The following is a 72,089-nucleotide window of genomic DNA, read 5'->3' on the forward strand; positions in this document are numbered from 1 at the left end:
ATTCCCACACAGGTGTGTTCACCTGGGGTTTATCCAGGTTCTTCCCCATGCCTACAAATACGATTTTCGTGGGATAATTCATTGCATTAGTAAAGCCAGCACCTGGCTGAAACGCGTCACATCCTGTCTTACCTGTGATCCATGTAGCGTCCAGAAATAAAGACGGCATACTGATCTGCAAATCGAGCTGGAGGCAAACTGGAATTGAAATATACTTAAAGCATACCTGTCAGATCCCACAGAAAAAACTAAAACTGTTATATGTTACTCAGCACCTCATCCTGATCATGTACATGTATTTTTTTTATGTCTCTATCACCCATATTTCACAAAATAAATAGCATATCACAGCTGCTCAATGACATTTCAATTGTCTCAAAGGGAGGGGGTGTGTCCTATTATTTGGCTGCACTGTGATGACTCCTCCCTCACTCTGCTGACTCACTGTTACTATGATTATTGGAGATTACCTGTACTCTACCACCAAAGACAATATGTTGAGTGTGTAACTTACATCTTCCCATGTCATTCATGTGTGTCATCCTTAGGAAGTCCTGTAATGCTGGGACTTGTAGTTTTGGAATAGTTGGAGGCGTTTGCATAACTCTTTTTTGCAGCAGTGTTTCCTTTAGCTGTGAGTCTAAAGCTTTTGCAAAACTACAACTCCCAGGAGGTATGGGACAGTTTTCTTTAATTAATAAAACGTAAAATGTTTGCTTCAATTACAGCTACAAGTCTTTTGGAGTATGTCCCTTCTAGCTTTGCACATCTAGAGATGGAAATGTTTGCATAATTTGTTTTAGAAAAAAAAGCTGAAGCTCAATTAGAATGGATGTAGACCGTCTGTGAACAGCTATTATCAAGTCTTGCCATAGATTGGGCCATTAGTTGACCAGTTACTCATAACAACCAATCATATTGCTTTTTTTTTTTTAATGTTAAAGAAGTAATCTGGTTAACTTTTCCTCTGCACAGGTTTTGATACATTTTGTATCGAGGCCAAAAAGTTCAGATTTGGTTTCATCTGAACAGAGCACCTTCTTCAACATGTTTTCTGTGTCTTTCACATGGCTTGTGGCAAAGCCCAAATAGAATAGCTTGTGGCTCACTTTAAACATTTGCCACTTCTCCATAAAAGCCATATTTGTGGCATAAACAATTAATAGTTGTCCTGTGGACAGATTCTTCCACCTCAGCTATTGATCTTTTCAGGATGGGCCTCTTGGTTGCTCCTCTGATTAAGTTTCTCAGCTTGTCATTCTTGGTGGATGTCTTAGTAGGTTTGCAATTGTACTAAATTATTTCCATTTTCTGATGAAGGATTTATAGTGCTTCATAAGCTGTTTAAAGCTTGGGATATTTTTATATAACCTAGCCCTGCTTTGTTTTTCTCCACAACATTATCCTTAACCTGTTTGGTGAGCTCCTTGGTCTTCATCTTGCTTCACAGAACAGGTCTATTTGTACTGAGATTAAATTGCAGTCCAGTGAACCATAGTTACTAAATATGTTACTGAGAGGTGTGACTTATAGCCTTTGGGTCCAGATGCAAAATCCACAGGAGGGCCCCATGTGCCAGTTATAACACTTTTCAGATTTTTATTTTTAAATAATTTTTAAATCCATGCAACATTCCCCCCCCCCCCCCCACTTCTAAATGACTGACTATTTTGTGTTTGTCCATTACCTAAAATCACAATGAAATAAATTTAAATCTGTGGTTATACCTTGACAAAATGTAGAAGTCCATCTGGGGTTATTACTTATACAAGTCACTTTATATGGTGTACAGAGCCTGTATAGTACTGATATCTACCACTATATGGTCAATGTTTATAATCACTTATATGGTCTACAGATCCTGGGTTAAGCTGGTATCTATAACAACAGTAAATGATCACTGTATAGATCTGGTATCTAACACTATATAGTCACTGTATGGGGGTAGAATTGGTCTGTGTATAATGGTATGTGTTGATAATATGTAGTCCTGGTAGAGTGAAATTATTTGTGCACTGTATAGTGGTAATATTGGCCTGCCCGGAGATCTGGGACACACGCTCTAGATCCCCAAGCAAATGTTGCTTTTAAAGGTTTACCCCGAAGAATTGAACGTAACCCCTATTCACAGGATTAGTCTACCTGTGTGGACAGGTGCAGTCCACCTGTGTGTGAATCCTAAAGACACACACACAGTTAAAGGGGAACTGAACTTATTCTCTATGCACAGAATAGGGGACAAGTGTCTGATTGCCGGAGGTTAGACTGCTGGGACTCTCGGCGATCTCCTGTATGCTTCTGACTACTTGCCTATCCTCAAATCGGTCTGGCCCCCAACCTTTCAGAGATGAGCGACAGTGATGGCCAGCTTAACCAATCACAAGCTGACAGGGGACTCCTTCTCAGCTAGTGATTGGCTGAGCGGGCCGTCACTCACGCTCATCTCAGAAGATGTCAGCTAGACCATACTGAGGATGGGGATCATGGTGTTCCCAGGATCAGACTTGTATCTCATATGCTGTGGATAGGCAGTAAGTTCAGTTCCCCAAAGTACCCCTTCAACTGTGTGTTTGTATTTATCCTCTTAAGGATTCAGCGTTTTTCAGTTTTTGCTTTTTCGTTTTTTTCTCCTTACTCCTTACTCTTCCTCCTTTTTCCTCCTTTTAAAAATCATAACCCTTTCAATTTTCCACCTAAAAATCCATATTATGGCTTATTTATGCGCCACCAATTCTACTTTGCAGTGACAGTCATTACACCCAAAAATCCACTGCGCAACGGGAAAAAAAATAATTGTGCGACAAAATGGAAGAAAAAACACCATTTTGTAATTTTGGGGGCTTCAGTTTCTACGCAGTGCATTTTGCTGTAAAAATGACACCTTCTCATTATTCTGTAGGTCCATAGGGTTAAAATGATACTTACATAGGTTTGATTTTGTCGTACTACATGCACGAAAAAAAATTTCTTTAAAAATGTCCTCCTCTGACCCCTATAACTTTTTTTCCACATATGGGGATGTATGACCAAAAATACGCTATTTTGGACGTTGATTTTTTTTTTTACGTGTATGCCATTGACCGTGCAGTTTAATTAATATATATATTTTTATAGTTTGGACATTTACGCACGCGACGATACCACATATGTTTATATTTATTTTTATTTACATCGGGGTTTTTTTAATGGGAAAAGGGGGGTGACAATACTATCACAGAATCTTGGATACAATTAGTGTCAAACCAAAATTTATTAATCCAAAAATTAAACACTAAAATTTGACTTTTATTATACCTAAATTAAAGCAAAAAGAAAATAGGGTCCACTCAGACCAACATGTATTAAAATCGAAGGTCCTGATATATATTCACATTGGCATGATGAAGGCCATATTTGATATATTATCAGAAAACCAGTTGCTCCCACCAATCAGGAGACTAACAGTTAATGGTCCGTTGTATGGTTACTAAAGGAAAGGATGGGGGTAGGGTGGGGTACGGGGGGGGGGAGGGCCTAGGGATGTATTGGCCTATGGATGGCGGCCACTACCTACTTGCCCTTTATACTAGGTCCCTACACTACTCCTGAGCCTAGACGGAGTAATCGCCCTAGAAAGGGCGGCCCCGTGCTGGAACCTACCTCTGATTGAACTAGCCTCGCCCTGTACTATAGACCACAAGGAGGCTCTCTGTCTCACTTGTACAGGCTGTCTATCTCTTTGGGTAGGAGAAGGATAGAAATGACCTGTTGTCACCACTGTCATGAGGGTACCACCTAAGATAGATCTTATTAGGAGGGAAATTACAACAATGGTGAGTTGTCACTACTGTCATAAAGGTATCACTTGTGCTGTAGATCCTACTGAGTAAATCTATATATGCGGTTATAATGCTGGTGGGGTCTTATACTGTCTCACCCAGCTAGTTAGTATCACACAGATATAGCATACATATAATGAGAAAGATCATAATTATATAGATAGACTGTGATAGATATCAAAGGCGACAGTAGGGTCATACACAGGCACATATTAATGAGACAGAGCAGTTGATGTAACCATATAACTTATCTGGACCAAAACGTGAAGAAATGGTAGTGGGGTGAAAACACAGCTGTGTCCCAACGCGTTTTTGCCCTAATCGTCAGGGGACAATAAAGGGCATTAGATGAAATTAGGACCAGGGTTGTCCACCATGATGGTCAGTAGGGGATAGGGATAAGATGACCAGTGTTCCCACTGGACCGACCTTTGATTGAGCGTGGAGGTGTTTACAGCATGAGGAGACCATATAGTGGCTGAATGACACAGCTTGGATGTGGCTGAAGCATGAAGAGACCATTTAGTGGCTGAATGACACAGCCTGGAGGTGTTGGCAGCATGAGGAGACAATAGGGCCTCACAATCCCTAAGATTAAAAGATTAATTTTGAAATTTAAATTGAAGATTTATGGTAGCTAGTGCTACCATAAACATTTTTAGGCCCAGGCCCAACAGCATCAGTAAACCATATATTGTCTGAATGACTAAATTTAAATTTAAGATTTTGAAATTGAAATTGAGGATTTTGAAATTGAAATTTTAACTCCCAAGTTTTAGTGTTCTGGGCCCTGGCGTGTGGATACAAAGGACCAAATTGAACAAGGAGTCAAACATCACATGGCGGCACAATGACAGAGCCTGGAGGTGGCATCAGTATGAGGAGACCATATAGTGGCTGAATGGCACAGTCTGGAGTTGGCTGAAGCATAAGGATTCCATATAGTGGCTGAATGGCACAGCCTGGAATTGGCTGAAGCATGGTGGCAGCAGCAACATGAGGGCCATGCCAATTGAGGGGTTGAGTCTGAGGAACCCACCGACTGTTGATTGGGGGTGTCGGATGTCACTTGGGAGGAAGTGGATGACCGAGTGAACCAATCAATCATGGCTGCTGGGTTGCTGGTCGAGACTCGACTGCTAGCTTACACTGGGAGCTCAGACCTCTCGCTGCGACTCCTGCTGCTATACACCCCTACTCTGCTGCGACCTCTGCCTGCGCCTGATAAATTTAGGCCTCTGCCTCTCCTCTGTGCACGTCCTGGCACTTCTCTGCCTGACATACTTATACCCCAGCTGAGTGCGTGTATGTTACACTTATAAGAGAAGGACAATGTGCTCCACTATGCTAAAAACTGTGTTAGACTACAGAAACAAGTGTGTAGCTTTGTCTGGCCTTTTTCCAGGAACTAGGCCCCAATTAGTTTAACAGGAAAATACAGCCTGGAGTTGGCTTAAGCATGAGGATACCATATAGTGGCTGAATGGCACATCCTGGAGTTGGTTGAAGCATGAGTAGAACATATAGTGGCTGAATGGCACAGCCTGTAGTTGGCTGAAACATGAGGAGAGGTGGCATCAGGAGTCCTGAAAGTGACCATAATGCAATTTCTGAAACTGGGGACCAGCACCTTAATTATGTTTTGCAGTGTCCATGGCAGCACAATGAGAAAGCCTGGAGGTGATAGCATCAGCATGAGAAGACTATAGAGCAGCACAATTAGAGAGCCTGGAGGTGGCAGCATCACCATGAGGAGACCATAGAGCAGCACAATTAGAGAGCCTGGAGGTGGTAGCATTAGCATGAGGAGACCATATGGCGGCACAATGACAGTGCCTGGAAGTAGTAGCATCAGCATGACGAGACCATAAAGCAGCACAATGAGAGAGCCTGGAGGTGGCAGCATCAGTATGAGGAGACCATATGGTGGCACAATAACAGAGCCTGGAGGTGGTAGCATCAGCATGAGGAGATCATATGGTGGCACAATGACAGAGCGTGGAGGTGGTAGCATCAGCATGAGGAGACCAAAGAGCAGCACAATGAGAGAGCCTGGAGGTGCCAGCATCAGCATGAGGAGACCATAGAGCAGCACAATTAGAGAGCCCAGAGGTGGCAACATCAGCATGAGGAGAGCATAAGGCAGCACAATGAGAGAGCCTGGAGGTGGCAGCATCAGCATGAGGAGACCATAGAGCAGCACAATTAAAGAGCCTCGAGGTGGCCTCACCATGTGGCGGCATAATGACAGAGCGTGGAGGCGGTAGCATCAGCATGAGGAGACCATAGAGCAGCACAATTAGAGAGCCCAGAGGTGGCAGCATCAGCATGAGGAGACCATAAGGCAGCACAATGACAGAGCCTGGAGGTGGTAGCATCAGCATGAGACCATATGGTGGCACAATGGCAGAACGTGCAGGTGGTAGCATTAGCATGAGGAGACCATAGAGCGGCAGAATGAGAGAGCCTGGAGTTGGCAACATCAGCAAGAGGAGACCATATGGCAGCACAATGACAGAGCCTGAAGGTTGTTTGATTTGGATGAGGAGACCATAGAGCAGCACAATGACAGAGTTTGGAGGTGGCAACCGCAGCATGAGGGCCATGCCAACTGAGGGTTGAGTCTGAGGAACCCACAGACTGTTGACTGGGGGTGTCGGATGTCACTTGGGATGAAGTGGATGACCAAGTGAACCAATGAATCAAGGTTGCTGGGTTGCTGGTCGCGACACGACTGCTAGCAGTAGCTGACACCGGGAGCTCAGACCTATTGGCTGTACTTTCACAGTATCTAGGCCCTTGACAGATTTACAGGTATAAAATATTACATAGTACACTACTTAGATGTAGGTATGTGGTATGCACTTATGAGGGCAGAAAAATGCGCTACAGTACACTTAAAACAGTATCTGAGTAAAAACACCAGCCGGTGAGTACTTTTGCCTGGACTTTCACTGTATCTATGCCCTTGACAGATTAACAGGTACAAAATAGTACATCACTTAGATGTAGGTATGTGGTATGCATTTATGAGTGCAGAAAAATGCGCTACAGTACGCTTAAAAAACTTATTTTTGCACAACACCAGCTGTACATAACAGTGCTGCAGCACACAGTCGCTGTGTACTATACTAAACATAAAATTGCACTCTTTCACAGACTATTTGGAATGGTATGTATTATATCGTAATGGGTATGTATTATAACGTCTACAGACTAGTATAACCAGCAGACCATTTGTGGTGGAACAAACAGGGCAGAAAAATGAGCTACAGTTCGCTTCACCTCTTAAGGACGCAGGGCGCACCTGTACGCCGTGCGTCCGGTCCCGGCATATAACGCGGTCCCCCGTATATAACTTGTGACCCCTCGTCATATCGAGTCGGTCCCGGTGGCTAATGATAGCCGGGACCCTGGGCTAATAGCGTGTGGAACCGATCTTTGTGCCGCGCGCTATTAACCCTTTAGACGCGGCGATCAAAGTTGATTGCCACGTCAAAAATGAAAGAAAAACTTCCTGGCAGCTCAGTCGGGCTGATCGGGACCACCGCGATAAAATCGCAATGTCCCGATCAGCTAGCACGCAAGCGGAGGTCCCCTCACCTGTCTCCGTTGCGTCTGATCGGCGAATCAGGCTTGAGCAATCGACCACCTATAACACTGATCAATGCAAAGCTATGGCTTTGCAGTGAACAATGTAAAAGATCAGTGTGTGCAGTGTTATAGCCCCCTATGGGAGCTATAACACTGCAAAAAAAAAAATTTAAGAATGAAGTTAACAAAGGTCATTTAACCCCTTCCCTAATAAAAGTTTGAATCACCCCCCTTTTCCCATAAAAAAAAACTGTGTAAAAAAAAAATAAAAACATATGTGGTATCACCGCGTGTGGAAATGTCCGAATTATAAAAATATATTGTTAATAAAACCACACAGTCAATGGCGTACGTGCAAAAAATTCCAAAGTCCAAAATAGCGTATTTTTGGTCACTTTTTATATCATGAAAAAATTCATAAAAAGCAATCAAAAAGTCCGATCAATACAAAAATGGTACCAATAAAAACTTCAGATCACGGCGCAAAAAATTAGCCCTCATACCGTCCCGTACGTGGAAAAAGAAAATAGTTATAGGGGTCAGAAGATAAGAATTGTTAACGTATACATTTTCCTGCATGTATTTAGGATTTTTTTCAGAAGTACGACAAAATCAAACCTATATAAGTAGGGTATCATTTTAACCGTATAGACCTACAGAATAAATATAAGGTGTAATTTGTAAGAAAAATGCACTGCGTAAAAAAAACGTAAGCCCCCAAAAGTTACAAAGGATTTTTTTCAGAAGTATGACAAAATCAAACCTATATAAGTAGGGTATCATTTTAACCGTATAGACCTACAGAATAAATATAAGGTGTAATTTGTACGAAAAATGCACTGCGTAAAAAAAACAGAAGCCCCCAAAAGTTACAAAATGGCATTTTTTCTTCAATTTTGTCGCACAATGAATTTTTTTTACGTTTCGCCGTGGATTTTTTGGTAAAATGACTAATGTCACTGCAAAGTAGAATTGGTGGTGCCAAAAAATAAGCCATCATATGGAATTTTATGTGCAAAATTTAAAGCGTTAGGATTTTTAGAAGGTGATGAAGAAAAAATGTTAATGGAAAAACGGATGTCCTTAAGGGGTTAAAAAAACGTATTGTAGTAAAACACCAGCCGGTGATTACTTTCGCCTGAACTTTCACAGTTTGTAGGCCCTTGACAGATTAACAGGTACAAAATAGTGAACCACTTAGATGTAGGTATGTGTTATGCACATATGAGGGCAGAAAAATGCGCTACTGTACGCTTCAAAAATTATTTGATTACTTTTGGCTGTTCTTTCACAGTATGTAGGCCCTTGACAGATTAACAGGTACAAAATAGTACTCTACTTAGATGTAGGTATGTGGTATGCACTTGTGAGGGCAGAAAAATGCGCTAGAGTACACTAAAAAAAAAATTGCCCACAACACCAGCAGTACACAGCAATGCTGCAGCTCACAGTCACTGTGTACTAAACCCAAAATTGCTAAAAGACTCTCTCTCAAATACTATTAGGAATGGACTGCTGGGTATGGATTATACCATCTACAGACTAGTATAACCAGCAGATCAGTTGTTGTGGAACAAAGACACAAATTTGCCCTAAAAAATTACTTCTCCCTCCTCTGAAAAAGTTTCTGCAGCTGAGGCAACACACAGCTCCCTGCCCCTCTCTGTAATACAATGCTGTTCACAGTGACTAAGGGGTTAATCGCTGCAGTAAGAATTCATTTCTGTGCAAAAACACTGTGCTCTGTGTCCTACAGAAGGCTGAGGTGACTAAGAGGTGAAACGCTGCTGCAACAAGGTTTTCTGTGTAACACACACACAGCTATGTCAGTCCTATCTCTCTGCAGTGTAATGAATGATATGAGGAGCTGGAAAATGGCTGCCGAATATATAGGGCTGTGACATCACAGGGATGACTGGCTACTGATAGGCTGCATCCTGCATGTGATTCAGGGTCATCCCGCCGACCTGCCTTCCCACCTTCCCAGCGTTCCTTGCCCCATGTACTGACATGTGGATCCGCCATTTTAGATGCCCTGGAGCCTGGACCGTAGTAAATGGAGTTTAATGAATCGATCTGCACGATAGAATCGTGGCGATATTCACATTCGTTGCGAATAGAATTTTTCAGGAAATTCGTAACGAGTTCGGGTTCATCAGCTTCGATTCGCTCATCTCTAATTATTGCCAATTTTTTTAAATAAAGCAGTCTCAGGCAAGGATCTAGGGCTGGGCAGGGGAGGTCCCTCATCACTGTTAGGGTGTTTACTTTGCCTATACTGTCCTTAGACTGGGATCAGAACAAACTATGATTTGAACCAGATATACCCCACAACAAACCATAGAAGGTGAAAACTGCAGGTAATAGATTGACCACAAGGCATACTGTAATCTGACTACACGTTATGGACAGTATCTGATGTCATCAATCAAAACTCCTAAAGGCTTTCATGGTGTGAACTTTGGACTCCCCATTTCATCCCTATTAATCCATCAGTGGAGTGGTGGAGGTTTCTTATGAAGATTCAATCCTAGGCTTTCCAGAACCAGAACTAAATGTCTGACAGACTGTGCATGAATGTCCTTTGATGTCAATAGACACCATATAATGCTGCACAAGGGGTTAATGAGGGGTCCCCAGGTAACAGTGCATCCTCCCCCAAATGTCCCCCAGGATCTGCCCACTAAAAGGATGTTTAATCAAAAATCTAAAACAACTTAACAGAGAACATATTGTTACATTGACTTGATATAAAATAAATGACTGAATGCAGAATAATCTGCTCTAAACTCTTACTGTACCATAGGCCTGTATTAGGGTCTGTAGTAAGTGGCCATGCCCCAGTCACGTTCATTTCAGTTCATTAATACAGTACTATTTCTCCGTTGTAAGAAACTGATCCAATGGGAGCAATTTAAACTTTTGGCCATTTTCACACATTTCACCATAAAAGGAGTGAGCAAGGTTTACGAGTGCTGTTCAGACTGAGTCCAATTAAACTTACTGTTTCCAGTCACTTCTCGCACTAGGTCCGGCAACCACTATTAGAGGAGAACAGGAGAATTTGTAAGCATTATTGAGGTAGACAAACAGGATGCTCCACTAATGCAAAACAAATGAACCAAGCGAAGCTCAGCCTGAAGATGCCATTGTGGGGGTCTTGAGGAGGGTGGGGGCCCAGACTTTTGCTATCAAACTTAATTCTAGTATGCAGTGTCATGGTACCCATGTTCTAGCTACAATCTATGAGAAGTTGTTGTGGCTGAGAGAAGCATTTTCTAACTGCAAAAACCTGTCTGAGTTCATTTGTACATCTGTTTTGTGTGCTACATTACATAAATAGCATTCACTGAGACATATTACAAAGTGTAAAGTATAAATGTGGTGGTGGATAATGGTTGGAAATCACTCTGTGCACACCAAAATTTAGATGTGGTAACCACTAGAGCTACTGACTGAGGTGAAGGGTGTATAGATCCTGTTTGTGACTTGGGGTGGTTAGATGTTTCACTTCGTGATGCCAGGGCACCGTTAACCTACACGGTCTGAGGATACAACAGCTTCTCCTGGGCCAGGTTATGGATAGCTGTCTTTTTACTATGCGGGAGGTAGCAGAATTGAACAATACAGAGTTTGGTTGCAAAGTGGAACCCGGGGAGCCTATTGCCTTGCAGGGAGTTTTATTGGCTGTTGAATGCAGCTTTAAGATTAGTAGCAGCACAGGCTGACTTGAAAGACTTAACTTGACTAACTGACTGAAGTAGAGATTTTCCACAAGAGCTCTGCTTGCCGCCAGGCTTTGATAATTCACCTGAGCGCCCGGGTCTTTTGCGTTCAGACTTCTTCTCCCTTAGGCTTCTCCTGAGCTTGCTGGAACACACTCTCCTTCACTCTGAACACTCTAAACACTAGGCTACTGCTCATAACTGAACTGCAGCTCCTCACAGACTGCACTCTCTATCCAACTGAACTCCCCCCCCCCCCCCCGACACTGCATTAAGGGCTAGGCTTGGGGGTCTCCCATTGGGTGTCAGGGTCACTTCGTCCCTCTGCCACAATCCCTTAACGATACAGAGCATAATTTAGCACATAACATGACACAGCAATAAATCACTTTATTACAGGTTTGACATATAGACAGTAGGGATGCCCGAGACAATCTTTAGCCCACAGGATAGCCTTTGGTGCTGGGACACCACATAAATGTTTGCTTATGCACTAGTGATTCCTTGGTGACATGATACATTCCCATGGTAAGTTTTCTATGCAGAACTTTCCAGAAGAGCTGTGTAAAGTGTCCCTAGCCCACGCCCTTATCCCTAAAGGGGACTGAACCAAAAAAATAGCTCAGTCTAAGTCTGACTTTTTGCCAGTACCACATGTCTACTAGCTCTGCCCCTGTTGGGCATGCAGGTTGGTTAATTTAGTTAGTGAAAAGTGTCTGTACCTAGTCTAGAGTGTTCCTCCTAGGTCCAGCATAGGTCAGGCCAGAGGCGAGAGAGACAGAGAACCCCTAGATGAATGTTCCACCCGGAAGAAGTTCAAGCCAGTGACCTGTATCCAGTTTAAGTCAAGCTTGCTTTAAGCAAGTCACAAGTTCTGTTCCAGTTCTAGTTTTTAGTCCTACCACCTGAAAAAGATCTGGGCCATATGTGTAGTGATCACAGCACTGTATGGTGTTTTAAGGGTTCATCCAAGAGATCATCTCCAGTTCCCACTGTGAGGGAAAAGTGGTTCCAGTGTTCAGTTTTAATAAGGAATATGATCTTAGTCAGAGTAGAATAAGGGTCCCTGCTCACACTAATATCTTCAGTGACCTACGGTCAGAGTTTGTGCTGTGTGACTACCATCTCACAGACATTTTCTGCGTACATCCTGCTCATAGTTTACCATGTCGCAACAAGCCATGAGTAAAAAGTTCAAGTGTATTCATCATAGTAAGCCAACCTGTGTATGCATTTATCAGTAGAGTTTGAAATAATTGGACTGTATTCTGTTACAACAGTGCTTCTGTGGTGTCCCAGTACCGGAGTGCATACTGTCAGGTAAACATTGCTTTAGGTGCCTGCGATGGGCCCGGCTTCTCAGGTGATGCTTTGATATTCATTATAGTTTTTGTCTGTTAATTCATATTGTTTTGCACTGTACCTTTACGAAATGTACAGGATATCTGCAAGGAGGCATGATGTAGAGTACCCATGTGACCCTGACTGCCCAATGGGAGGCTCCCTAGCTAGGCCATATATAGTGTAGGGGGGAGCTATTCAGTCTAAGAGTATGTGGAGTAAAGAGCTCAGTGTGAGCTGCAGTATGGAGAAGAGAAAGCAGGAGTGTGAGGTGATTCAAGGGAAGCCTAAAGTAAATATTTAAGCAAATGACCATGCCATTCTGCAAGTGTTCACCACCAAGGAGGAGTTGGAAATTCTTAATTGTGGGCATAATACCTGGTGAGTCGACGGGCCACACAGTGCTAGTACATACCCTGGTGGTGTAGCGTTAATTGGACATTATCAGAATCCTGCTCAGCATGGGAGGCCTCAGCATTAAATCTAAAGTCCCAAACCTGCTTCAGTAAAGACATGTAACCTGTCATCAGTGTATTTATTATCCTGCGCCTGGCCCAGGAGAAGCTGTCCTATCCTCGGACCGTGTAGGTGCATCACCAAGTAATACATCACACCAGCCCGAGTTACGTACTACACCATAGTCTGTCTAACTCCCCGTGGCTGCCACACTTCCACTAGCAACCACACCAAATCCTATAGAGTCTATCAGAGACTTTCTATTCAGTATATCTGCTAGTGAGGGGATTCTTAAGGGGACAGTGACCAACTAATCACTGATCCACCTAAAACATGTAACATTTCCCTCTGCGCTGAAAAGACATTGTTATATCTGGATTTGTACAGAAGGTTTAGTAAAGTTTCCAAGTTGTTTCCACATTATCCAAGTGTCCAGAGTAATCCTTCACACTCTCCACACTATAGGGACAGCATATTTAAAAAAAAGATTGTTTGGGCACATCCCCATCTACATTCCTAAAGGACTACTACTCCCAGCTAGTCCGCACTACCACCTCTCTAATGTGCTACAAGTAGATGATGTAAAACTGTAAAACAAGAGTTTCCTCTATTAATTAAAAGTTGCCAGAACGTCTGTGTGTACTGGGGGAGATTGTCATCTCCAGACCACCCAGCAGACTAGACCATTCTGCTGCGATTCTGCTCCGAGATAAAAGCGCCGCAGGGAATTATGAAGATGATTTTCTTCTAATGGGTCAAAATGTTAGATGATGTCTCTGAGGAGCTGGAGTAATAAGAATCTTACATTCCTTTATACGGCTGCTTAATCTTATTGAACTTCTGCCAAATATATCCACTGAACTATGAGATGTTCTGCATTTTTAGTATCATAACTTCTCCATTTTCAAAATGTTTGCTTGCTGTCAGTGAGTAGGAACATGCTGGTTTAGAACCAGACTCTATACAGACCCAACACTTTTCATAGCATAGGGCTTATGACAGTTGTATCCAGTCAAGATCATCCTCTGTGAGGTAAACACAACAGCAACACAAATTTGCCTCCTATCGTATTAGTTTGATATAATCTATCAATGTACAAAAGATGTATAAGCCAGGCTCTTAAAGGGGTACTCTGCCCCTAGACATCTTATTCCATATTAAAAGGATAGGGGATAAGATGTCTAATCACGGGGGTCCCGCAGCTGAGACCCCCGCGATCTCTACGATCTCTGTGACATTACCGCCACGCCCCTTGTGATGTCATACCACACCCCTCAATGCAAGTCTATGGGAGGGGGCGGAACAAAATGTTCCGAACGCTTGGGGCAGTGGAGTACCCCTTTATTCAGATGACGGGACTGACACATTGTAACAAACAGGGCTCAAGTCATGCAGGAATGTGTGGGAACTGAGTTCCTGCACTTTTTCCACAGCAGGAACATCATTCCCATTAGCAGTACCAGCCCTTGAGTCTAAATCTTGGGTGAGTTCCCACACTTTTTTTTCCAGGACTTGACCCCTGGAAACAAACCTCTTAGCAGGTTTTCAGCCTTTGGAAATAGGCAGGGCTTTATTTAGATGACGTTCACACGGAAGGATTTGCCTACACTCACCTGGTTCTCCATTTGCTTGACTTGTGACTAAGACTTTGTGTTAGACTTGTAACTCCTTTGTAACATGTCAGATGCTGTGGTCCCTGGATCTACTGTTTTGAGTTCCCTCTGTGGTTACCTAGCTTGTTCCTCATGGTACTTAGGATGCGACTTGACTGAAGAAATTTAAGACTTGACTGCAGACTGTAGTTGTGTTCTAGCTGATGTCCAGTATATATGTGAATGCATTAGGGGTCTTCACAGGGGAGAATGCCATAGTAAGATATGCAAAGATCCCCTCCACTTACATTTCCTCAGGTTTTTTGAGACACCACTATCTTTGAGGGCATCCAGTAGGGAATGCCCAAATATAAGTATTTTGCTTAACTAGGTCAGGTATGGAGGAATAAGTACCTAGTCTTTACTTTGCGATTCTGTCTTTGTATAACACTACCATTTGCAGTTGTAGTACCCCTGCAGCAGGACACGCTAGTTGCAGCTTTGGTTCTATGTGCTGAGATGTTGAAGTTTGGAGCTGTCTCCCTCTAAAGGTGAGAGAGATGCAGAATGTGATGTTACTGCTTTTCTGGCCAGGGCCAGACTAGGCTGAACATTTACTTTAGGATCCTCCCCCATCCCTGGAAAATGGGGTGGAGACAGGTCAGCCCTTAGCCCTATTGACTATAGGGATGGACATGTGACATATTACTAGAACTTGTACAGTGAAAATAAGGCTTTTGGGTGGAAAATGTTAACTCTTCACACTTATATCAAGCTTAGTGCATGCAGAGAATAAAGACACACAAAAAAAAAAAACACATTTCTATTGCTATACACTTAGAGTCTACTCTCTAAGTGTATAGCAATAGAAATGTGTTTTTTGACCTGAGACAGCGCTGGAAACCTTTGAGGCTACAGCCATCCGAACAGCGTTCAGATTAGCAAAATATGACTCAACCCTGGGACAACACAATCAGTATTAACAAAGGACAAGAGAAGATCAATGATAAAACTATTGTTTATTATTCAATGTGAATTGTGATCCTGTGAATGTCTCTGATAGTATGGCATATCAGTATCTAGTCCTACCCCCCCCAAATAAAAATAGATACAAAACTACTGTCGTAGGCCTCAGGGGTAGGGGTAGCACAGTCAGGGATTTGCTTTGGTATATCAGGGGTTAATGTTAACCCTATAGTTTGTGACGCCAGGCTGAGGGCTAGTATGCTGCCTATCGCCCCCCTTCCCAGTAACGATAGGTGCATAAGGTCCACAAGGTAGTTGTATTTGAACTTGCATAAACTTTACTTAACGGCTTGCAGTACATCCACAAAGTAGTAACAGTCTCAATCAAACAGTCTCTCTATACTTCAATGACTGACAGATGTTGCGGACCTTGATTTTAGATAATAATCTCTGAATTCAGGGTATATTGACTGTCTGGATTTAGGGGATAGATAAGGTCCGGTGGTCTTGCAGAGTGTTTAGGGATTGATACACTCACAATTTGGAATAGAACAGCCGTCACCGCAAGGCTACTGATGACAGCAGCGCAGATCCTTTCTCGTCAACAGCCAGGAACCAAGAGAGAGATTATTGGCCGCCGCACCCTTATATGGGCAGGGGCGGGGCCGTTTTTATTGGTCAAGTCATCTGTCACTCACCGTCACAAAGGAAATGAGTGCATTACGTCACAAGGACTTCCAAAGGTCCTCAAGCAGAAATACCATAGAGTTTACCTGATCACGTGATTTATGAGGCTAACTAGACATTAGTACAGTTCTATATACCTTTAGCGTCAAGCTGACTAGACATTTTTATTATCTCACACATGTTATTCTTTTTACCAACAATGAGTTACCTGTAAGTACGCCCCAGGGGCGGGGCGGGGCGCAGCGCAGGCTTTCTTTGCGCGCTTTTCCGGCAGCAGTTCGGCTCCGCCTGTGCCGACCGGACTAAAGGATCATAGCATGAACTCATTGCGCAGTTTACATATCTTAGTTGCAACAGAATTTTCGCCTCCCCCCTTACTTTTCTCTTGGCCCCCTTGTATGGTGCACCACAAGCACCGTTCCTATACACAGCAAGACAGATAAAGTTCTTTTTCTGGGGGGGAGTACACTTTCACTAGTGGCGACTGTAGTAGGCACACACCCGTATCCTGTTCGTGCAACGCCAAAAAGGCTTTGTGGTAAGCCTCAGGGGTAGGGGTAGTACAGTCAGGGATTTTCTTTGGTATATCAGGGGTTAATGTTAACTAGGGATGCACCGATATATCGGCGGCCGATACATATCGGCTGAAAATAGCTGTTTCGGGGAAATGCCGAAACAACAAAAAATGTGCCTATAATGACCCACCTCCCCTGCCCGCCCACAGCACAAATTGCAAACACTGCCAGTGGCAGAGGCACTCGTGGGGGGTGCAGGGGGGCCGGGCGCAACATCTGGGGGGGCGTGTTCTCGGGGATAGGAATACTTCTTTTTATGTGCCCGGGCCGGCTCCTGTGTGTGGGTGCAGGCGGTGGCCGGCCAGCGCATATAAAACCTAATACTGTATACTAAAAACCAGGGGGCCTCCAGCTGTTGTGAAACTACAACTCCCAGCATGCCCGGACCGGCAAAGTCTGTCCGGGCATGCTGGGAGCTGTAGTTTCACAACAGCTGGAGGCCCCCTGGTTTTTAGTATACAGTATTCGTTTTTATATGCTCTGGTCAGCCCCCGCCTGCAGCCACACACGGGAGCCGGCCCGGGCACATAAAAAGAAGTATTCCTATCCCGGACATCCCTGTGTCCCGAAAAATCTTTTCGGGGCATAAGGATGTCCGCCGGTCACTCACCATTCCCCGGCGTCCTCCTGCGATCCTCCTTCGGTCCCTCGCTTCTCCGCCTCTATGGTTGTACGCACGGAACGTCACTGACGTCCCGTGCGTACAACCATAGAGACGCAGGAGGACCGGAGGATTGTCGCAGGAGAACGCATGCCGGCCGGGGCCTGGTAAGTGACCGCGTCATCTTCTTGAGTGTTCCGGTCACTGCCCCTTCGGTGCTGGCACCTACTGCTATGATCCATAGGCCATAGCAGTAGATGTGACCCCGGGCCGGAGGAGCGGTGACCGGATCACTGCGGGGGCAGCAGTACAGACATACAGCCTCCAGCCATACACTGTATATGGCTGGAAGCTGTATGTCTGTGGGGTGAGGGGAAGCTGCCTACTATTGTGGGGGAACTGCTGAACTAATGTGGGGGGGAGCTGCCTAATATTGTTGGGGGGAGCTGCCTACTATTGTGGGGGAGCTGCCTAATATTGTTGGGGGGCAGCTGCCTACAAATGTGGGGGGGGAGCTGCCTAATATTGTTGGGGGGGGAGCTGCCTATAAATGTGGGGGGAGCTGCCTAATATTGTGGGGGGGAGCTGCCTAATATTGTGGTGTAGAGAAGGCTCTAATGCTACTGTGTGAGACTGGCGTACGCATTTTTGCGAAAATAGAACTGTTGCAGAACTGTTCATTATTACAGTAATTAAAGGGGAAATCATAGGTGTTAATAACAGTGCTCATTGGGAGCTAAATTATGCCCTTATTGGCTAAACTTTATTTAGCCTGGTGGGAGGATATATCCATCTTTTCCAGTAAAAACTCTTTCTCCTGCTACATTGCACAGTAAGGTTGTTATATTCATGATATCATAGTGGAGTGGCGGGGGAGTAATTAAACGACAATGATCTTATAAAGGTTATGCATAAGATAAGTGTCTGATAATGAAGGGTCCAACCACTGTGACCTCCCAGCAACCCACAGCCGAAGTTTCTGTTTTTCTATTGAAGTCCTTGGTATAGCGGCCAGAGTGAACTCCTTGTGCACCAGACCACACCAGTTCAATGCTTTATATATTTAGCTGACTTTTGCTTACGATGTGAGATTTGTTTGGCTACTATGGTCGTAAATAATCCTATGGCTAGATAGGGCTAGTCATCCGTAATTTAGGCATACCTCTTCATCTAATGGCTGTCAATCAAATGGGGTAGGTGGATGCAAGCCAAAGGGAGGTTATAAAAATATGATGGTCTGGAATTACCTGGGCTCTTGCCATGCTGGTGAACACCCCTGGGCTTTTGAGCATTATTTGCATGATAACAAAGGGACTATGAAGAAACAAAAAAGGTATGACTGGAATCCTGATGACTAACCCTATCAACACATTTGCTTCCATATACCCATGTTTTTCTGCTGACAGGTCCACTATGAACTTCACATAAGATTTTCAAAGGATTTACAAAGTTGAAATCAATTGGGTGATCACCCAGGGTGAAGCCAATGGGGCCAGGCCATAGCTCTAAGAGGGCTCCTGGGAAGAAAAGATAAAAGTCTCCAATCTGCCTTCCTCCTGAGAATGGAGCAAGAAGTGTTGGGAAAACAATACACCAGGGAGATAGGTCTGTGGGTGAGGTCTGATCCTGGGAATGACAGGGCAAAACCTATGTCTCAGATCTGGATCATTAATGCAGAGGAATGTGTCAGACATTACAGGTAGAGGGTCTATAAAGTCAGTTTTATTACTACTGCCTTCTATAAACCTGTGTATAACATCCTCACATACCCCTGCTAAAATCATTGCAATTCCCCTCTAAATGGGGCCAAAGGTTTATATGTTCTGAATTAAAGGGGTACTCCGGCGGAAAACTCTTTTTTCTTTTTTTTTTTTTAAATCAACTGGTGCCAGAAAGTTAAACAGATTAGTAAATTAAAGATTTGCAAGAGCAGGTGTAGCACCAGGCACTACCGTTGCCAAATATCCCAGAGGAAGAAGGGTCAAGCCATGACGCGAAACTAGTCGCCTCTGGTGGTGTGCCCCCGCATCTTGTGAGCGGCTGCTCTCGCTCCCCACGTGAAGTGACCGTATTTTATGTTCCACTTTGCCGGTGTGAATAAAGGACAATAATTTATATACTGCTACCGGATGGTGAGTGCGACTTCTTTATTCTTCGTATAAATACAGAGATTTGTAAATTACTTCTATTAAAAAATCTTAATCCTTCCAGTACTTATTAGCTGCTGAATACTACAGAGGAAATTGTTTTCTCTGTAGTATTCAGCAGCTAATAAGTACTGGAAGGATCACGATAGAAGTAATTTACAAATCTGTTTAACTTTCTGGCACCAGTTGATTTAAAAAACTTTGTTTTCCACGGGAGAACCCCTTTAATGTCTGTAAAATGATTAATAGGGTGGGAAAAAAGGGGGGAGGGTGGGAGTGATCCATGACTGGGACAGAATTAATAAACATGAATAAGAAACACTGCCAAGCCACCCCTTTAATGCCTCTTTAATAAATGAATGATGGTGGCTGATCTTCCTGAGAACACAAGGACAGGGCAGATGAAATCTAACAGATCAGATGATGACAGTTGGTAGGCCCCATATTCCTGTACTGGAACATCACTGTGTGCATTCTCATCATACTCTGGGTGGCGCCGGGCCGACTAGGGCTAGGGGACACTGACTGGGGGCAGAGGTTCAGGCAGGATAGGGTTAAGACAGGTCCCCCCCTCCCTATTTGGTTGCTCCCAGGGCTGGTTAGCCAGTTAGAGTAAGGTACAGGGTCACATGGGAAAAAGGGGCTGGGCATTATCAGCAAGGCATAAGGAACGTCTTTCCTCCCCTCAGGCCCCCTTTCGGTACCTGGGTCCAGCAGAGAAAGGTTTGTGCTCTGGCTGTTGTTATGTCTGAGGAGCTCTTGCAACTGCTCCGGGAGCGGGCGCAGGCCGATGGGGGCTTCCTGGCTCGCATTGCTGCCGAGCTGGGAGCTCCGCTCCTGCACCCCTCGCCGGGTTCTGAGGCGGTGTCGCAGCCGGATCGCTCGTCCTCCTGCTCGCCTTAGCCCCAGTCCTCCCCGGGGTTCCCAGCGGCGATGTAGTTAGCAGGGGGGGGGAGGGGGGGCTCCGGCATTCGCGCGCGCGGGAGCGGTGTGGCTCCGCCCCCTTCTCCTCGTGGACGGGGACCTCTTGCTCCCCTGTTGCCCTCTGCTAGTCAGGCTCTCCCCCCATCCACGGCTGCTCAGTCTGTCATGGGGAATAACGTGGGTGCCTCTGGTTCCTCTGCTGCAGGGGATTCGGAGCCTGCTGCTGCTGCCCTCTCTCCACTGGATGGGGTTCCACCTGTTAGTCAGTCCTTCCCCCCCCCCCTGACCCTCTACTGACCCCTGATCCCATAGTACAGGATAGTGAGGTGGAGGTCAGTGTTCCGCCCTCTGCCCCTGTAGGGGTGCCCTCAGTCCCCCGATCCCGCGGCGGTAGTCGCCGGCGCACTCGCTCCCGTAGGAGGGGCGGCCATTCCCCTTCCTCCTCTTTTAGTTCTGGTAGATATTGCCGCAGCAGGACCGTTGTTTCCGGCGATGGTAGGAGCTGTCGGCATGGGTCATCAAGGCGCCACTACCGATCCAGGCGTTCCTGATCCTCCCGCTGGAGGTCCCCCTCTTCCTCCGGCAGCCGCTCCAGGAGCCCTCGAGGCCGGGAGAGTCGCTCTGGGGTTCGTAGAAGATCGTCCCGGTCCTCCAGAAGGCCATCCCGCGCAGACAGTCGGTCTGGCGCGGCCCCCTCTTCCGGCGCAGCGGCTGCTGCGGGCGGGCCCACGATAACTCCTACGGTTCCTGTGCTGCCGTCAACCACTGGTGTGATGCCTCCTCCTACAGCTTCATCGACTGGTGAGTCAAATCTTGCTGGGGCTTGGGGTTTACCGGGTGGTCTGCGGGTTCTGGTTTCGGCCCTTAAGGCATTATTGGCGCAGCTGGAGCCTGGCTCGCCAGGGGGTGTGGTTAATCCCCCGGCCACAAGGGCCTCATCTCCGCCAAGGGCTGGGGTTCACAAGGAGTCATTCTTTTGTGGGATCAGCCCCTTGGGTTCGCATGTCAGCGAGGAGACCAAGCAGAAAATATGGGATAATCAATTTAATGATATTTGGGCTTTAGTGTCGGTTGATCAGCATACTATTGATAGGGAGCGAAAACCGCCCACTGACAGGGGTTTCGAGCGTAGGCCCAAGGTTGCCAAGTCTATTGGCAATTGGCTGCAGGCCTTTTCTGTTCTGGGTTGTATCATGGGCGAAAAGCACCCCGAGCGCTGTTCGGAACTCTTCATATACATGGATTCCGTTTATAATGCTTTTAAGTCTCACGGAGGTCAGGCATGGTGGAAGTATGATGAGGAGTTTCGTAGGCGTTTGGCGTTACAGCCCAGCGTGGGGTGGGGATGTAAGGCTACGGATGTTTGGCTTAGGTTAATGATGGTGCAGAAGCCGTCACCCTTTTCAGGGGGGGCCACTGTTCCGCAGTCCAGTGAACAAGGGGCAGTGGCCGCCAGGCGACCGGGTTCATGCTGGCTTTTCAACGAGGGCCATTGTAAGTTTTACGGACTGTGCAAATTTAAGCATGAGTGCTCCTCTTGTGGGGGAGCGCATGCCGCAGTCCGTTGCCCCCGGCCTGCAAAGCCAGCATCCAAGGGCGCAGCGTCCGCTGACGGGAAAGACGCTAGTGAGCGTGGGCGCGATGTTGCCCTGGCTAGGGCTTTACCCCAACTGGTCGGAAGCTGAGCAGTTACGTATTGGTTTTTTGTTTGTTTTTTTCATTCCTTTTATTCCTTCTGTTTCACCCCAGTTGTCAAACAATTAGCAGTCTGCCAGGCTTTATCCGCAGGCTCTCCGTGACAAGGTCAGTAAGGAGGTAAATCTTGGTAGGATCCAGGGGCCTTATGCCTCCCCCCCTTTCGACAATTTACGTGTTTCCCCTTTGGGTGTTGTGCCCAAGAAGGAAAGCGGTAAGTTTCGATTGATTCACCATTTGTCTTATCCTAAGGGCTCATCGGTTAACGACAGGATCTCCAAAGAGGAGGCGTCTGTTTCCTATGTGTCTTTTGATAGGGCGGTGTTCATGGTAAGAAACGCAGGTCGGGGAGCCCTTATGGCTAAGTCGGACATTGAATCCGCTTTCCGGCTGTTGCCAGTACATCCGGATTGTTACCACCTTCTGAGTTGCTGCGTGGACGGTTGGTATTATTATGACACTTGTTTGCCGATGGGTTGTTCCATTTCGTGCCACTATTTCGAGATGTTCAGTACGTTCTTGGAATGGGTGGTGCGATATGAAACCGACTGTCCATCAATCATTCACTATTTGGATGATTTTCTGTTTGTTGGTCCGGGTGGGTCCCCTTGCTGTAAATTTTTGCTGGATTCTTTCTGTTCCCTGATGAGTGGTTTTGGTGTCCCGCTCTCCGCCGAAAAAACGGAGGGTCCGGTCACCACGCTTTCTTTTCTGGGAATTGAAATCGATTCGATGAGGATGGTTTTTCGTTTGCCCGCTGATAAATTGAGTAAGTTATTGGAGTTGTTGGAAGGTTTCTGTTCGGTTTCTAAGGTTACCCTTCGGCAGCTCCAATCTCTCTTGGGTTTGTTAGTTTTTGCATGTAGGATCATGCCCATGGGGAGAGTTTTTTCTCGTCGGCTCTCTCTGGCCACACGAGGGGCCAGGAGACCCGATCACCACATCCGATTAACGTTTGCTATTAAGGCTGATTTGTTGGTTTTTGCGCCGCTACAACGGTCGGACCTGTTTTCAGTCCCCCGAAGTTATCAATATGGAGCTGTCCCTGTTTACTGATGCTGCTGGTTCCGTTGGATACGGGGCCATCCTTGGTACGGAATGGAGTGCAGATTCCTGGCCTCAACACTGGGTGGAGGAGGGTTTATGTCGGAATCTCACCCTCTTAGAGCTCTTCCCTATTGTGGTTGCCGTGGAGCTTTGGGGTCCTAGGCTCAGAGACAGCAAAGTGTGTTTCTGGATAGATAACATTAGTGTGGTTCACTGTATTAACGGTCTTTCTTCATCCTCCCTCCCTGTGTTGTCCCTGTTGCGGCATTTAGTTTTACGTTGTTTAGAGTACAACATTTGGTTTAGATCTCAACATGTTCCTGGAGTTGATAATGTGCATGCTGATCTGTTATCCCGTTTCCGTTTTCAGGAATTTCGCAACCTGTTTCCGGGGGCGGCCCAGGAGGGCCTGCCCTGCCCGCCGCTCCTGTGGACCCTGGTATCCTGAGTTTGTTGCCCTTGATTGCCTCCTCCGTGGCTCCGTCTACATGGTCTGGTCACGGTAAGGCTTGGGAAGGTTGGTTGTTGGTGGCGGGAGACAGGGACTTTGCTGGTAGCGAGAATATGCGTTTTTCCATCACGGTGGATTACCTGCTGGGTTTGCAGAGTGCAGGTTGTTCGGCGGCTGTTGCCAGGCGCCGTTTAAGGGGGGTGGGTTTTCATTTGAAGCTGCGGGGCTGGTTAGATTGCACTAGGCATTTTGGTCTTCAGCAGGCGTTGAAAGGGTGGGAAAGGAAGCAGGTTCGAAAAGATACCAGGCGCCCAGTGTCCTTCCAGTTGCTGGAGATGTTAGTGCAGGTGTCTGGTGAGGTTTGTTCCTCTCCCTATGAGGGGCTTTTGTTTTCCACAGCTTTTTGTTTGGCTTTTTTCGGAGCCTTGCGGTTAGGCGAGCTTGTCCCCTCTTCGGCGGGTGCCCATGGGGGTCTTTTGTGTGATGATGTGCTCTTGTCTAATGGAATAGTGCAGTTACGGATTAGGAGGTCCAAGACGGATCAGGTCGGGGTGGGGTGTTGGTTGAGTTTGGGTTCAGTGGGGGGGGGGCAGTGTGTCCTGTGCTAGCGGTTTCCGAGTTTTTGAAGGTTCGGCCTCCTGGGGACAGGTTTTTAGTTCATCAGTCAGGGGCACCTCTCACACGGTATCAGTTTAGTTCTATTTTTAAGAAATGTTTGATGTTGGCGGGGGTTCCCCCGGCTGAGTTTGGGACGCATTCCTTCCGCATAGGTGCGGCCACGGAAGAGGCCAGGGCAGGCCTACCTGCCAGTGAGATTCAACGGATTGGTAGGTGGAAGTCGGGTTGTTATGCGGGATATGTTCGGCCCGAATTGCTCCTCTAACACGTTTTTCTTTTCCAGGTTCTCGTTCTCCCGTGGTTCACATTGTGGGGCATTCGTATATTCACCGGGCTGCTCAACGGGCTGTCTGCCGACCGGGTGGTAGGTCTTTGGGATTCCAGGTCGAGGTTCATTGGCGTGGGATCGGGGGGCTCCCCTGGTCGCGGATTCTTATGGAATCTATTCAGATAGCTGGTATGTCACGGTCACCTGTCATTTTGGTTTTTCATGCTGGGGGTAATGACATCTTGTCCCTGCGGGTTCCCGAGTTAATTGTCCTCATGAGAGTGGATCTGGAGAGGATAGTGTCCCTGTTTTCTGAGGTTCTCATTGTGTGGTCTGAAATTGTCCCCCGGGTTACGTGGCAGGGTTCTAGAGAGGCTCCGGTGGTGGAGAGAGCACGTAGAACTATTAACTCCCGTATGGCTCGCTTTGTGCGGGCCCGTTCTGGTGTAGTGGTAAGACATAGGCAGCTGGAAGGTGATAATCGTAGGCTGATGGGCCAGGATGGGGTGCACTTTAATGATATACGCTTGGATATATTCCTGTCGGGTTTGCAGGACGGCATAGGGCAGGCCCTTTACGTTCTTGGTGGGGGTCGGAGCTCAGTTTAAGGAGGCTGAGCTCCTCCTGTGGTGGTAAAGGAGAGAAATACATGGAGAAGCGGAGGGGGAAGGCTCTTAGGCCCGGCAGCTGAGGCCGGCGGCTGGCTGTGGGGCTCCCCCTGGTTTGGCGACCTCACGGAGGTTGGATGGTTTGGTTACCATGTTAACAGTGTTATGACTAAATAAAAGCTGTGGCTGACCCCCACGTCCAACAAAGTTATAAGTTGTCGGAGTGTTTTTTATATTTATAAGGTTTACATGGCAGGGGGGGGGGGGGGAGTTTTAAGAGGTAGAGGAAGTTGGCTATTGAACACAGTCTGGGTGGCGCCGGGCCGACTAGGGCTAGGGGACACTGACTGTGGGCAGAGGTTCAGGCAGGATAGGGTTAAGACAGGTCCCCCCCCCTCCCTATTTGGTTGCTCCCAGGGCTGGTTAGCCAGTTAGAGTAAGGTACAGGGTCACATGGGAAAAAGGGGCTGGGCATTATCAGCAAGGCATAAGGAACGTCCTTCCTCCCCTCAGGCCCCCTTTCAGTACCTGGGTCCAGCAGAGAAAGGTTCCCACCCTCCCTCCCTATTTTATTGTTGTACGGGGTTTTTTCCCCTTTTGATTTTGTATTTCCCCTTTGATAAAAAATTAAAAAAAATAAATAAATAAATAGATAAAATAAAAATTATATATATATCTATATATACAAAGGTTATAATAAAAAAATAATAATAATATTTCAGTTTATAATTACATTGGTGTGAAAGTCTTACCTTATGTTGGTTTCATCTGGATGGAATGTTTGTCTTTTGACTTAGTTAAGTCACAGCTGGCGGTAAAGGAGAGAAATACATGGAGAAGCGGAGGGGGAAGGCTCTTATGCCCGGCGGCTGAGGCCAGCGGCTGGCTGTGGGGCTCCCCTGGTTTGGCGACCTCACGGAGGTTGGATGGTTTGGTTACCATGTTAACAGTGTTATGACTAAATAAAAGCTGTGGCCGACACCCACGTCCACCAAAGTTATAAGTTGTCGGAGTGTTTTTTATATTTATAAGGTTTACATGGCAGGGGGGGGGGGAGTTTTAAGAGGTAGAGGAAGTTGGTTATTGAACACAGTCTGACATTACTGTGCTGTGTGTGCTCCATTATCACATTATTTGTCCTGGGAGAGATTCATCAAAACCTGTCCAGAGGGAGAGTTGCTGAGTGGCCCATAGCAACCAATCAGATCCCTTCTTTCCTTTTTCACAGGCCTTTTCAAAAGTGAAAGAGGCGATCTGATTGGTTGCTATGGGCAACTCAGCAACTTTTCCTCTGCACAGGTTCTGATAAATCTCCCCCACTGTTTCCATTATCCCTGCACTGTCATATCACACTGAGCATTTGTGGTGGCACAGTACAGGAGGTGTTACCCCGTACGCTTGCTGCCCTGTCAGGCAGCCCCCTGCCCCCCCCCCCTCCCGCATCTGTTTATTGTAATTGTATATAATCCCTATGTTATATATGTAAGAGTGTTATACCTTTAAGACTTGTTACCATGTGATTTGTCACGTGATTGTTACCGAGGAGGTATTAGTGACCAGGTGACCTAGGGGTGATCAATGGGACCCCACCAGAGTCTCCCCCATATAAGCCCTGGGTGGAGCCTCTGCAGGCTGTCTTAGTCTTTGCTGAGGTCCAGTCAAGTCGTGCCTAAGTGTGTGCCCAGAGTCATAGTAGGCCTCAAGTCTAGTCTGCAGCCACAAGCTACAAACCTGCAAGTAAATCACAGTCGCATTCTTGTTAGTTACAAGTCAGTCAAGTCACAGCCATCTGTCTAGTCAATGTGGCCTGCACTAAATTGTCCAAAACCTCTGCAAGTCCCAGCAAGCCCTTAAGGTCTCTGAAGACACTGGTCACCTATGTAGGCCTGGCTACACTATATAGACTGTACCATCTGTCACTCAGTGAAACTACCGTTATCCGTAACTTGGCGTCTGAGTCATTATTGCCCCCGTGCCTAGCCCAGGATCTAGCGGTATACCTTCGGGGGGGGGGGGGGGGGGGGGGGAGTATTGAGGATAAACCATGCCCTGGCGTCATGAATAGAAGGGTTTAATGCCATCTTCCCCTAGGGTAATTCCATCTGCCCTGCATCTCACACCCCATAACAAACATTACTCCTGTACTTTGTGACATCTCTGTGCAGTATTCTGATACACTGTCAGCCTTATGTCTAATTATTTTGTTTACGTACTTGGAGTTAACCCAGCTTTCTAAATCTTACATGAGGCCTCCTAGTTTCTTCTTAACTGATATAGTATTCAGAATCTACAGATAGGGAGAAGTGCTAAACCTGGATTTTTGGAAGGGGAGCAGAGTAGGGGAAGGTAGTAGAGCAGCTGAATTGAGAAGAAAGAGAAAAAGAAATGAGATGCAGGAGTAGGGTGATGTTCACATAAAGTTGGGGAAGAGATAGTTGTAAATACAGAGATTTATAAGCTTTTCTGAGTACTAGTCACTAGTTTCTGGACAAGGTTTGTTGATCCAGGAATTTGTTCTGATTGCCAGAACTAGAACCAGAAAGGATTTTTTTTCCCTACTGAACCTCATGGGGTTTGTGCCTTTCTCTGGACCAGCACTCCAGGATAATAGACTGGACTAGATGGGCATATGCCATTATTCAGGCTTACAAAAATATCACTATATTATGCCCTAGGAATACTGCTATAGGGTCTATTCACACGTACAGTATTCTGCGCAGATTTGATGTGCAGGATTTTTTGCTGCAGATTTCAGTGTAAACTGAATGACTGGAAATCCTGCGCATCAAATCTGCGCAGAATACTGTATGTGCGAATAAACCCATAAAGTGTGAAAATAGTACCACTATACAGTACCACAGAAATTCTGCTACACAGTGTGCAATATATCTCCAAAAATATTTTAAAACAATGATCAAATAATACTGCTATACTATGAGCCTGCAAAAATACTAATCCTGCCATATTTCTTGTCTTCCATATTCCTTTTGTCTATGATGATACAGCTGGTCCCTGTAATGTACAACGTTCATCCTTTTACCACTCCAGCAGAAAATAGGTTAAAGGGCCTCAGTGTGGTAGAGCACTTGGGTTCCCGGTGTTTTGTCAGGTATCGGGTTACATGACTCGTTCACATTTATTTGACTTTGCACATTATTCTGCTAGTTCAACTTTCCTAAATTTTTTTCACTGCGTTTTATTAGGTTAATAAAACATTGGATTGGGAGCGCAAGGCACCTCAGGGGGGTCATTACACGCCAAACATAGCAGACTCCTGATGAAGAGGCTCCAAGTGTCTTCCCAAACCTTCTGGGTCGTCATTGGGGGAAGGGAAGATTTCATTGGCACCAAATGATTAAAAAAAAAATAGGGGAAAGAACACATTTTTTTCTATAAAAAAAAACATTTATTATGTGTCTAACTTGGTAGGATACACTGATCAATATGGTGCATGTTTTTAGCTAGATTTTTACAGATTTACATACCATCCCCCTCTAGGATTTGAGTTTCTTTAAGTAAAGTCCTGAAATCACCACGGTAAATGGAATATTAACAACTACACTATAACAAGGTGGACGCAGCACAGGGACTTTATTGGCCACATTAAAATGTCACTGCAGATATAAAGTGTATAAAGTTGCTGTGTGGAAGACAAGTTTACAAGGCCTTAAAGTCACAGAGGCTCAGCTTTCTCCGTGTAAATCAGTTTTCCTGCACCGCTAGACCCCAGGATTGTCAGTGTTTTACATTAACCGCTAGAGTTTATAGAGAGGAACAGGAAAATGACTGCACTGTATAGGAACTAAGATAGATAGGGGGAGAATATCATATATGTATCATCATTGCTTTTGCTACATCCTACAACACTCACTTTTATGGCTTCTACTTAGAAACTGGTAAAATATTCTTTGCAGTAAGAGCTGCACTGAAATGTGAAAGGGCTTTTTCTTTGTTCTTGCTCTTGCCATAGTTCCACCCCCCCACCCTACTCAATATCTCTGCACCTGAAGAGGGAAAATGGAAGGAATACCTTTATATATACAGGGTCTATTCATATGGTCTATTCAGCTGGCAGAATTCCGCTTCAAATTAAAGCCCATAGACTTCTATGGGATTCTGCACTCCCATTCACACTTCTGAATTTCCGCTTGCGGAATTCTGAAAGCGGAAATTAAGAAGTGTGAATGGGAGTGGAGAATCCCATAGAAGTCTATGGGCTTTAATTTGAGGTGGAATTCCGCAAGTGGAAATTCTGCCATGTGAATAGACCCTCATTGTCCACATATATGGATGGACCACAAAGTCAAACTACTTCCCTTAGTCCATTGAAGCTGGACAGAGAATCAAACAAAAGGATGAGATGATACTATGGTGGCACATACTTTAGAAGCCCTGCTTGGTCTCCACATGGGCAGATGACTGTTTTCCTTTCTTCACCTCTCTGGTGTGATATATCACATGCTATCACCCATTATATTTCTGGGGTCACAGAGGGCTTAGTGAAACATTAAGATGCTGGAGGCTGAGAGTTGGGTTGACACTTACTTTAGCATCAGCCTGCTGAGTGGACTGTAGAAGGAATGCCTTGTTGTACTGTGGGGTCCAGGGGAGGTTGGGGCAAAGATTTGTTGTGAGTGGCATCAAATCCAAGTGAGCGGAGACCTTCCCTATGAGGCATGTGCCGTAATAACAAACCAAGCCTGTTATGCAAGACGAACATCAACACAAGCTCTCCATGAGGTTATCACAGCCGCCTTCATGTTCCATACTTTATTAATCCAATCGAGCAGCACAGGAATCTGACCAGCTCAAAAAAACACACTGAAATATGCTTTGTAATCAGCAACTAACGTACGCAGCAATAACCAATCAGGAACAGCGTCAAGATGCTGCCGCCATCATTTCAAGTGGAAGTACTAAAATTATTTGTAAACAGATTTGTAAAAAATATATAAAAAAAATATCATAACATTCTAGCAATATAATTTCTAACAATTAAATATAAAACAACATAAATTAAAATTAAGCAAACTGTAAAACAATTATTTTACAGAAGAAGGATATCTGATCTGCCCTTGACTATTCCAGAAGTATCCATCGAATATTCTAAAAGATCTTATAATGTCATAAAACTGAATATCAGAAACATCTTATATAGGTAAAAAAAAAATTGTATGACTGTCAGAACTTTACCCGTTGTGCGAAGCCAAGTATAACAGATTAGAAATTGGGTTGAATATTTGAGCATTTTTCCTGGACCAGTGGAAAATCCTCTGTTGATATAATGATAGCCTTCCCTTATTATGCCTCCTCAATGTGTTATATGATTATGTGGTCATGGTAAATCGCTGCCACTAATAAAGTACAATTTAGGTTAGAAGTAGGAGACGTAAAATATTGGTTTGATTTACTTTGTTTTCTTTTTGAGTATATTTAGAGTTTTGCTGCCTCCAGGACTGGTCAACATTATTTCTTTCCTGCAATGACTGGGGGATCTCTAGTGACAGACCCATAGGATTCCCTTAAACTCATTTGGATCCTATAAAAGTTATGAGCCATAAACCCGTCTTTACCCCTTAATTTTTGTTCTGTGTGGCCTTGGAGGTTTCTTTAGTGAATTGAGTATTAACTCCGATGGATGAATGGACACATTGAGTGGAAGGTTATCAATTCTCAGAATTTGTCCCATATGGGAGGAGAAAAATAAACAAAAAAAGTTTCTTAGTTGGATGTTTTTATTGAGGAACAAATCACTTTTTGAGATAAATTTAGGAATTCTAGCAGCACAAAAATCCACCCGTATCATCCAATTCTAATGATACAAGAAGGAAAAACTAAAAATGAGAATTGTAAAGTAAAGAATTATATAACCGAGACAGGAAATTGGGCATTAAGCAATGACAAGTCACTGAAGACTTTTTATAATTTTTTCCGTCCATTGAGTTCTTTTTTTTTCTTTGAGAAATCTTAATAGTGTTGTATTGATCACAGTTTTTAGTGATTCTCATTTTTCTATGAATTGAAACTGTAACATTTTTAATTTAATAACTAATGACTAAACTGTCAGTAGTCTACTTTGTTTTATCAATTTTTGTTGTTGTTTGTTTTTATTGATATGTATAATTTATCTTATTTCATTCAAACAGTAATAACAATTATGATGATAATAATAATACAAATTAAAATAACACAATAAAGTCAATATTTATGTGTTTATTCTATTTATTTACATTAAGTTTTTGATGCAGTTTTTCACGTTTATATGTTACTTTACAACTAGAAGTCCTTGAAACTGTTATAATATGCAAGATATGCATTAAATGTATGATAATAATATTATTTATTTATATGATATGGGGGCAGCTTTAGTGCACTCCTCACTACTGTAAACAACAAAAACAAATGCATCGTTAACAATGTAACAGCAGACAATGACTTTTTTTATTATATCATTTTTTTTATCAAAACATTTATGAGCGTAAAAAAATAAAACATTATAAAATTCTTTGTGTGTCTGGTTATGGATGGGGGGGGCAAGATTAAATGGGGGCTCATGTAAACCTGCCCATGTCTATCCACATTCCCTGGACTGGCAGATGAGGAGTAGGAGGGGGGTGGGCATATATTTTCCTAGTAAAGTGGAGAGTTTTTTTTTTTCTTATTTTTCTAACACAACTGAACTGTTTACAATGTAAATAATGAAGCTGGAAACATAACACAATCTTTGCTTCATCAGGAAACATAAACACAAAACTTCCAGATCTTGTTTGTTTTCCCCATTATTTCATTTCACAGTCAGGTTCTCAAGTAAGAGGTGAATTATTACCAAGCCACTGCCTTGAGTTCTGCACATTCACTCGGCTCCTCAGCTGCTGCGAGAAAGGAAAAAGCGAAACACGAGAGTCCTCAAATTCTAAACTTTCCGATTCTGCAAGAGACAACATTACCCAGTGTGTAAGTGTTCATATCACATCTTCATCACTTTATGCCTTTCATGGTTCATTTTATTTAATATTCTGTTATGTATTTATTCCTTTCAAGTTTCAACAATGCTTTTCAAATTATTTATCATTTTAATGTAAATATCAAAATATGAGGAGAGGGATTGTCAATATCATCATGTCTATTTATAGTCATATTTGTGGCATTTTTAAATATATTATTCATAACATTATTCATTTTTATCATTATCTCTACATCATTTACAGCTGAATTTTTTCCCCCTCTCCAATTCCAATTCAGGAGGACAAGAATTCTGATATCACATTTATAATAAGTTTAGAAAGTTTGTAAATATATATATATATATATATATATATATATATATATATATATATGTACTGTATTTATATGTACTGTTATTCTGTTATATCATTTCTAGTTCCATAAAAGATAATTATTTTTTACCTAACAGAATAACTAAGAGGGATTTCTGAAAAATACTAATTAATAATAATACTATTTATTATTATTATTATTATTATTATTACAACAACAACAATCATGTTAAGCATTGGTCTGATACATTTTTTTTTAAAGATATAAAATATTTTATGTGACACCTGAAAACAGTCATTTGGGACAAAACACAGCATAAATGACAATTATTATTTTACATTTATAATTTGATATACATTTTCATATTATATTAGTATTTGGACAACATTAATAAATAAATAAATAAAAATAAATGTCTTAATTTCTTTCTTCAATTAAAAGGGATATATAACAATTGTAAGTCTAGCTATATAACATTTTATGGTGATTGTATAACATCAATGCATCACATATTTATAATGTTTATATATCATCTTTTAAAATGTAACGTAAGATACCTCTTTTTTGGTCATGTTAGAGTCATGTAGAGTTAGTACGGTTGAAAAAACACACATATTCATATGAATATAATGACTTGAATGGAAGATATTAGATTGAGGTATCTGGTATTTAACAGAATTATTTCTTGCCATTTTCCTAAACATTCTTTAAAGAAAAAAAATATATAAATTCCTATTCATATAAAGATTCTTAAGGTTTTCTTGCATGCATAATTTCTGACTTGTCCTTTCATAAGTTATATAAAAAATGTTCCTATTATAATATTATTTACTATTACAGTATTATTTTTCACCCTGTAGTAGGACTATGATCTGTTCAGATCCTAGTACTTATGTATAACCTCTCTGACACTTTTATCTACATCAGTGGTCCCCAAACTGTGGCCCTCCAGATGTTGCAAAACTACAATTCCCAGCATGCCTGGACAGCCGTTGGCTGTCCAGGCATGCTGGGAGTTGTAGTTTTGCAACATCTGGAGGGCCACAGTTTGGGGACCACCACTGATCTACATATTACCTATTTTACCTCCCCAGTGGTTCTATTTCTGTATCATTTTCCTATGAAGCTACTGCAGTTATAAAGCTCCTTATTCAAAATAAATCATATAAATAATACACAAAATAAGGTTTGGTTCACACACAGTATTTTGGTCAATATATTGGTCAGTAATATATTATATTATATATTTCTATCCAAAATTAGGAGTGGAAGTGACACAGAGAAAAACTATAATGGAAAGATTTGCAGTTTTTTCTGTGTTTGGAACAAGTTCCTGGTTTTGCCTAAAATAGTGATCAAAATACTATGTGTGAACCCAGCCTAAATGTTTTGCCTTTTTTCCATTGTTTGTGAATTTTTTCATCTAGTGAAGAGCAAAATGTTTTATATTTTTTCTCCATTGTTTTGCGAAGTGCCTTTTATATCATGCTGCCAATAGAGAAAAGTGCCTGATGAAGCCACCCAGGTGCGGTGAAATGCGTTGCATTGTGGGAAATCCCAATAAACCTGCTGCCTTACGCTTCTGGTCCTGTCAGTGCCGCACAAGCCATTCATTCCTTGGAAGTCTCCTTTCTCGTTATTATTAAAGGGGTATTCCAGGAAAAAAAATTTCATATATATCAACTGGCTCCAGAAAGTTAAACAGATTTGTAAATTACTTCTATTAAAAAATCCTAATCCTTCCAATAATTATCAGCTGCTGAAGTTGAGTTGTTCTTTTCTGTCTGCCAACAGTGCTCTCTGCTGACATCTCTGCTTGTCTCGGGAACTGCACAGAGTAGAATAGGTTTGCTATGGGGATTTGCTTCTACTTTGGACAATTCCAGAGACACGTGTCATCAGAGAGCGCTTAGACAGAAAAAAACTACTCAACTTCAGCAGCTAAAAAGTACTGGAAGGATTAAGATTTTTTTTAAAGAAGTAATTTACAAATCTGTTTAACTTTCTGGAGCCAGTTGATATATAAAACATTTTTTTTCCTGGATAACCCCTTTAATATTGATGACTATTCCACTCAATATTGTCCTGTATCAAGGTAATACATCTCGTTAGTAGGAATCGTGTCCGTTGACCCAACAATTTTCACTCATTTGCTCATCTTTATAATAAAGGGCTATGTAGAATGTTAAGTCCTGGAGGCTGGGCCACCGGCTCTAACAGCTCAGTATTCGGAGTCCCAGCTGCCCTCACACTGCACCTCTGGCGTCTTCTCAAAAGTTTTAATGAACTTTTTAAGAAAATAAAGTGATGAAACTGCTATAATGTGACCGCCAGGAGGTGACGCGTGTTTACTGATCTTGGGTGGCTGTGACCTCAGGTTTTAGGGAATTTTGTTTAGCATTGCCTATTATTTCCTCTATGTCCAGCAGATGGCGCTCACACTTCTGAGATGTGGAGATAGAAGGGTTTTGCATAGTACACGCATTCAGTATCTGTGAGTAGGAATAGTGCACGGTTACAGTGTGACAGATGTGCCACAGATTTTACATAAATATTATTGCAATTATGTAAAATAATAATAATTATTCTATAATTGTATCTTTTAATGATTTCTTAGTATCAAATATTCAAGGTAACAATGTAAAATAAGATAACATAATAAAAACCTGCTAATAGTAATGTAATAGGATATAGTATTAACATAACAATAATAATAAAAACTAATATATAGAAATACAAAACAAATAAATAAATAGAACAATAAATATGGTCAATCGTCATCATGATCAATAAGTGAACGGATAATAGACTAATTTTACGAAATTCTATATTGTACTATACAGACAAGCACCTAACAGGAGCTTCTATGTCAGTGTTTATATCAGGATCATAGTGCTGTGTATACACTGCCGCCATTTTCCTTCTATCAACATCTGAACCTGGATACTTTTATGTGTTGATGAGACTGAACCAGCGATTGTTTTGTATACATCACTCATTAGTTATGCCAATACATTGGATTTTATATATATATATATATATCTTAGATAATAAAATGATGAAGGAGCACCGTGACAAGGCTTCAAGCTATAGTATATCAATTCGGGTGCTCAGCCGGCTCCAACCTCGACCACAGGTACAATGAAGAGCAAAATTCCAGTGGGAAGCAAAACAGCGGCACTCCAGCAGTTTCAAGAAGAAAAGTTTCCTTTATTCACCCATATGGTGCTACGTTTCGACCCACTCAATGGGATCTTTATCAAGTATATATATATATATATATATATTTTGAAAAAGTAGGGTGAGCTGCACCTCAAAGGTGTATAGAGGTAGGTGCACGCAGCGGCTGGTCCCAGGTCCCAGGTCCGTATCGCTAGAAGAACAGATTTGCTGCAGCACACAGAGTAGTGACAAGTGGTTTATTTCATTCCAATTGCTACGTTTCAACCGCACATGCGTGCTTGAAACGTAGCAATTGGAATGAAATAAACCACTTGTCACTACTCTGTGTGCTGCAGCAAATCTGTTCTTTTTTATATATATATATATATATATATATATATATATATATATATATATATATAAATGTTTAGTGTCTTACATATGTAATTGTAAGGCCAGTGTTTCCCACCCAGGGAGCCTCCAGCTGTTGCAAAACTACAACTCCCAGCATGCCCGGACAGCCGAAGGCTGTCCGGGCATGCTTGGAGTTGGAGTTTTGCAACAGCTGGAGGAACCCTGGTTGGGAAACACTGTTTTAGGCTGTATTTCCACAACTTTTATAGGCAAAACAATTAACTAAATAGTGACCAAAATCCATTCAGTGTGTTTAGTTTTTCAGCTAGTCTTCTTGTTTAATATGTTTTTTTTATGTGTGTTTATTTATGATGTATTTAAGTTTATAAAAAAAAAAAAAAACTTTTAGAGAGCATTAATTACTCTTCCTAGAATGTTCTGAAATAAATTGTAACAAGAGTCTGAGAAAGAAAAAGAAATATAAATATTAAAGGGGTCTAAAAATATACATTATCACTTTCCAATAATCCTAACTCTAATAATAGTCAACACCATTCATGATCATTGTTATACGCGGTCTATCGTTTATACACTGTATTTATTATTTCTATGTTAGCTATCATGTGTAGTTTATGTTATATTCGGGTGTCTGACCCTTTTCTCGGCTGTCTCCTGCTCCTCAGGGTGGAGTCCTCAGTAGCGGTGTAATTTCAGGCCGCTGAGTAACCTGCTCTGTGTAGCCGAATCAGCCGCAATTATCTTCAATTACTGTCTGACTGGTGAAGGTCATCTCTACGTGTCCCCAGCTGCCGGCAGATTTATACACCAATTCTCTAAATATATCTCTCAATGCCATTTCTCACCAAAGCCTTTATTTTTCAATAAAAAAATCTTAAGGGCACAGTGAAAATTTGGGGTCACCCATTTTGCTATGTTTTATTGCTCAATTTGACAAAGATTTGTCCGCTGAATGTTCTTTAGATGCATTAACTGCAGGACAACATTTCACAGGTCAAATCTTCATAGAATGATCTGTAACTTTGTACATACTATTCTTCTACCGATGTACATCATGTCTTATAGTCACATCCAGTGCTTCCCCCACAATTCTGTTGTTACATCATGTCGTGCACTCAAGTTAACCTCTTGGGGGATGCAGGGTATACGCGTACGCCCTGCATCCCCGAATCTTAAGGACTCATTGCATACCTGTATGCCCTGGTCCTGCTTAACGGGTTTAAACCGTTCTCACCGGCAGAGAACGGGTTAAACCTGGTGGGTCCCGGGTTGCTACAGGCAGCCAGGACCCACAGCTAATGCCGGGCATGGCCGAACGGGCCGATGTCTGGCATTAACCCTTTAGATGCTGTGATCAAAGTCGATCGCGGCATCTAAAGCAAAAGAATCCCGGCAGCTCAGCGGAGCTGATCCGGACTATCGCAACAAAATCGGGTTGTCCCGATCAGCTTACCGGACGGCAGGACGGTCCTCACCTGCCTCTCCATCGTCCGATCGTCGATCTACTGCTCCATGCCTGGCTAGAGCAGCAGAGCGCCGGTTACACTGATCAATGCTATGCAATGGCATAGAATATAAGAGTGTATGCAATCAGAAGATTGCATGTTTTAGCCCCCTATGGGGTACCGCCGCAGGCGTAAATGTCCAAACTATTAAAATATAAGGTTAGCTAAACCACACGGTCGATGGCGTACATGTAAAAAAATACCAAAGTCCAAAATTGTGCTTTTTTGGTCACTTCATATACCATAAAAATATTAATAAAAAGCGATCAAAAAGTCCCATCAAAACAAAAATGGTACCGATAAAAACTAAAGAAGATGGCGCAAAAAATGAGTCCTCATACCACCCCATACACAGAAAAATAAAAAGTTATAGGGGTCAGAAGATTCCAATTTTTTTTAAGTATTAAAATAAAACCTACATAAATTAGGTATCCTACAGAATAACGATAAGGTGTCATTTTTACAGAAAAGTGCACTGCATAGAAACGGAAGCCCCCAAAAGTTACAAAATGGCGTTTCTTTTTTTATTTCATCCCACAAATAACTTTTTCTTTATTTCGCCGCAGGTTATATTATAAAATAAGTGATATCATTGCAAAGTACAAATTGGTGACGCAAAAAAACAAGCCCTTATATGGGTCTGTAGGTGAAAAAAATTGAAAGGGTTATGATTTCTAGAAGGGAAGGAGGAAAAAACAAAAATGCAAAAAGAAATATTTGCTGAGTCCTTAAGGTGAAAATAGGTTGAGTCCCTAAGGGGTAAAAGGGGTACTCCAGCAAATTTTTTTTTAAATCAACTGATGCCCGAAAATTAAACAGATATGTAAATTACTTCTGTTAAAAAATCTTAATCCTTCCAGTACTTATCAGATGCAGATGCTGTCTGACCACAGTGCTCTCTGCTGACACCTCTGTCCATGTCAGGAACTGTCCAGAGTACAAGCAAATCTCCATAGCAAACCTCTCCTGCTCTGGACAGTTCCTGACACGGACAGAGGTGTCAGCAGAGAGCACTGTGGTCAGGCTGAAAAGAACTCCAGAAATAAATTCAACTTCATCTGTAGTATACAGCAGCTGATAAGCACTGGAAGGATTAAGATTTTTAAATAGAAATAATTTAACAATTGTTTTAACTTTCTGGCACCAGTTTATTTAAACCACCTCTTTCATTGCCTTTTCTCTACTGTAGTGCATAGTGGGAGATATAGTGGCTCTATACTGTAGCCCAATATACCGTATTTATCGTCGTATAACACACACTTTTTAGGCTAAAATTTTTAGCCTAAAGTATGTGTGCGTGTTATACGCCGATACACCCCCAGGAAAGGCAGGGGGAGAGAGGCCGGCGCTGCCCGCTTCTCTCCTCCTCCCTTTCCTGGGGTCTAGAGCGCTGCTGTCGGCCCTTTTCACCCCCTGGTTATCGGCGCCGCTGCCGACAGCCAGGGGGAGAGAAGGGGCAGCGACACCCATTGCCGGCGCCGCTGCCCCGTTGCTTACCCCATCCCCGGTGGCATAATTACCTGAGTCGGGTCCGCGCTGCTCCGCTGCTCCAGGCCTCCGTCGTTGCTATGCGCTGAACGGTGCAGCGCATGACGTCAGAGCGCCGCGCCGTGCATAGCAACGACGCTGGGGACGCACGACGGAGGCCTGGAGCAGCGGAGCAGCGCGGACCCGACTCAGGTAATTATGCCACCGGGGATGGGGGGAGGCAACGGGGCAGCGGCGCCGGCAATGGGTGTCGCTGCCCCTTCTCTCCCCCTGGCTGTCGGCGCCGCTTCTCTCCCCCTGGCTATCGGCGCCGGCACCGATAGTCAGGGGGACAGAACGGGCAGCGGCGCCGATAACCAGGGGGTGAAAAGGGCCGACAGCAGCGCTCTAGACCCCAGGAAAGGCAGGGGGAGAGAAGCGGGCAGCGACGGCCTCTCTCCCCCTGCCTTTCCTGGGGGTATATCGGGGTATACACGCGCACACACGCACCCTCATTTTATCATGGATATTTGGGTAAAAAACTTTTTTTACCCAAATATCCTTGGTAAAATGAGGGTGCGTGTTATAGGCCGGTGCGTGGTATACCCCGATAAATACGGTAATACATCTCCTACAGCACAGTACAGCAGAGATTTGAAGCTGATGCTGATGTAACCCAATTTGTAGATCGTAAATGCAGCTCTGGAAGTGACTGGAGTAAAAGATGTAAAGTGGGATCCGATCTAGTAAAGTCAGTGATACACTGTATGTAATATAACGATGTTTAAAAGGAGCTAAAATATTGATAAATGCTACTAATACTTGCATGTAAAACAAATCAGTGTGGAGTCCAGACTGTTAAAGGGTTACTCCGCTCCCTAGTGTCCGGAACAATGAGTTCCTGAATGCTGTGTGCGGGCTTCCGTGTTCACGCCCTCCTCCTCGTGATGTCACGCCCTGTCATGTGACGTCATGTCCCGCCCCCTCAATGCAAGTCTATGGGAGGGGGCGTGATGGCCGCCGTGCCCTCTTCCCATAGACTTTCATTGAGGGGGCAGGCTGTGATGTCACGAGGGAGCGGGCGTGAACACGGAAGCCCGCACACAGCGTTCAGGAACGGAGTAACCCTTTAAACTCACAGATGATTATCTAGGCTGGATACAATTGTAACAAACCCTCAGCTGTCTTACCATAAATCCCCATGTATAAGTTCAGAGCAATGTTTTAGGTAACAGATCTTCATCAGGCTTCGCAGAAATTATATACAGTGGCAAGAATACAGGCAAGCGTCTATATAGCTTGCATATTCAGTTATACAGTGGTCCCTCAAGTTACAATATTAATTGGTTCCAGGACGACCATTGTATGTTGAGACCAGAACTCTATGGAAACCTGGTATTTGGTTCTGAAGCCACCAAAATGTCATCCCAAAATAGGAAAAAGTGAGGTTTAAAAATAAATAAGTAGATAACTAATACAGATAAAGCAAGTCCTTCCATAGAAAAGTAAGAAAGATCTGCTGGGAGATGTAAACCACTGTCTATTTCAGTATTTCCCAACCAGGGTGCCTCCAGCTGTTGAAAAACTACAAATCCCAGCATGCCTGGACAGCCGAAGGCTGTCCGGGCATGTTGGGAGTTGTAGCTTTGCAACAGCTGGAGGCACCCTCTTTGGGAAACACTGGTCTATGTAGAGGAAAGAAGCTTCTTCAGGGTCCTGTACAGAACATGCAATGTGTCCAAATGGGCAGCTAAGGCTGGGTTCACACTACGTTTTCCCCCATACGGGAGCGCATACGGCAGGGGGGAGCTAAAACCTCGCGCTCCCGTATGTCACCGTATGCGCTCCCGTATGTCATTCATTTCAATGAGCCGGCCGGAGTGAAACGTTCGGTCCGGTCGGCTCATTTTTGCGCCGTATGCGCTTTTACAACCGGACCTAAAACTGTGGTCAACCACGGTTTTAGGTCCGGTTGTAAAAGCGCATACGGCGAAAAAATGAGCCGACCGGACCGAACGTTTCACTCCGGCCGGCTCATTGAAATGAATGACATACGGGAGCGCATACGAAGGCATACGGGAGCGCGAGGTTTTAGCTCCCCCCTGCCGTATGCGCTCCCGTATGGGGGAAAACGTAGTGTGAACCCAGCCTAACTCTGGCACAGGTAAAGAGTACAGAACATGTAGTACCTCCCTGTACTGTAGGGGGCGCTACCAGACACCAGTCAGTGCATGCACTTTAGGAATACAGGGGTTTTATCAGTGAAATGTCCATTCTGATTGGTCGGTTCTTCCGGCCATTGACACGTTTAGCAGATTCCATAGCATTGTATGTTGAGTCTGGTTTCAAGTTACAATGGTCCAGAAAAGACCATTGTATGTTGAAACTATTGTAAGTTGAGGGATGCACAGTAGATGCACAGTAAATGACACAACCAGCTATAAAAGCACATAGATGTAGGAGACGTAAAAAACACTTGTGGCAATAACGTACAATACATGTGGTTGAGAATCAGATGAAGAATAGGTTTGGTAATTGCCCAAACTAAAATCTACAGCAGCTATAAATGGGCCCAGATTTCTGCTATAATTTACACCAATTTTGAAATGTGAAAAAAAAAAAAAGGAAACATTTGTTCATACCAGGCTTGCGCCATTTTCAAATTACTTAACTTTCCATACTCCAGTCACATCCAAAGCTGCAACCATAGGAATAGCACCATAAGATAGTTTTTTACTATTAAAGGGGTACTCCGGTGCTTAGACATCTTATCCCCTATCCAAGGGATAGGGGATAAGATGCCTGATCGCGGGGGGTCCTGCCACTGGGGACCCCCGTGATCTTGCACGCCGCACCCCGTTTAAAATCACGCCGCACCCCGTTAAAAATCAGTCCCCGGAGCGAACACGCTCACGGGGCCGAAGCATTGTGATGTCAAGGCTCCGCCCAGTGTCCCATAGGCTTGCATTGAGGGGGGAGGAGCGTGACGTTACACGGGGCGGAGCCTTGACATCACAGCGCTTCGACCCCGTGATCGACAGTAATCAGACTCGGAGCGTGTTCGTGATTTTAAACGGGGTGCGGGGTGCAAGATCACGGGGGTCCCCAGCGGCAGGACCCCCGCGATCAGGCATCTTATCCCCTATCCTTTGGAGCCCTTTGAGTACCCCTTTAAGCTGCAGTCCAATTGGGTTACATGGAATCTTGTGGCCCACAGCTGCTTCTCAATGGTTAAAACTAATCTACAAAACCTGGCCTAGTACTGTAGGTTTCCTGTTAGCGGCTGTGGCATCTCCCAGTTGCCCCCTGCTGGTTCAGTGTCTGCACACAGACTGCTCTGCTGGGGTGCATTGTGGGAGATGTAGCACAGTCTGAATGATCCCACCTTGTCTGTATAGTACTGACTATACTGCAGGAATAAGCTGAGAGTTGCTGTGCTATGAGAAAGTATGGAGGAGCCTATAAAGGGTATTTCTGGAAGTTTCCATGCCGCAGGGCCGATTTTCTCTTTAGCTCATGTCCTCTATTTTTGGGTTTTTGCTAGTTTCTCCTTGTGGGTTAGCATTGTCTCCAGTACAGGATCCAGCACTCATGAAATGGTGCCAGAGAGTAGGGTCAGGGTTCACTTCTCCGCCCGATGGATTTCAATGAGGCGTTCAGCACGGCCGTGCCCCGCTATTCATAAAGAGCTGCGCTTCTAATCACTCCCAGGTGGCCCCAGCTTTTTTGGCTCTGTGTGAGGGTCAAATTCCCACAGGACATGATTCACATTGAGCAGCGGAGCGCTTCCCTCCCTGATCCAGAGGCTGCAGCAATCCACCAGCACAGGGATTCTGGGACCCTCAGAGAAATGCTAGAGAGGATGTTTACCATATTTGTTTTACAGATACTTTTTTATTAACATTTATACATTTTCCATACAAAAACAACAACCCCAGGATGCCTGCCTATACTGTAGCGGAGTGCAGCAGATGCCATCCCTTTCAATGACGTGCAGACGGCATATGTTTATTTAGGCAAACTCAAAAGTGTGGTTTGGTGTGTTGTCCAGTCCACCTAAAATAATGTTTGCTCTCCGAAAGAATCCTGCACGGTGAACAGTGTAAATGTAAAAAAATACCAAATGACAGAAATGCATATTTTTTGGGCCATGTAATATTTTATTAACCCCTTAACGACAATGGACGTAAATGTACAGCATGGTGCGGTGGTAATTAGCGCACCATGACATACATTTACGCGAGCATTGGACCGGTGCTGCGTCAGCAGCCAGGGATCTGCCGGTAATGGCGGACATCAGCGATCGCACTGATGTCCGCCATTATCCACTTAGATGCCATGATCAATACAGATCACGGCATCTGCGGAAGTGCGGTACTTAAAATGGATGATCGGATCGCCCGCAGTGCTGCCACAGGGATCCGATCATCCAGCATGCATGGGTATTCTGCTCTGGTCTGAGATCGAGCTGACCAGAGCAGAAGATAGCCGATAACACTGATCAGTGCTATGCCCGATGCAGAGCACTGAACAGTATTAGCAATCAAATGATTGCTATAAATAGTCCCCTACTTAAAAAAAATTAAGTAAAAAAAATTAGCTAAATCCCCTCCCCCCGATAAATATGTAAATCGCCCCTTTTTCCACATTTTACCCCCAAAAAGCATAAACAAATTATTAATAAACATATTGGGTATCGCTGCATGCGTAAAAGTCCGTACTATCAAAATATATTGTTAATTATCCTTTATGGTGAACGGTGTAAATGTAAAAATTGTCACATTTTATTCCCAAAAAAATAAAATGTAAAATATAAGAAATAGTTGTTTCGATAAAAACTACAGATCACGGTGCATAAAATAAGCCCTACTGCCCCATATACATAAAAAATTTGAAAGTTATAGGTGGTCAAAATAGGGCAATTTCAAACATACTAATTTTGTTAACATAGTTTGAGATTTTTTTTAAAGCGGTACAATTATTAAAAAAAGCATATGGGTATCATTTTAATTGTATTGACCCACAGAATAAAGAAAACATGTAACTTTTACCGTAAAGTGTACAGTGGGAAAACAAAACCTTCTAAAATTTGCTAAATTGCGGTTTTCTTTTCACTTTCCCCACATAAGTAATAATATTTTGGTTGTGCCGTACATTTTATGGTAAAATGAGTGATGTCATTACAATGTAAAATTGGTGACGGAAAAAATAGCCCTCATATGGGTCTGTGAAGGAAAAAATTAAAGAGTGATCATTTTTAGAAGGTGACGAAGAAAAAACGAAAATGCAGAAATTAAATTGGCCTGGTCTTTAAAGAGTACCTACCATTATCTACACTCTCCCTAATCCTTCTTTCCCATCTGTCCCTGACTCTATCTATCTTTTTCACTAAACCCCCAAAAAGTACCTTATTTCAGGTCTCTTCGGGAGCTCATTTCTCTGCTGTGTTCGAGGGGCAGAAGCTGTGTTTGGCCCGGCAAACGAGATGTCATGTGATGCCTGCCAGGGCCGGCTTCTGCCCTTCTCCTCTATGCGATCACTATGGTGAGGACGCATAAAGGCTCAGCACACTGCAGGGACGGCAGCTTCTGTGTCTACTCCTCTATGTTTGGCATTGCACATGCCATACATAGTGGAGGAACGTTGGAGGACAGAGCTGCTGTGCCCTGCAGGCTGGGTGCTGGCTGAGTATCTCCTAGCAGTGCTCCTCTCCGCTCCGCTCCCGCTGCACTGAGGTTATGTGCAGCAGGATCAATATTACAGTAGGATGAAAGGGGAAGATGCAGGGGGCAGGGAAATGTAAATTAGGTGTGTGCCAAACAGATTTGTGAATTACTTCTATTTAAAAATCTTAATCCTTCCAGTACTTATTAGCAGCTGTATGCTACAGAGGAAATTCTTTTCTTTTTGAATTTCTTTTTTGTCTTGTCCACAGTGCTCTCTGCTGACACATCTGTCCATGTCAGGAACTGTCCAGAGTAGCATAGGTTTGCTATGGGTATTTTCTCCTGCTCTGGACAGTTCCTGATACGGGCATCAGGTGTCAGCAGAGAGCACTGTGGAAAATAAAAAAAAGAATTTCCTCTGTAGCACATAGCTGCTAATAAGTACTGGAAGAACAAATATGTTTTTAATAGAAGTAATTTACAAATCTGTTTAACTTTCTGGCACCTGTTGATTAAAAAAAAAAAAAAAAAGAAATTCCACTGGAGTGCCCATTTAAGGCCAAAATGGGCTTGGTCCTTAAGGGGTTAAGAGAAAAAAATTATAGAAAGTGATCAAAAAGTCTCATCTAAATGGTAAAGATAAAAAAACTGATCTTGGCTCAAAAACAAGCCCTCATACAGCCTTGTATACAAAAATTTTGAAAAGCTGAGGGGGTCAGAAAAGGGCAATTTTAGGCGTACTGGGGGAGATTTATCAAATCCTGTGCATTGAAAAAGTTAACCAGTTGCCCATAGCAACCAAGCAAATCACTTCCTAATTTTTCAGAAGCATTTTCTAAAATTAAAGAAGCAACCTGATTGGTTGCCATGGACAATTGGTCAACTTTTCCTTTGCAGGGGATTTGATAACTCTACCCCACTGATTTTGTTAAAAAAAGTTAGAAAAGTTAGAAAAACTATGTAAATTGGGTATCAAAAGTTTCAAAATGAAAATTGTCCTAAAGGACAAAATGTTTTTTAAGTATCTTTGTGTATATTTGTTAGTTGTTGTTACTATTCTGCTCTGATTTCTCTGGTGCTGCACTGGGTCTGCTCCATCTACTGTTACTGGTGACTCAAGAGATACAGACAGGAGTCATTTGACAACATGAATGCTACTGACTGGGTAATATTTCATGTAAAATGCTGCCCCCCATGTGCTGTTTCCCAGCCAGCGGTGACCCAGACAGGTCCGGTTAATGCATTCATACAGTACAGGTGGATTCAGACGTCTTGAGGTTACACCCAAGAAGCTCATTACCATTCAGAGGGAAAAGCATCTGGTGACCATTTGGTAAGTGAGATTATAATTGCCCCATTTGGCTCAGGAATTAGAAGAACTTGCTGGCCTGAACTGTGACATAGACATATAGCAGGGGGAGGGGGCATCTCCAAAATAGATTGGATCAGTGCAAGAACCCATAGTAATCCCCTAAATTATAATGTTGTGATTGTTGAGTAATACGTTCCTTTGTCATTAATAGTGAGGCTCCGTTCACACTGTGTTTTCGTAATGCATGTAAAGTATATGCTTTTTTCCAGGATCCAAAAGTGCAGTGTGCTAAGCATTCAAACCCGTCAAAATTAAATGGAGAAAAAAAAAGCTGTGTAACCTATGCTAAACAGTATACTATAGCCTATACCATAGGATACCATAGCCTAACAGTACAGTATACCATAGCCTAACATATGTTAACATATACATTTTGGTAATTTTGTTCACTGTTTGAACGTATACATTTAAGATAGCATGAAAACGTTGTGTGAATGGGGCCTGATATGCAGTAATGTTCTGAACCGTACCGTATTGTTGAGATCAGGTGTACCCAACACAGTCTGGTCACCTCCTGACATATATAGTAGGAGCTGATGAATTTGGGGGGGGGGGGGGGGGGAATTTACTAACACTAGTTCTAAAACAGTAAAAAAAGTTTAGAAATGTTTAGAAATGTTCCAAATTAATGACAATGGTTCAGGCGTTTGATAAATCTAGCGCAACTGAAGACTGTCTAGTCTACATTTAGACCAACTATGAGTTGGCTTACTGTATGTCAGATTTAGGGGCATGCCTCAAAATAAATCTTCCTCTTCAACCCATGTGCTGCACTTTGGAATGCTAGCTCCGAGTGAGTGAGTGTAGAAATCAGCTACAACTTATGCTAGTGCACTAGAGTAAGTTGAAATAATTGTGACATGTTGGAGGCTATGCCCATTGTATGCTAAGCCCCACCCATTAGCTTAAAAGTGGCAAGGGCAGCGTAAATTGGCAAATAGTCGCCAAACTGTGTGGCTTTTCTACACCAAACCATTGTTAGAGAAACTTAATAAATGCCTTCTATGTCTCACTTAGGTCAGTCTCCTTTCAATGAAACCATGTCTAAATTTTATAATAAATGGGGTGCAAATTATGTAAGGCTGCATTCACACTTCGTTTTTACATTACGCGTGCCGGATCCGGCTGGGGGAGGGGCAAATCGGGCTCTCCCGTACCCAAGCCGGACCAGCGTTGAACTCCATTTACTTTAATGAGCTGACCAGAGTCAAATGGCAAAACCGGATACGAGTCAAAACTGGATATGGGTAAAAAATGAGGCTCATTAAAGTTAATGGAGTTCACCGCTGGTCCGGCTGGGGTACGGGAGAGCCCGGTTGGCCCCCCCCCCCCCAGATCCGACACCCGTAATGTAAAAACAAGGTGTGAATGCAGCCTAAGCCAGTTTTTTTTGCTCCAATTGCACCAGAATTGCATCTAAAAAAAATAAAAGGGGATACTAAGATTACAAAATCACACAAAAATTATCAATAGGAATCAAATTTATCAACCCATGGAGGTCTGGATATGGAGTCACACTCAAAATCAAAGTGGAAAACCACACTACAGGCTGATCCAACTTTGATGCAATGTCCTTAAAACAAGTCAAAATGAGGCTCAGTAGTCTGTGTGGCCTCCACGTGCCCATATGACCTCCCTACAATGCCTGATGAGGTGGCGGATGGTCTCCTGAGGGATGTCCTCCCAGACCTGGACTAAAGCATCCGCCAACTCCTGGACAGTCTGTGGTGCAATGTGGCGTTGGTGGATGGAGTTAGACATGATGTCCCAGATGTGCTCAATGGGAATGGGCAGGTCAGTCCATAGCTTCAATGCCTTCCTCTTGCAGGAACTGCTGACACACTCCATCCACATGAGGTCTAGCATTGTCTTGCATTAGGAGTAACCCAGGGCCAACTGCACCAGCATATGGTCTCACAAGGGGTCTTAGTATCTCATCTCAGTACCTAATGCCAGTCAGGCTACCTCTGGCAAGCACATGGAGGGCTCGGTGCGGCCCCCCAAAGAAATGCCACCCCACACCATTACTGACCCACCGTCAAACCGGTCATGCTGGAGGATGTTGCAGGCAGCAGAACGTTCTCCACAGCATCTCCATACTCTGTTACGTCTGTCACATGTGCTCAGTGTGAACCTGCCTTCATCTCTGAAGAGCACAGGATGGTGGCAAATTTGCCAATCTTTGTGTTCTCTGGCAGATGCCAAACATCCTGCACAGTGTTGGGCTGTAAGCACAACCCTCACCTGTGGGCGTCGGGCCCTCATACCGCCCTCATGGAGTCTGTTTCTGACCGTTTTAGTGGACACATGCACATTTGTGGCCTGCTGAAGATCATTTTGCAGGGCTCTGACAGTGCTCCTCCTTGCAAAAAGGTGGAGGTAGCGGTCCTGCCACTGGGTTGTTGCACTCCTACAGCCTCCGCCACGTCTCCTGATGTACTGGCCTGTCTCCTGGTAGCTCCTCCATGCTCTGGACACTACCTAAGCCACTAGTGTCGGTTGTAGACTCCGTCTCATGCCACCACTAGAGTGAAAGCACCGCCAGCATTCAAAAGTGACCAAAACATCAGCCAGGAAGCATAGGAACTGATAAGTGGTCTGTGGTCACCACCTGCAGAACTACTCCTTTATTAGGGGTGTCTTGCTAATTGCCTATAATCTTCACCTGTTGTCTGTTCCATTTGCACAACAGCATGTGAAATTGATTGTCGATCAGTGATGCTTCCTGAGTGGACAGTGTGATTTCGCAGAAGTGTGATTGACTTGGAGTTACATTGAGTTGTTTAAGTGTTCCCTTTTAATTTTTTGAGCAGTGTACAATATTACATTTCTCACCATTTCAGTTTTAGTTGATGAGGCTGGGAATAGTGTTTCTGAACGATCATTCTTCAGAAAAAGGTACCTGTTGAATGTGATACCCAACATTTGACTTGGCAGTAGATGTTGTAGCGCTAGAAACTTTGATACCTTGTGATACATGCCTCTAGGTGGGGTTGAGGTGCATCCATGTGACTTTGTATTTTTCATGCCTCAGGGCAGTGTATACACAGGACTAGGTGGTAGTTTGGCCCTAGACAGTTGAGCACACCAGTGGGTTGTGAGGTAGAAAATAAGACAATAGGAGCCGCTGGTCGCTGAGATTGAATGAAGTCTGTGAAGCTGCCATGTGAGAACAGTGTACACTACAGGTCCTTGTGATAGAAGCCGTTAGAAGGTGTCATGCAGAAATTCTGAAAGAGCCACAGAGACAGTTTCAATGAAGTGAAGACAAGTAAAAAAAAGAGTGTAGCACCTCGTGTAACTGTGGGTGTGAGTTCTATTGGCAAATTGCAAAACGCAGGTGGACTCTCACCTTTACAAACGCTTGGGTTCATGCATGTCACCCCTAGGTTGGGGTAGCTCTGAAGATGACCTGCTGCCCGTCAGTGCTTGGACTGGTATTCACGGTGGGAACTTGTGTGAACGATCCGTAGGATTGGATATTTTTTAAAGTAGTAAAAAAACAAATTGATACTTTAGAAATTTCTAAGCCTCCCGAACTTTCTTCTGGAAACTCCAGCTTGACCAGCATCACATCCAGTGTTCTTTTCTCTTAGTGACAAAGAAGTGACAAAGGATAAGAAGTGACAAAGGGAGAAATTTTCTGTGCAAGTTGCTGCAAAGGTAATGCTATCTTTGGGGCACAGTACTCGATCATGCTGTATAAACATCACCAGAACCACAACAGCTACGTTGTATTAGACCTGGAGATAACAAAAGGACTGTTATCCCATGGCCTAGCCAAATGCTATTAGAGACTGGAAGCGTGTACGCTGTGAATGGAGAATGAAGAGATCACTTGTAAAGGTGATTACACCAATCAGAGACTGATATAGAATCAGCGTCTGTAGTAATCCTCCTCCTGCAATGTAAAGAACAGTGCAAAAGGCATCAAGAGACAAGTGGTGGTAATAGTAAGGCTTTATGTAAGAACCCCTGGTGGTCTGGAGCAGTGAAGGGCTTCATATATAAATCCCGGGTTATTGTAGTCAGGTGGGTACTAAAAAGGCTTGGCGGATGTAACTTTGTATTTCAGAGCTGGAGCTCTACATCCTACAGAGGGTTAATGTGTTTTTGAATTGTATTTCACTGTACAGCTCAGCTAAATGGGGATTTAGTCCCATGGAACCCCTGACCAATGAATACAAGGGTCAATCCCAACCCCACCTCCTCTCCTGGGAAAAGAAGTAGACCCAAATCTAGTTAGTTTAGTCTAGCCTCATTGCCAGGAGCCCGTGTCTCATCCCTCAGACCTGTTATTTCCCAAGAAGACCAAAGTATTGAGCCTAGGTACTGCTAATGTCAGGCATACCTACTATGCATAGGCCATATACCAGTCACTAATGCTGCCTACAGCAAAGCCATTCTGTGAGAATAACTTTCTCACAGTTTCAAGTTGTTTTCGGGAGTTTTCATTTCTGTGCTTTCTTAGCTAGAACAACTTCAATTGAAAAGGTGTGTGCAACTTAGAAGGTACATTGAGTCAACACCACTCAGTTATGTGACATACACTTTAGGGACTACTACCCTCATCATAACCCACAGAAAGTTTGCCCTGTGCACTCCGCACAAGGATTCCAAGTGGTTTAGAATACTGAAGCAGTTAAAACAGTTAGGGCAGTGAAATTGTTAAACTTTCATATCTGAGATCCAGTGGTTACTCATCTCACCAGACACCAGCATTGTCCTGGCTTTAACCTCCGGTTCCTTCCTTCACTGATCATAAAGATGAGTGCAGGGAGGGGATAGAGAGGACTGTGCAGCTGTAACTAGAGGGCCACATAGTTCTTTCTGCTGTAGATATTCATGTACTATTACCGGATGAATGTATCCATAGATTCAATAATAAGAATAATTCCATTTGCCAATTATATGTATGTTTTCTCTTCACAGCACAGTCTACTGGCAGTTCCTTTGGATTCAGGCTCCTATGATATGGGGGCGCATAGCCTATGAACTGCAGCTGCCTGTAAATACAATGTTCACCTCAGCCACCATTCGTTATCTCCTAATGCTGCACAAAGGACCATAAAGGAACCATAGAAGGACTTTATTAATATTATTTATTTACTTTATTTAGCTTGGTTTAAGCTTTGTCCTCTGGCATCCTGTTAGCAGATTTGTGCTAAAAAAAAAAAAAATATCCTACATTTATTTTGGACAAATAATGAATACAGCTCCTTTGCAAAAAAAAAAGTGGTGGACATCAAACAGTAGACAACTTTGAAAGATGTTCTAAAAAAAATGTGCAGGAAATGTAATTGTGCAAAATTTGCAGGGACATTTAGAACATTAAACTTGTGTAAAGCCAATGATATATGTCCCCCTGTGACTCTTAATTGCTCCAAAATTAGTTTGGATTCCAATATTGTTGAATGGATTAGGCAGTGGTTGAATGACAGGACAGACAGCAGAAGATTGTAGTCAATAGAGTATATTCAGAGGAATTGTTACCGGTGAGGATCCTCAGGGATCTGTACTGGGACCCATTCTGTTTAAATGGGCAATGTCACCCAATTTTTTTTTTTTTTTTTGATATGTTGTAGTACTTATGTAGGTTGAGCGGTGAGGCGGGGCCAGTTGCGGGCTGCGTGGCGGGGAGCGGGATGTGCGGCCATCACAGATACGGTGTTCACCTATACAGTATGCCTCCAGTTGTTTCCCCACTACAACTCCCAGCATGCCCTGACAGCCAATAAATGTCAGTGGCGTAGCGTGGGTTGTCAGCACCCGGGGCAAGGCAAGTAATTTGCGTCCCCTAACCCGTGGATTTTAGCACTCGAGTCTCTTCCTCTAGATTAGTTAAAGAAACCCTTACCCCCTAAGCACATGTATTGTTTGTTATGAAAATACTGATGTAATTAAAGTAAAATGCATCTAAATACAAGTTTATTTTCAAACACTTTATTGAGTGCGAACATGCATTACACATTCTCCACATTTTCAGCAGGTCTATGAATACAAATCTACAAATGTAGTAACCTAGCATGGGCCAGGCTATTATATGTCGTCTCACAACCATCGTAAAGGACAAAAAATATCAAGAACAAAAACTAAACATCAAAATGGAACCAAACCCTGGAGATGATCCAAGGCACATGACTTTGGGTATTATAAGTAAGCGGAAAATGTCAGGGGGGCACTATATGTGCATTATATGGGCACATGACAGGGGGCCCCTGTCATGTGCCCCCACATATATTGCCCCCTGACATGTGCCCCTCAAATATAATGCCCCCCTGTCATGTGCCCCCACATATAATGCCCCCTGACATGTGACCCTGACTTATAATGTCCCCTGTCCTGTGCCCCTCACATATAATGCCCCCCTGACATGTGTCCCTCACATATAATGCCCCCCTGAGGGGGCAGGACAGGGGGCATTATAATTATATGTGAAGGGCACGGGACATGGGGTATTATATATGAGGGGCACATGACAGGGGGGGGGGGGGGTCCTGTCATGTGCCCCCACATATAATGCCCCCCTGACATGTGCCCCTTACTCATCATTTGCCCCTCTCACTTATAATTTGCTCCCCCTTTCTCACGCCCGTCACCTTTCTCCCATGCTGCGGCTGCTCCATTCCTGTAGTCAGTGAGAGCCGCGGGGACGTGATCTCCAGGCGCCGGCGCGATGATGTGATGTCATCGCGCCAGCCTGCCGTGATTGGCTCTCACTGACTGCAGGAATGGAGCAGCCACGGTGTGTGATAGCAAGGTGACGGGCGTGAGAAAGGGGTGGTGGAGCGGGACAGCTGACAGCTCCCGCTCCACCATGCGATAGTTCAGGAAGAGGGGCAACAATCTCGGGGGGGGGGGGGGGGAGAAATTGCCCCGTTGCCCCCCCCCTGGATCCGCCACTGCCTCCACAGTGGGTGGCGACCCGGCGGCTCGGATCGGATTCGCACAGCCAGCACTGCAGAGAGAGTGAGTGAGCCAGGCAGGGGCAGAGAGCTGCAAGTGCAAGCGCGCCCCCCCAGATGTTGCGCTCGGTGCGGCCGGCCCCCCCTGCATCCCCCACACTACGCCTCTGTGTCAGGGCAAGCTGGGAGTTGTAGTGGGGAAACAGCTGGAGGTACACTGAATAGATGAACTAAGGGCGGAAGTCGGCCCCCCCAGCAGGCATCAATGATGTCGGGCCTGCTGGGGAAGTCTGCCTGGTAGTGAGCACACTACCAGGCAGACAAAAGGTATTTTAATATGTAAAAAAAAAATTAAAGGCAGGGAGGCGGTTAGGGATAGATGGGCAATAGGCAGGGACAGAAAAAAAAAGAAAGAAAAGGATGGTGGGAGCTACCCTTTAATATTTTTATTAGTGAAATTGCAGAAGGTCTTAATTAGAGGTGAGTTTGCCGTGAATCGGAAGTGCACAGTGTAACTTTTGTCACAGTAAACCATCCTGCTGGGCTAAGCGCTATGCGCCGGCCCAGCAAGGAGGGAGTTAATTAGCACTCTTGATCCCTTTTTTTTTGGGGGGGGGGGGGGGTTGGGGTGGTTTATACACTATACAACTATCTATATAGATGGCTATATAATGTATACATTACCTCGTTGCCTGTCCGGGCCTCTTTTTGTGTAGCCCTGCTTCTGTCAATTACGTTGCTAGAGGTTGGGTAAGAATGGATCTGTTCATATTGGCCCTCATTTACTAAGAGTGGAGTGTCGGTTTGTGTTTTTGCATGTCCTTTACTCCTTTTTTTTCTGATGCTATTTACTAATCTGTCGCCCAATTTCCCTTTCTTTCTGTCGCAGGGTTTTTTTTCTGTTGCACAAAATGTATTCTGTGCGACAGGAAAAAGTTTCTGCAAATTCTGACTACATTAGTGCTTGTACTACTACCCCCATCATGGAACAGGGTCTGTTCCATGTTGGGGGTAGAGATGTCGTGAATTGTTCGCCGGTGAACTTAACATGTTAGCGTTCGCATATGTGAAGTTTGATTTGCCACCTATACTTTAACATTGCGGTTAACTTTGACCCTGTGAGTCAAAGTCAGCAGACACATTACAGCCAATCGGCAGCAGTCCCTCCCTTCCAAACCCTCCTACCTCCTGCACGGACACCATTTTACCTTCATTCGGCATGCTGCAGGCTTATCAAGTGGAGGGACAGAGAAGCTGCTCCTGCTGTAATAGGGAAAGCAATAGCTAGGTTACTGCTAGGTGGTGTATTCAGGGTCCACTTTACTCCTAAAGCACTAGTCTAACATCTACTTTAAGGACAGCACCCAAAAAGGCCCCTTTTAGGGCTCAAATATCAGTCCGTGTGTCTTGCAACAGCTGGAGGCACCCTGGTTGGGAGGGGACCACTGGTTTAAAGGGGTACTCCAGTGTAAAACTTAAGTTCCTTCCAGCAACTAACTACAGTATTAAAAGGGCTATAAGTTCAGTCCGTGTTTCTTGCAACAGCTGGAGGCACCCTGGTTGGGAGGGGACCACTGGTTTAAAGGGGTACTCCAGTGTAAAACTTAAGTTCCTTCAAGCAACTAACTACAGTATTAAAAGGGCTATACGTTCAGTCCGTGTGTCTTGCAACAGCTGGAGGCACCCTGGTTGGGAGGGAACCGCTGGTTAAAAGGGGTACTCTGGTGTAAAAGTAATTTCCTTCAAGCAACTAACTACAGTATTAAAAGGGCTATAAGTTCAGTCCGTGTGTCTTGCAACTGCTGGAGGCACCCTGGTTGGGGACCTCTGCTTAAAAGGGGAACTCCGCTGGCAACCTTGTTTGCTCATTGTCAAACTAGTGCAAATCACATTTGATGTGACAGTTGTTCAAATAAAAAAAATAAAAAAAAATTAACTTTTTGGGCTGTGAAATAAAACCAGTGCTGCCTAAAGGGGGGCTCTAACTATGTGCTGCCTAAAATGGGGGAATCTATGTGTTGCCTAAAGGGGGGATCTAAATATGTGCTGCCTAAAGGGGGCTCTATGTGCTGCCTAAAGGGAGGCTCTAACTATGCGCTGCCTAATATGGGGGAATCTATGTGCTGCCTAAAGGGGGGCTCTATGTGCTGCCTAAAGGGGGGCTCTAACTATGTGCTGCCTAACATGGGGGAATCTATGTGCTGCCTAAAGGGGGATCTAACTATGAGATGCCTAAAGGGGGGGATCTAACTATGTGCTGCCTAAAGGGGGCTCTATGTGCTGCCTAAAGGGAGGCTCTACCTATGTGCTGCCTAAAGGGGGGCTCTAACTATGTGCTTCCTAATATGGGGGAATCTATGTGCTGCCTAAACGGGGGATCTAAATATGTGCTGCCTAAAGGGGGCTCTATGTGCTGCCTAAAGGGAGGCTCTAACTATGTTCTGCCTAAAGGGGGGATCTAACTATGTGCTGCCTAAAGGGGGCTCTATGTGCTGCCTAAAGGGAGGCTCTACCTTTGTGCTGCCTAAAGGGGGGCTCTAACTATGTGCTTCCTAATATGGGGGAATCTATGTGCTGCCTAAATGGGGGATCTAACTGTGTGATGCCTAAAGGGGGCTCTATGTGCTGCCTAAAGAGAGGCTCTACCTTTGTGCTGCCTAAAGGGGGGCTCTAACTATGTGCTTCCTAATATGGGGGAATCTATGTGCTGCCTAAAGGGGGGATCTAACTATGTGATGCCTAAAGGGGGGCTCTATGTGCTGCCTAAAGGGGGCTAAAGCACGCTGTTCCAAAGAATTTAGGAATAATAGGTGATTTATGCCCTTTATGGATTAAAACCAGACTCTGCATCAACTATGTAGTTTTCCATGGGAGTTTTGCCGTGGATCCCCCTCCAGCACGCCACAGTCCAGGTATTAGTCCCCTTGAAACAACTTTTAAATCACTATTGTGGCCTGAAAGAGTCCCTGTGGGTTTTAAAATTTGCCTGCCCATTGAAGTCAATGGCGGTTTGCCCGGTTCGGGAACATTTGCGGAAGTTCGCGTTCGCCGTTTGCGAACTGAAAATTTTATGTTCGCGACATCACTAGTTGGGGGTAGTAGTAGAGGGGCTGAGGGATTGATCGCACCAGGTCTCACTTCTGAGACCCGATTCGATCAGATGTTATTAAGCAGGGGAGCGGGCGGCATGTTCCGATCCCTTGCAATGTACAGTAAACTTACGCAGCGGGGGTAAAGATATATAGAAACGCTGGAGGGGCCAGATACATACCCCCCCCCCCCCCCAGCGATTCTTTACATCTTTGTCCACCACAGCGCTTCTATATTAAAACCCTGCCAGGAGCCCTGATTGGCTCCTCGGTCCCGGCCATTCAGGGCTCCTGGTGGGGAATTTAAAAATGAAAGTTTACTGTACATTGCAGGGGATCGGAACATGCCGCCCGCTCCCCTGCTTAATAACATCTGATCGGATCGGGTCTCAGAAGTGAGACCCGGTGCGATCAATCCCACAGCCCCTCTACTACTACCCCCAACATGGAACAGACTCTGTTCCATGCTGGGGGTAGCAGGATTCACTCCGTTTTGAGGAATTTACCGACAGCTCTGAGCTTTCGGTTTTCTGTGAAGCAAAACTCACAGGTTTTCCTGTGAGTTTTCTTCACACTCGGAGTGTTTTTTCTCTTTTTGTCGGGAACACGCCCCTTTTGTGGGGAAAAATGCCCCTTTTGTTGTTTTTTTTTTTTTCACTCTGAGTGATTTTGATTTTGTCGGGTTGTGAGCCAGATTCTGGCGCAAATTCTGGTGCAAATTCTGGCGCAGACAGAATTCTGGCGCAAAACCCAACAAAAAGTGTTGGGATCCTGTGAGTAAATGAGGGCCATTGTGCGTGAATAATGTTAACAAACCTTTTCTGGCAGTGCTTTCCAAAACAGGGAGCCTCCAGCTGTTGCTAAACTAAAACCCCCGTCATTCCCAGACAGCCTTTGTACAGTTATTTATATATTACCAATATGAGGCGTCCGGCTCCAGCGTCCATTGTTTGTGTTAGCCGGACGGGGGAACGCAGTAAGATGCGTTCCCATGTCTGTGCAGGCCCTTGTGGTGCAGGTCAGATGCACTTGTGTCAGTTGTGGCAATTTTTGCCCATTTTCGCCAGAGCCGGATGCCGCATATATGTAACATAAGTAACTGTACAAAGGAAGACTGGGAATGACAGGGCTTTTAGTTTTGCAACAGCTAAATCATCCGGCATCCAATCTGAGATGCCGGATGATTGTGAACTGTCCCATTTAACCTCTTCAGGACACAGGGTGTATGGCTACGCCCTGCATTCCGAGTCCTTAAGGACCGAGGGCGTATCCATACGCCCGTGGGAAATCCGGTCCCCACCGCTAGCCGGTTGAGGACCGGAGCCGGATGCCTGCTGAAATCATTCAGCAGGCACCCTGGCACATCGCCCAGGGGGGTCCTGAGACCCCCCCATGTCGGCGATCGGAGAAAATCACATGTCAATTCAGACATGTGATTTTCTCCAATTCCGGGATGATCGGGTCTCTGGTAACCCGATCACCCGGAAAATAGGGCTGATCGGAGTTGTCAGCAACAGCCCCGATCAGCCTAAAGGATAGGAGTGAGGTCGCAAAGCTGCGATCTACTCCTATCCCCTGCCATTACTCAGAACGGAGTTCTGACCAATGGCAGCGCAGGACAGGGGGTTGCCATGGCAACCCCCCATTCTGCCCGCCCCTGGATGTCGAGGGGCTCTGGAAAGAAGATGGAGGCCGTACCTGCAGGAGAAGATGCCTGGGGACCTGGGATCTTCGCTGGAGCCTGCAGGATTCTGATCAGGTAGGGAATCGACAGTGGGGGGATTGAAAGTGAAAGTAAATCGATCTTTACTGTGGCAACCACTAGGGGGGCCAAACTGCAACTCCCAGCATGCCCAGACTGGGCATGCTGGGAGTTGTAGTTTTGCAACATCTGGAGGGTCACAGTTTGGAGACCACTGTTACAGTGGTGCCCAAACAGTAGCCCTCCAGATGTTGCCAAACTACAACTCTCAGCATGCCTCGACTGCCCAGGCATGCTGGGAGTTGTAGTTCTGTAACATCTGCCCCTTCAGATTTAGCAATTTTCATGACATTTTTGAAAATTGCTGCTCTACTTTGAAGCCCTCAAATTTTTTCAAAAAGCAAAAGTATGTCCATTTTATGATGCCAACATAAAGTGGACATATTGTATTTGTGAATAAAAATAAAATGTATTTGGAATATCTATTTTCCTTACAATTAGAGAGCTTCAAAGTTAGAAAAATGCAAAATTTTCAAAATTTTCATGAAATTTGGGGATTTTTCACCAAAAAAGGATGCAATTAATGCCTAAAATTTACCACCAAAATAAAGTAGAATATGTCATGGAAAAAACAATCTCAGAATCAGAATATTCGGTAAAAGTGTTTTCACGTTATTAATTTGTAAAGTGACGGTGGTCAGAATTGCGAAAAAGGGCTCAGTCCTTAAGGTGAAAAAGGGCTGCGTCCTTAAGGGGTTAAATGTATGGGATCAGTTCTTGCTTCATTTTCCCTCCGGTGCATTTTCTGTCCGGGCATGCTGGGAGTTGTAGTTTTGCAACATCTGGAGGTCCGCAGGTTGGAGACCACTGCTCTATAGGTTCTTCAGAATGCATCCAGTCCATACAGGACCAGCATACAGACGTATGGACACATAAAGCTGTCATCACACTGCAGCCTTTATGTCCTGGTCTCAGCCTGACCGCTGACCTGATGACTGTCACTGAGGGTATGAACAAACACTTCACCCATCTGTCTGTTATCTCTGGGAGATTCAGGACATGGTTGGATGCGCCAATCATGTTTCCGGGTCAGACCCTTCCATGGCAATGAATCAGGGTTTCTTCTCCGTCATCGCGCCACAACCTGCTTTGGGATGGGACAGAAACACTTTGGGAAAGAGCTGAACATGGAACGGGGGCCAGGTGCAGAGCCAGCGGTCAGTCTGCAGGCTTCCCCTGAATTACCACAGGCCGGGCACTGATTGGTCGCTGACATTCCATTTGCTGCATTGTGACGGTTGTGACTGTGGGAATTTTGTAAAAAAACGAGAATGATGCCAAGTGTGTAAATAAATAAGTGCGAGGAATTTTGGCGATTTGGCCATAAAATTAGGCGTCCTGGAGATCTGCCCAGAGTGAGGTCCCTGTCAGGATCTACATGACAAGTAAATACAATTTATCTACTGTGTAGTCATGACAAGTGAAAACAGTGAGTGATTAAAAAATATATATATATATATATATATATATATATATATATATATATATATTCCAAAAGGACTGCAGCACTCCAAGTTTAGGTGCAAATAAAGATAGAGTTTATTCCATCTAGTTCAAAGGCAACTTGCCTTTGAACTAGATGGAATAAACGCTATCTTTATTTGCACCTGATCTTGGAGTGCTGCAGTCCTTTTGGAATATATCTACTTGTATCCCGTGACCTGGGTTTGACTGATAGCACTCACCACAATTGGTGTGCTGCTCCATATTGGATTTCTATATATATATATATATATATATATATATATATATATATATATATATGTGTGTGGTGACCTGGGGTGTTGCAATGGTGATGCAGGGTCTGGTGGTATTAACCGTTGATTTGTTGTGACACCAGGGTGCGGTTTGCTTAGTATAGAAGGCCCTGCCGCCAACCGGCCCAAAAACTCAGGAAATAAATAGAATGTCCACAGCTCGATTTATGAGATAACTGGAACTGTTACAGAATTCATTATGCAAACTGTCTTTATAAACATACAGTCTTTCTCCGGAGGTAACTGGGATGCAGGTTCCTCACAGGCTTTGCTGGGACTAATAGTCTTTAGCTTTAAGCAGGCCACTGTGCTACCAATTGTATGAGTTGAGTTGAATAGTAGTCACAAGGATTTAGTAAACAGAGCTTTATAACTCACGGTTCTAGAGGCTGCTGGTTCTTTAGGCTTTGGCCTAGTTAAGATGAATTGAGATATGCTGATTGTGCTTGGCTTAATGTCCAGCAGGAAGAGAGAGAATTTAGAGACTGCAGCCCCTTATATATTAAGGGGGCTGGACTAATCCCATTGGCTTCAAAGCCTGTAGGTCCTGAACCCAGAGAACTCTGGGTACATCACATGACATTATCACATGACCTAGGAAGGTCCTAAATATCTGTACAACCATTATATATCACGTGACCTAGGTAGGTCCTATACATTTGTACACTATACAGAAATACATTTATATGAGGCGAACAAGGGGCAAGCCCTGCAGGAGAGCCCTGTGGAATGCTGGGACTCTAGCTGAGGGAACTTTAGACAGGGACAGGACAAGGTCCTGTACCGGGACACCACACACATATATATATGTATCACTGATTACTATAATGCCAACTACAGGGCAGTCATGGGACTACCTCTCCGAAGTGGGGATCACACCCTTACATTTTACCAATGCATTTAATAGTTAGCGTTTTCTCTTTACAAGTCATATGATTCTTTTATCATGCGACTCAAGGATTTCTATTGAAGAAGAAACACCAGCAGACATTGCTTCTTTTCTGGCATGGCTTTTATACAAGTTTAAGAAAGTTTTTGGCTCCCAAAATAAAACCTCCATTTGGCAAGTTTGGTGTTTTTTGGGCAATATTTTTTTTCCAGAAAAATGCTCTTTTTCTAACCATATATCATATCTGTATCATATGGGGGAACAGTTGTACATTTCCTAGCCCGGTATCTGTGGCAGCGCTGATTTATTAAAGGAGACAGAGGATGCCTGGATCCAGGTTCAGCACATCATGTGAAAGTTCAGCGACTGAGTACAGAGATGAAGTTGATTTGCTTAGGAATTAATTTGCGCCGCCCCACCGCTGTGATTCATTTATGCAATGTCCTGTGCAGTTGGAGCCAATGGCCTCAGCCTCCACATATTTGGATAAAAACACGCATATTTATTAAGGCATCGCACGTTCTTAAATTACAGCCACTTAGTGGCCAATATCGGCAGGAATGCACATGGTGGGTGGGGAGAGATTGCAGGGAGACAAGTGCTGGGTGTTTGGCGAGGAGAGACCAACATAACCTGCAGGAAACAAAGACTACAACCCACTTTGCCCATGATTAACCCTTTAGGGTACCTCTTCTTACGGACAACACTTAAAACGTCCCTAATCCCAGGGTAGTGTGGGTTTGCTCTGTGATTTAGGAGATGGAAGCTGCTTATGTCATGTGAATTCAGGTCAGTCAGTTAAAAAGGAAATCCAACTCAGGTCTTTTACAAGAGACTTATTTGGTGACACTTTAAGCTAGAGAAGCATTAGCATTCAGAGATTGTGGAAGAATTAACTATTTACTTTTTAACTTCACAACCTCTCTGTTATCCTCTCTTTTATATTTTATGCATTCAGCTTCATTATTGCTTTAAAGGATGAGTGGCTTCCTTTGAAACTTGTTAATCAACTGTTATGTAGTCTTCCAGTTTATTGAAAAGCATCTTGTTCTTTATTAAGTAGGTGACTGTGTAAGGCGAATAGTTGTCTATAAAGTGACTATATACCTATTGCCCCTAGTTGTAGGCAGCCTCATGGGACCATCTATCATTGTGTGCTCAAGGTCTGTCGGTTATGTGGCCCTGGTCTGACCTTCTTTAGTAAGTGTTATCATGTACATCACATTAAGATGAAGGATACAGAGATGAATGACCTCATAACCAGAGAGAAAAGTACATTACACAAATGGAACCACTGTACACATAAATTAACAAAAGATTTTGGCCACTTTCTAGACATTTTTTCCCCCCAAAAGATAAACAAATTATTAAAGATCTGGGTCACACATGCAGTAACCATGGCACTGTGCAGAGTTTGGAGGATTCACCCAAAAGGTTGTCTTAAAGGAGAAGTCCCATGAAGAAAAAGTATTGTGTTTTAATGCAGAAGCAAAAGTTATATCACTTTGTAAATCACTGACTTTACCCATCTTGTATGTAAAACCTGTTTTTCTAGCTTCTTTGTTCAGAGAGGAAGTTCAGCAGCTCCCTGTTCTGATGACTTGTGACCCCCCCATTGAGCTGCATTATGCTGGGGGCCGTGATGTCACAATTTACCATAGTTCTGCAGCTTAGCCAGCTCTGTGCACGCAAGGGAACCTCCCATGTGCAGCTTCAGCCAATCATAGAAGCCCCAGTGAGCTGAGCAAGCGTCTTCATCTCCTCGGCAGGGAAGCATCTGACAGCCAGCTCAGTGTTTATAAGAGCAAGAACGATGTCCTAAGAAGCAGAGGGGGAGGGGGAGATCCCTGCTCTCCCCTGCACTGATCACAATCTGACAGCAGGTCAGTCTGAAAGAACATGTCCTGAGAATAGAATCAGGGGGAGGGGAAACACTGAGCCTGCTGTTAGGAAAGTGATCAGTGTCTAGGTCAGTGTAGCCCAACCAGGGTGCCTTCAGCTGTTGCAAAACTAAAACTCCCAGGCATGCTGGGAGTTGTAGTTTCACAACAGATGGAGGCACCCTGGTTAGGAAGCACTTGTCTAGGCTGGGCTACTTCTGTGATGAACTGAAAGGCATTATGGGAGACAGGAAGTTAGGGACCTCCATGGACCAGGAAGTACTGATCTTTCAGAGGGGATTGCAGGAGAAGGGAGAGGGTGAGATACATGAGGAGCAGATTGTCAGAATGGTGAGCTCATGCACTTCCACATGATAGAAAAAAAAATTTGTTACTTGGTCCATGATACTTCTTCTTTAAGTTAATGCTGTGATGGCATCATTCTTTCTGCACTGTTTTCTTTAGCTCCCAGAGTGATTATCTGTTAGCAAAAGTAGGAGAAATGCTGTACAAGGGCCTTTCTGCATGCACTAATTTCTTCAGTGACCTACGGTTGGAGTTCATAGTGTATTGTGCAGCAAAACCCCAGTAAGCCAACTGTACAGAGCACAGTAGAGATCATCTAATTAAACTTCTCCTGTATTCCATCTACAACTGCGTTTTCACTAGTAATCTATATATATATATATATATATATATATATATATATATATATATATATATATATATATAAATAGTATATATATATAAAACTCAATGTGTGTGTATGTGTGTATGAACAAAAACGTTCAAACGGCTAAAGATATTAACATGAAACTTGGCACACATGTTGCCCTTACTCACCTCCATTTGCCAGGGTGAGGGTTTTTGTTTAACCCCTTAAGGACCCGGGCTTTTTCCATGTTTTCATTTTCAATTTTTCCTCCTTAACTTTAAAAAATCATAACTCTTTAAAATTTTCACCTAAAATTCTATTTGATGGCTAATTTTTTGCGTCACTAATTCTACTTTGTAATGACATTAGTCATTTTACCCAAAAATCTACGGTGAAACAGGAAAAAAATCAATGTGCGACAAAATTGATGAAAAAACACTATTTTGTAAGTTTTGGGGGGGTTCCGTTTTTACGCAGTACATTTTTCGGCAAAAATGATACCATATCTTTATTCTGTAGGTCCATATGGTTAAAATGATACCCTACTTGTATAGGTTTGATTTTGTATCACTTCAGAAAAAAATCATAACTACATGCAGGAAAATTTATACGTCATCTTCTGACCCCTATAACTTTTTTATTTTTCTGTGTTCAGGGTGCTATGAGGGCTCATTTTTTGCGTCATGATATGAAGTTTTTAGCGGTACTATTTTTGTTCTGATCAGACTTTTTGATCACTTTTTATCCACTTTTTTGTGGTATAAAAAGTTATCAAAAATGCGCTATTTTGGACTTTGGAATTTTTTTGCGCGTGCGGTTTAAAAAGCGGTATATTTTTATAGTTCGGACATTTCCGCACGTGGCGATACCACATATGTTTATTTTTATTTTCACTGTGTTTTTTTTATTCTTGGAAATGCCGGGTGATTCAAACTTTTATTAGGGGAAGGGATAATGGAAAGGGTTAATGATTTTTTTACACTTTTTTAATGCAATATTATAGCTCCTATAGGGGGCTATAACATTGCGATAACTGATCTTTAACACAGATTGATTCATCTCCATAGGAATGGATCAATCAGTGTTTTCGGCGATTGAATGCTCAAGCCTGGATCTCAGGCTTGAAGCATTCAATCGGCGATCGGACAGTGCAGGAGAAGGTAAGAGACCTCCTCATGTGCTACAGCTGTTCGGGATGCCGTGATTATACCGCGGCGATCCCGAACAGCTCCCTGAGCTAGCCGGGCACTTTTTACTTTCACTTTTAGCCACGTTGCTCAGCTTTAAGCGCGAGGCTAAAGGGTTAATAGGGCGCTGCACCGCGATCAGTGCCGCGCGCTATTAGAGGCGGGTCCCGGCTTCACTATGACGCCGGGCCCGCCGCGATATGATGCGGGGTCACCGTGTGACCCCGCGTTATATCGCAGGACCGGGACCCAGGACGTACTCATACGTCCTGGGTCCTTAAGAGGTTAAAGTCCCATACAAATCTATGGGAAATATATGTTACTGCATAACTTCCAAACGTCTGGAGATATTTCAATAATACTTGGTCACATGTTACTTATATGTCCACTTAAAATATAGGATAGTTAATTTAACCCTTAACTACCCCCATTTATGAGGGGTCTGGGTTTTTGTTTAAAGTCCCATGCAAATCAATGGGAAATGTATGTTCTCACATAACTTCTGTATGGCTGGAGATATTTCAATACCTGGTACACATATTACAGGTCGGCATATGAGGACGGGAGGTTGAGATAGGAGGTCGAGATAGGAGGTCAAGATAGGAGGACGGGATGGTCGGGATAGGAGGTTGGGATAGCAGGTCGGGATATGAGGACGGGGATAGGAGGTGGGGATAGGTGGTCGGGATAGGAGGTCGGGATAGGAGGTTGGGATATGAGGACGGGATAGGAGGTCGAAATAGGAGGTCGGGATAGGAGGTCAAGATAGGAGGAAGGGATGGTCGGGATAGGAGGTCGAGATAGGAGGTCGAGTTAGGAGGTCGGCATATGAGGACGGGATAGGGGGTCGGGATAGGAGGTCAGGATAGGAGGACTTGATAGGTGGTCGAGATAGGAGGATGGGATAGGAGGACGAAATAGGAGGTGGGGATAGAAGAACGGGATAGGAGGACGGGATAGGTGGTCGGGATAGGAGGTCGAGAAAAATGGTCGAGATAGGAGGAGGGGATAGGAGGATGGGATATGAGGTCGGGGTATGAGGATGGGATATGGGGTTGGGATATGACAACAATATATGGGGATGGGATATGAAGTCAAAAGCTTCCTTCTTCATTGATTTTCTTCCCCAACGAGGATGAGGAAGGAAAAACCGGGCAACGTCAGGTACTCAGCTACCCTCTCTCTCTCTCTCTCTCTCTCTCTCTCTCTCTCTATATATATATATATATATATAACTCAATGTGTGTATGTTCCAGCATCATTTCCAAACGGTTGAAGATCTATCGATAAAACTTGGTACACCTGTTACTTATATGTCAACTAAAAACATAGGATAGATAAATTAACCCTTACCCACCCCATTTGCCAGGGTCTGGGTTTTTGTTTAAAGTTCCATGCAAGTCTATGGGAAATATATATTACTGCATAACTTCCATACGGCTGGAGATATTTTGATGAAACTTAGTACACGTTACTTTTACCCCCTTATGTGAAGGATGAGTTTTTTTTACTTAAGTCCCATGCAAGTATATAGGACGTCCAGTACCTTAAGCCAAGCTCTTCTCTGCATTTCCTGGTGAGTCTGTCAGTCTGGCCACACCCCTCCCAAATACCGCACCCCATCTCACAGAGCCATACCCACCATTTAAGCCACACCCCTTTTATTTTCTACCCTTTTTGTGCATTGGTCTGGCTTGCAAGTCATACCCACTTCCATCTGAGAACAAGATATGAGGATGAGATATGAGGACAGGATATGAGGGCAGGAGATAAGGATGAGATATGAGGACAGGATATGAGGTTTGGATATGAGGACAGGATATGAGGATGGATATGATGACAGGATATGAGGTGGGATATAAGGATGGTATATGAGGTTGGGATATGAGATTGGGATATGAGGACAGAATATAAGGATGGGATATGTGGTCGGATTATGAGAATAGGATATGAGGTCAACATATGAGTACGGAATATGAGGTCAAATATGAGGTTGGAATATGAAGTTGTGATATGGGGACGGGATATGAGGTCGAATAAGAGGTTGGGATATGAGGATGGGATATGAGGACAGGATATGTGGTCAGGATATGAGGATTACTTCCTCCTATGTTGCTTTTCCGCCGCCCACAAGGATAAGGTAGGAAAAACTGGGCAACACGGGGTACTCAGCTAGTACTACCATAAAGTGTGAACGGCACACCAGAAACTTTTCAGTCTCAGTATATGTGCTATGAAAGCAACTCTTAAAGGGGCAGTGACCAACTCACTTATCAGCTTAAAGCCTTTAGCAAACCACTCTGTGCTACTGCTAAAGAGATTGTATTTTACTTGGATTTTTACAGAACATTCAGTAAAGTTCTATCTTGTTTCCACGCTACACAAGTGTCTGGATTTCTCATTCCTGCACCCAACACTACGGGAACAACCCATTTGACAAAAAGGGCTGTTGGAATCACTGGGAACCTACAGGTTAGCTATACCACCCTTCCACCTGAAATCACCATCTGCATCAAAAGGGGACTACTACTTCCAGCTACAACACCTACTGTCCCCTTAAGTACTACACATAGGGATAGTTAAGAAACCTGGCCAAACTGTCTTTATGTAGATTTCTTTGGCTGATCGTACTTGTTTTCCTTTATACCTTCTAGTGCCAGCGCCTTTTAGACCCTCCTATGCCTACATTGATTTTTGCCTACAACAATCTTGAAATGTCTTCCAGTTGTTGTGGTTACTTGGCAGCCAGGGGTCAATTCATTGTAATAAGTAATATATTCATACTTCAGAAATAGGGTATGAAGATGAATATCAATTTTATGCTAGCAGTGATGCTGGCATAACTTCTGGGAGAAGTAGCCACTACCGGGTGGCAGTCGAACTAAAACCTGACCTAGACCCCAAACCAAAACCCTTATTCTTTACCAAAGTGTCAGCCACCAAACCTCTCTCTGGTATTCCATTACCACTCCTCACCTGCATTTCACTTCCACCCCTCTCATGCAAACTACAAGCACCCCTGTCTTGCACCTCACTTGCACCCCTCTCTTGCACTTCACTTGCAACCCTCTCTTGCACCCCTCTCTTGCACTCCACTTGCACCTCTCTCATACACATCACTTGCACCCCTCTCTTGCATTCCATTTGCACCCCTCTCTTGCACTCCATTTGCACCCTCCCTTCCACTCCGTTTGCACCCCACTCTTGCACTCCACTTGCACCCCTCTCTTGCACTCCACTTGCACCCCCTCATCCACACTGGTACTACAACTCCTCCCATGCACACTACCAAAACTCACATTCTGCACATTATCATTTTTATTCAAATTTTTTCTCTCAATTTTACTCTTGGCTGCACTCTCCCATGGTGTTTTACAGGCTGGGATGGCTAGGTCTTTTGCTGCATGAATAAGGGTTGCCATTTTATGGATTGGCACTGCACAGCTCTTCTGTCAAGTCTCTTGGGGCACAGACACAGGCTCCGCCTCTGGAATGGGTGGCCCCACCCCCTTGTACAACGCCATAGATTTTGGCCGGAGCCCGCCCCGCCTACTGCAGTTGATGTGCACGGAACCTCCCCCTTCACAGGGGAGTGCCCGCAGCACCAGAACTAGTACCGACCGCATTACCTAGGGGACCGCCCCCTGAACCAACAAGGTCCGGTGCCCGGACACTCCCCCCCCCTCACAGGGAAGTGCCCTGCAATGCCAGGACCTGTACCACCCACTTCAACCGGGGGTTCGCCCCCGAATGGGTCAATCTGATGCCATTTTCTGGTGCTTGGACACCCTCCCCCCTTACAGGAGGGTGCTCTTTTTTTCTATAGTACCCGTGGCCATTATGGGTTCACTACTGTATCCCCCATGCTGGCCACACTTCACTACAGAAACGGGGTCTGGCAGATTGGAGGACCCAGCACCCTGAACCGACTTCTCAGCTGGGGAGAAAAGACAAACTTTATTTGACCTTCTGTTTTCTTTTGCTTTTTTATTCCTCCTCTTCTCCTCTGGGCCCAAATCTTCTCCAAAATAAAAGTTTTGTAGACAGGTAGGGGTCTCCTGCATAACAGTCGCCCGCAGGAGACCCCCATCTGCCTTCACCGCTGCCTTCACCGCAGTCACTGTAATCACCGTCCTCATCCTCACTTGAGGGAGGTAAGGTCACCTTTATATATTTATATCTTCACTCAGGGTAAGTGGGGGGTCAGGGGTAACAATGGCAGCCCCCACAGATCCAGTATCCATATCCCCCTCACTCACATCGCCATCCTCACCTCCATTACCTTCCTCCATCTCCTACTCCTCACTGCGGTTATCATCTTGGTGACTTTTTTTTTCACCACCTCTGGAGACCCGCATGTTGGAGAACCTCTCTTCATTAACAAGCTTCTCACTAAGAAAGCCTGCACCCCCCACAATGTCTGTTCTCCTCTGTACAAGCTCCTCCACTTCTTTTCTCAGAGATTCCACCTTAGCAGTGAACGCTGCTCTCTTGGCCTTAGCTGCATGATCCGCTTGGTAGATTACAAACTTTAGATCTTCTCTAAGACCACATAGCTGTTTGCCAAGCTGCTCACATTCAGCCATCTTGGCCTGGATTCTAGATCCGAAAGTTGCCAGGGATTCCCTCGGCTCCTTTACCCCCCTTTGCTGGGGTTCTGAGGAACAAGAGGTAGAAGCCTTTCCTCCACTCCTTTACCTGGACGAGCTTCTGCTGGAAACTTTGCAGCTCCCAGCTGACGTCCTTAAGGACTCAGGGCGTACCTGTATGCCCTGAGTCCGCTCCCGTTCTATAACGCGGGTTCATAGTGGGTCGGGCCCGGGACCCATGGCTAATAGCGCCCGGCACTGATTGCGGTTCCACGTGCTATTAACCCTTTAGACGCAGTGTTCAAAGTTGATCGCCACGTCTAAAGTGAAAGTAAAACGCTGCCGGTTAGCTCAGGGGGCTGTTCGGGACCTCCGCAATGAAATCGCGGTGTCCCAAACAGCTGTAGGACAGCCGGAGGGTCCCCTACCTTCTTCCTCGCTGTCCAATCGCCGAATGACTGCTCAGTGCCTGAGATCCAGGCATGAGCAATCAAACGGCAGAATCATTGATCAATGGTTTCCTATGAGAAACCATTGATCAATGTAAAAGATCAGTGTGTGCAGTGTTATAGCCCCCTATGGGAGCTATAACATTGCAAAAGAAATGTGGGGAGAAAAAGTGAATAAAGATCATTTAACCCTTTCGCTACTAAAAGTTTGAATCACCCCCCTTTTCCCATTAAAAAAACAGTGTAAATAAAAATAAACATAGGAGGAAAAAATGAAAGTGCAAAAACAGAAAAACGCTCAGTCCTTAAGGGGTTAACCCCTTAAAGACTCAGCCCATTTTCACCTTAATTTTTTGTACATCTGACCACTGTCACTTTAAGCATTAATAACTCTGGGATGCTTTTACTTTTCATTCTGATTCCGAGATAGTTTTTTCGTGACATATTCTACTTTATGTTAGTGGTAAAATGTTGTCAATGAAAAATTTTTAACATTTTGCATTTTTTTTTACTTTGAAATTCTCTGCTTATAAGGAAAATGGACATCCTAAATAATTTATATATTGATCTACATATACAATATGTCTACTTTATGATTGCATCATAAAATTGACATGTTTTTACTTTTGGAAGTTCAGCAGCAATTTTCCAATTTTTCACAATATTTTCAAAATCAGAATTTTTCAGGGACCAGTTCAGTTTTGAAGTGGATTTGAGTGGCCTTCATATTAGAAATACCCCATAAATTACCCCATTATAAAAACTGCACCCCTCAAAGTATTCAAAATGACATTCAGAAAGTGTGTTAATCCTTTAGGTGTTTCACAGGAATAGTAGCAAAGTGAATTTTTACAAGGGGTAAAAGGAGAGAAATCACCCTCAAATTTGTAACTAGACATGTGCAATTCGGTTCGGCACGAATGTCTAATTTACCGAATTTTACCGTTTTCGGGCACTCGGACCGATCCGAATGCACGAAAACATATTTTAACCATTCCCGAATAGCCATGATAATACTAATAGCAAAATAACGAATGCATTCGTTATTTCCCGAATGCATGCGGTAAATAACGAATGCATTCGTTATCCGTAAACGAACGTAAAGAATTCATTCTAATAACAAAAATAATAAAAAGGATACAGATACAGTTTGATTTTTCGGATACATTCGGTATTCGGGTACATTCGGTAAATCTTTTTATTCTTTTTTGGACTTTAGCGATCCTAAAAATTTATGGAGATACCTTTTTTATTAAAATTTCGTAGGGTACCATAGAAAAATAATAATAAAAAAGATACAGTAGTGATGGAAAAAATTGTATCTAACGAAATGTATCTTTGTTATTATTAAATGTTTATTAATTTTTAAACAGGGATCAATTTATGTGAGTAGGTAAAGCACTAAAAATGTAGCCGACAATAATAAAAATGTAGTGTGTGCGTGTTTTTCACTTTTTTAAAAAATTTTTTTAGGTAGTACTACTACTCCCAGCATGGAACACACTCTTCCATGATGGGAGTAGTAGTTACCTGTACTAATTGACAGATCGCCGGGGTCCCTTGCGATCCTCTTGTATAATGTATAGATGCGGCGGCCGCTCTTCTATGGTCCCCTGCACTCACGTATATATACACATATTTGTTACGCCTAGCGCTCCGGGTCCCCGCTCCTCCCCGGAGCGCTCACGGCGTCTTTCTCCCTGCAGCTCCCCGGTCAGTCCCGCTGACCGGGAGCGCTGCTCTGTCATGGCCGTTGGGGATGCGATTCGCACAGCGGGACGCGCCCGCTCGCGAATCGCATCCCAGGTCACTTACCCGTTCCCGTCCCCTGCTGTCATGTGCTGGTGCGCGCGGCTCCGCTCTCTAGGGCGCGCGCGCGCCAGCTCCCTGAGACTTAAAGGGCCAGTGCACCAATGATTGGTGCCTGGCCCAATTAGCTTAATTGGCTCCCACCTGGTCCCTGACTATATCTAACCTCCTCCCATGCACTTCCTGGCCGGATCTTGTTGCCCTTGTGCCTAGTGAAAGCGTTTTGTGTGTTTAAACCCTGTGTACCAGAACTTCTGCTATCTCCCCTGACTACGAACCTTGCCGCCTGCCCCCGACCTTCTGCTACGTCCGACTTTGCTTCTGCCTACTCCCTTGTACCTCGCCTATCTTCAGCAGCCAGAGAGGTGAGCCGTTGCTAGTGGATACGACCTGGTCACTACCGCCGCAGCAAGACCATCCCGCTTTGCGGCGGGCTCTGGTGAAAACCAGTAGTGTCTTAGAACCGGTCCACTAGCACGGTCCTCGCTATCCCTCTCTGGCACAGAGGATCCACCTCCTGCCAGCCGGCATCGTGACAGTAGATCCGGCCATGGATCCCGCTGAAGTTCCTCTGCCAGTTGTCGCTGACCTCCCTACGCTGGTCGCCCAGCAAGCTCGTCAGATCGCCCAGCAGTCGCAACAGATAGCGCAACAAGATCACCAGCTGTCGTACTTGACCACCATGACACAGCAACTCCAGTCACAACTACAGCAAGTACAGTCGCAGCTACAGCAGCAACAACCATCTCCTCCGCCAGCTCCAGCACCCCTTCCGCAGCGAGTGGCCGCTCCTAGCCTCCGCCTGTCCTTGCCGGACAAATTTAATGGGGACTCTAAGTTTTGCCGTGGCTTTCTTTCGCAATGTTCCTTGCACTTGGAGATGATGTCGGATCAGTTTCCTACTGAAAGGTCTAAGGTGGCTTTCGTAGTCAGCCTTCTGTCTGGAAAGGCCCTGTCATGGGCCACACCGCTCTGGGACCGCGATGACCCCGTCACTGCCTCTGTACACTCCTTCTTCTCGGAAATTCGAAGTGTCTTTGAGGAACCTGCCCGAGCCTCTTCTGCTGAGACTGCCCTGCTGAACCTGGTCCAGGGTAATTCCTCCGTTGGCGAGTACGCCATACAATTCCGTACTCTTGCTTCTGAACTATCCTGGAATAATGAGGCTCTCTGCGCGACCTTT

The 72,089-nt window shown here is 44.3% G+C and overlaps 1 long non-coding RNA gene across 1 annotated transcript; it reads left to right on the plus strand.

The window, feature by feature from the left end:
* The first annotated feature begins 31,974 nt into the window (after positions 1-31,974).
* On the plus strand, positions 31,975-51,293 carry LOC130276310 (uncharacterized). The gene is made up of 3 exons (XR_008845078.1): positions 31,975-32,067; positions 49,532-49,598; positions 50,868-51,293. It is a non-coding gene; the product is annotated as an uncharacterized LOC130276310 (long non-coding RNA).
* Positions 51,294-72,089: the final 20,796 nt, after the last annotated feature.

The sequence above is a fragment of the Hyla sarda genome, chromosome 6, assembly GCF_029499605.1.
Source record: "Hyla sarda isolate aHylSar1 chromosome 6, aHylSar1.hap1, whole genome shotgun sequence".
NCBI classification, from domain to species: domain Eukaryota; kingdom Metazoa; phylum Chordata; class Amphibia; order Anura; family Hylidae; genus Hyla; species Hyla sarda.